General features: G+C 41.3%; 1 non-coding gene across 1 annotated transcript; it reads right to left on the bottom strand.

Moving 5' to 3' along the window:
* Positions 1-47,944: 47,944 nt before the first annotated feature.
* Positions 47,945-48,076, bottom strand: LOC127206036 (small nucleolar RNA SNORA17). The gene has a single exon (XR_007832731.1). It is a non-coding gene; the product is annotated as a small nucleolar RNA SNORA17 (small nucleolar RNA).
* Positions 48,077-72,089: the final 24,013 nt, after the last annotated feature.

The following is a 72,089-nucleotide window of genomic DNA, read 5'->3' as shown; positions in this document are numbered from 1 at the left end:
TTATCTTTGTCAGCCTTATCTTGAGCGTCCTCTGCACAGTCCCTATACATTTTCTTTCTGTGCCATGAAGTCTAGATTCCTCCCATGCTGGCCAGGCATTCTTGTGGTGTACACCTGTTAGGATGGCTTTGGCATAAAAGTCATTTAAGTATCAGCTTGGCTTGCTTTCCCCTAAATACAGCTTGAATGGAAGGCTTGCTACACATAACTTATTTGGGAGGTGATGCTGGGAAGCAATACTGAGAAAGGGTGGGTAGCCAGAGAAGGGAGGAAAGCCTGTAAAGTATGTGTTAATGAGCTGATTACTGCTGTAGGCAATGGGGTCCATTGCTCTGAAGATCCCCTGAGATCCATGTGGAACACACTTCAGAAGCCTTCCCTGGGTGTTGGGGGATGCTGAGGTAAGCATCCCCCTACAGTCATCCCTCAAATAGGAGGATGCTCCGGAAGTACTGACGCTTAGCATTTCTTTGGGCTTTCCCACGGAATGAGCATAAAGGGGCTGGCAGGACAGAGAGGAGCTCTTGAAATAGGAGTCACAAGCTTGCTGCCCTCTTCCCACATTGGCATTAGAGCTCTCAGGCGAGCTGAAGGGCTCTAGGGCCGACCATCAGAAAGGAATACTTACAGGTACTGAGCTCCTGATAAACACTAGTGAGTCTCACCATCTAGGTAGTAATGGGAACACTAAGCCCTTGGAACTGAAGGCTCAAATCCCACAAGAAACATCTGAAGCACAAGGAAAATCACAGTAATAATCTAGAGGCTGTGTCAGCCCCATAAAACATACCTGCCAATTTATAGTCCTTGCAACAAGAGAGCATGTTCTCAACTCAACGGTTATTACCACACAGGAAAATGGCCACTGTTATTGGGGTTTCTCCACATAGTCCTGGGTGTCCTGGAACTCTCTCTGTAGGCCAGGCTGGCCTCCAGAGTGCTGGATTAAAGGTGTGCACCACCACCAGCCAGCCATGATTTTTCATTAGATTCTAAATTCCAGATTTTATAGGGAGTACCTTCACTGAATTCATTCATGTTTACAATGTATAGTCTATACATTGTCTAAACTGAGTATGCTTGACCAATGGAGTCCATTTGGGTTGTCTGTCTCCCAAGCTATGTACAGGGTCTGTTTCCACAAAATCAGCAAGATTGACTCCAGGCTTCGAAAGTGTGCTAAATAGTTCATTTGCACATTTCTGAATAAACTGGTTTTGCTGGTGCAAGCTTATTTCATAGAAACCACATTTCTGAAATAGCTAAAAAAAAAAAAAAAAAAAAAAAAAAAAAGAACATGCAATGAGAAAATAAGTTGGGTGGTGGTCTCTGTCACATTTCCTTTGAGCATAACTCTATCTTTGGGGTACAGTGGATGTGGAATTGCAAAGTGGCTCCCCCCCTTGTTACTATAACCCAGGTTAAAGCCAATACTGCTTTACATCAGGAAAATTTAAGGTAGAGCTTTGATCTCCTTCCTATTAAAATAAAGTAATGCATTATCCTGACCTCAAAAAAGTAGTCTTAATTAGGGGCCTTGAATAAGATAATTGACCTTGACATTGCCTTCAGCTCAGGGCACAAAGCTGTTATCAAAATGACTTACTGTGAGGCAAGACATGCTGCCATAAGGACTATTTATTTAATAATTCTTCATTTTAGAATTTCAAGCTTACATAATCCTTGTATAAGGACAAATTCCAGCTTTAAAGTGACAAAAAAGAAAGACTACATCATATAGGAGTGAAATCTATGCTGAGAATCTGCTTTGGTATGAAGTAAAACCTTTGTTTAAACACAAAGTTTTTGACCCAGATTATTTGCTTCTGGACAAAAAACACTTGTGGGTGAAATGTCGCTTCTGCACGCTGCTCCAGGCCCCATGCTCAGCATCAGGCAGGAAAACTGGAGACAACTGCAGAATGAGCACAGGACCGGAAGTCAAAAGATCTCCTTCCTGCTTCTCAACACAGTGCCGGCCAATGTGGTTTTAGAAAATGTACATCTGAGCATATCTGAATTCCTGGAAGCTTTATTGCCTGATAAGTTTAATGCAATTAGCATCATATTTCTTTCCTTGGACCTTGTGTCATCCTTTGCCTATCTTTCCTAGGTAACGTGCTGGCATAATATAACAATGGTAAACATGTCTTTGTAGCTATGTTCAGTGGCTGCTTTTTCTTCCCACTATCCTCAGGCCATGTAAGCTCATCCTTGCAAGCTCCTGTCTCACCAAACTGGTTCTTCTCCCAAACTCTCCAGTCAACCATTTACCTCAGAGCAAGGAAGAACTAAGAAATGTTGTGCTTTGAGTGTGAAATGGTCCCGCAAAGCACCCCCAGTTAGAGACGCTATTCTGGGAGGTTGTAAAGCCCTTGGAAGGTAGAACTTAACAGAAGTAATGCAGTGACCAGAAGAGTGGCCTTTCAGTGGCTCACAGACACCTCTAAACACTAGCTCCAGAGGGATTGATGCCTCTGACCTCAGCTGGCACCTGAACTCAAATGCACACACAGACACAGACATATATTTTCAAAAGTACATCTATTAAATATAAGAATCCATAGGCCACTGGGAGAGTTATAAGGAGGCAATGCAATGTACTGTTGGACTCAGGCGAGGCCTGGTAAGATGCTGTGTGACTTAACAGTAGGCTCCACTCTGCTCTTCAACTCCTTTCTAGAAAATGTCTATCAACAGTCACTGAACTGGAACATACTTTTCCCAAATTCTTGCCTTCTAATAAGTCATTTTTCTCTTCTACCTTTTAATATCTTTCCTTTGCTCTCAAACCACTACCATTGTTCTGGTCCTACCTTCCCCTGTACATGTGCCTTAACCCTCAACTCTGCTTTCAGTACCCGGAAGTCAATGCTAGATATTCCTTGAATTCCCAAAGAAGTTAAAAATATTCCAACTGATTCGTCATCCCCAGCTTTCATTTTGACTCAGTCAACATGGTACCTTCTGCTCCATACCAAAGGAAGCCAGGCAAACTCCTGAGAATCCAAAAAAAAGTGCATACGAGTGAATAAGGGACTCAGCTGCACCTCTACCCAGGAAGATTTATTTCTTCTGGGCTCCAAGAACTAGAGAGAGTTTGACAGGATGAAAAATAAAAGAAGTTTTTCAGCAGAGAGATAAAGTGGACTTGGTGTCTACGGAGAAGATGAGACTCCAGGAAGAAGTCACATGGGCCCCTCACTGACCTGTCCTATCTGGCTATATTTTGATGAAGAGCATTGACACCTAATCCAAAATAGTGGGTTGACTCATCTCTTGAAGCCGAGTCTTTGCTCTATTATGCATGGTATGAGATTATAGAAAATGGTTACTTTCAAAAACCAGAAAATTTTAGAAAGAATCAAGCTATTGGACTACTGTGGTAGAATCTAGTGTAATAGCTGTTGGCAGAAATATTTATATGCCTCTCTAGACCCCCCAAACTCCTTTTGATGACCCCAAATGTAGCATGCATGCACAAACACACACAGTCACACACATCACAGAGACACACACACACCACAAGCACACACAAACACAGAGACGCACACCGCACACACAGCACGCACGCACACAAGCACGCACGCACGCACGCACGCACGCACGCACGCACGCACGCACCCGCCAATACCCGCACTTCCTTCTTCCAAGAGAGCCTGTCTCCTTTTGTATTTGCTGGGAGGTTTTAGGTGGTGCCATCTTTCTGATTCTAGTGTCTCTCCACCAGGAGGTAGAGATTTATCTTGACAAACCATTTGGAAGAGCGAGTGGAATATTAATAGAACGTGAACGTGAGTTCTGCTGCAGTGACGAGAATCCGGAGAAGCGGGAAAGCTCATGGTGGAGATTAGAGGCGGCTGGGGGAAATGCTTCCTGGTAGCAGGCGCCCAGCGCGGATCGCACTATCCAGGAATCTCTAATTACTAATACAGTACATGAACAGTGTGATACGTCCTTACAATTGCAGACGCCTTTTCAAAGATAATCTTTAATAGTTTATTTGACAACCTGTAAAATTATAGAAAATTATTAGTCTTGGGAATTACAAAAATCCCTGTAGTACAGTCAAACAATAAAATTATAATTACCTGTGGGTAATTGAAATTTAACTGTTTTTTTATTGTATATTACACATCAATAGCAACATAAGTTCAAGGGTTTTTTTTATTCTTTCCTTTTTGTTACAGAACCTGAGAAAATGGACAGCATTGTTGGGAGCTTGTGAGTTCCTGTCACAGTGCTGAGCTTGAACAATTTCGATTAAAGCCCCATGTTTGAGACTGTCATTAGACCCGCATTAAATTACATATCTGGAGTGTTAAAACATAAAGAGTACAGTGGCTTTTTCTCAGCTACCTAAGGTAGGTAGTTAAGGCCCTGATTATCTTTAAAGGTCTATTTTTCCCCTCCACTGAAAGTCATTGTTTCTTTCATTAAACATAAAACACATTTAAGAACACTAAACTGTGCAGACAGGAATATTAGGATGGCATATTCCAAAGTACCTTTGTTCTGCATTCATTGCTCTCAGCCCTTTCTTGTATTGTGCGATGTGGTTTTATTATTTAGCTCTCTGTCAGGTGAACTGAGCAGCGGTTGGCATTTCTGAGGACTTCTAATTCCTCGGGCTTTGGAGAAAGTGGGTGCTTACTTTTCCATCAACCTCCCCTTCTACCAGCCTCTAATAAAGCATGAGTCTAAAATTGTTCCCAAACATGCAAGCACCTTCATACCAAGCACTCCGACTAGACCCCAGGGCTCTAAGAGACGGGAAACTTGAAGCACCTCTTATGTTTTAAAAGAAACTTCCAGTTCTTGGCCGAAGAGTGGATTAACCGGGTGAAGAAAAAGTAAGGAGGTCTGCATATAGCTTTAGGAAGGGTCACTCGAGAGAGGACTGTCTCCTTTTCAGAGATTACTTTCACATTTGTACCCCCCCCCCCTCCCATCACCCTCCCCTGTCCCTGTTATTTCCCCGACTGTCAACATGGCAGCTGTAAGGACACTGGAGATCCGTGGATGTGGGGACAGCCCTTTGAAGCCGGTATCCAGAGGTAACAGCTCCAGGCCAAGTGGTCTGACCTAGTTCCGTCTCTGTGGTTTGGAGAGCAATGGGAATTTAAATCTGCTTTTATTTCACCCAGCACTGTCTGATATTCACCTCTTTGTCTGGAAATAAAGAAATAAGGTCAAAGAATGTGGGATGTTCAGAACAGATACAAGAAATTAGCCAGCAGGCTGGTAGCTGCCTTTCTTCTGTAAATAGTCTGAGGGTCCATTGTGGGAGGAAGAAGACCTTCATCCTCTGTGGCCATCACTGAGAGTTCATGACACAGGAGGCAGTGGGAGGCGGGGTGCTGCTTCCAGGCTCCCCTTAACTACATTAAGGGACCCAAGAGGAGAAAGATGAAGCAAAGTGAAGTTCGCTATGCATCAGTTCACTTCTCCTCATGTTTTCCTTCACCAACTCATTTAAGTAAGCAATGGAAACTGCTAAATCACACAGACACAGACAGACACCCAGACACACACACACCCAGACACACATACACACACACACACACACACACACACACACACACAGAGTTGTTTTTCATGTATGATTTCATCTAGATTTTCCACTTACCTTGGGTTCAATTGTGCTCTTTCCACACCCACATCCTGAAGTCCTCACTTGGACTATGATAATATTTAGCAGTGGGCCCCTATGAGTTAATTAGGATTGCATCATGTCCTGAGGGTAGGTTATTAATGCTCAAGGGTCTTCATAAGATCTTGTTCTAACTGCAACCATGAATGGTTACAAATATGTCACAGCGGAGAGGACAGCCGGCCATAGCTAAGGTAGAGCCCCTACTAGCCCCAGCCCATGCTGGACTCTGAACTCAGGTGCCCAGGTTTCAGAACTGCGGGAGAGTATGCTGCTGGTCGAATAGCCCACTCCATCACCCCATGGTACTCTCTCTGTTTGTCTTTGGTTTTAGTGGAAGGCCATCCTGTGTATCTCCTGTTTCTTCTCGATTCTCTTGACTTGGCATAGTAGTTGTATTGGAGGCATGTGTCACCACACATGTTTGGCTCTGCAACATTTTGTTAGGGAAGCCAGCATTGCACCACCCAACCGGCAAAGTTATAACTTCATCAACTTCCAGGACAAATTTGGGAAACTTATCAAACACGTTTTTGCTGTTGTTTTGGTGTTTTGTTTTGATAGGGTCTCACTGTATAACCTTAGGTGGCCTGGAACTTGGTATGTAGACCAGGCTAAGCCTGAATGCAAAGAAATTCCTCTTCTTCTTAAGTGCTGGGATTAAAGATGTGCACAACTGTGCTCAGATAGAGTTTCTTCAGAGACAAGGCAGGCCTCCTGAAATTATTCCTATATGGTTTTTAATGAGGAACTTTAAATACCAAGTTTGAGGAGCTCTAAAATACCAAGTTTTATCTTCTACCCAAAGGTGAATAAGGAAATATGTAAGCCAATAAATCCATGGTCCAAAGTGATGAAAGTGATATAATTGACCTATTAGTCAGTAGGTAAAAAAGACAATGCCTGCTGACAGTCTGGGGGACCCTCTTCAGTTTAGAGTCTCATGAACTCACGTTTCAGTAAAATGTGAAATTGTTTTCATCACTTAAAGTTCCTGATTTATCTTTTGTTGTTGTTGTTGGGGTTTTTTGTTTGTTTGTTTTTACTGTTACTTTGAGAATTGTGTTTGTCTGTCTGTCTGTCCGTCTGTCTGGTCCTGCTGCTTGTTTGGTTTGGTGTGCTTTGATGTTCAGAGGCATGATATTACTATGTAGCCCAGGCTGTCTTGGAGTTCAGGATCCTCTGCCTCCCAAGTTCTGGGCTTGTAGGTGTGCGCACCATGTCTGTTCACCACCTTACGCTCTTGTCTCTGTGTTCTGTACTCCCTGACCTTCACTGTCTTCTTACCCCTCTCACTTCCCTCCCCTAGCCTGTGGCACTCATGAAGGCACTAGACATAACCTTTGCCTACTTTGGCCATGGAAAAGCTAGTCTGTTCTCTTCTGGCATTCACAAAGAGAGCTTCCCAACAACACGCTAAAGATGAGGCATTCTACTTCAGCTCCATTTTCCTCACAATATTTACCAACATTTAGAAAGAGGCTTAGCCCACTGACATATAGTGACTGGTTGACTAGGCAGGATTAAGTAAAGAACATTCTAGAATGGGAATTGGGCATGATGACCAAAGGGAGCCAAGTCACTGCAATTTCCACTGTTATTAACTGACACAGGGTCAGCAAGAGGTGGTGGTTAGAAAGGAAAGTGAATCGCTGATGAATCATTTTGATGTTATGCAGACATTTGTCAGTTTTCGTTTTCAAAATGGAAACAGGTGATCTATGCACCGTTAAATATTCTGCTTTGGGTCCAACAGTTCAGCATTACAGTGAAGAAATAAATGTGGAAACTATCAAATCCATAATAAGGCAAAACCTGGTTTCCACCAATTTAATCTCTATTAAAAGCCTCATAAACCACATTTTGGTAAAAGGGACTAATATCTAACTCACAGCTATGCCCAGCTTATAACTCAATTGGCATATGTTTCTTCATATTCCCCTTTACAAAGTCAATGGCTTATGAAATTATCCAAATATCTGAATCCCTCCCTAGCCGGGAAGTTACTGAATGCTAAAGAATTTAAATTGCACACGTCGCACAACCTCCTTAGGCTATTTCCTAACCCCCAACCCCCACACCCCATCTGAAGCTCGAGTTTTCAGAAAAGAAATACCATATAAAACCCAGTGAGTTTTGGTGGCTGCCTCCATGAATTCTGGCACCCTGATTTTAATTCAAGCTGTTGAAAGGTGAAGCTTAAAAATAGCCAAACGCTAGTCCCCGCACAGGCCCCAAACCTTCCTGCTCCGACTCTGCTTCAGGAGGTGTGAACACGCAGGCCTTCCCTCTGAGGCACATTCCCACTTGTGGGGTCTGTGGAAGGGAAGAGGCCACGCTTCCACGGTGAAACTTCAGCAAGCAGTTCTTTCCTGAGGTCTCTGAAGGCCTATGCTGTGGGGCTAAGAGTCAAGGGTGACAGTGTCAACGCGCAGCTCGGCTGACAGCACTTCACTGAATCATACCTTATGGCTCGTTTGAAAGTACCGGAAATAAGGCCAGTTTCATTTCCGGCTTGGTAATGGTGTGCTACTGCTCACTGTTTATTTTCAAACAGCCAGCATCTTCCTGCACCACGCCGCCTATGTCACTTGCACAGAGTCTCCCTGCACCCACATTCTCTAAGTAGCAAATTCCTAGAGTCATGCTTACCGTCAGTCAGTGTGCAGCACTCTTGAGTCTGGAGCAGTCCTCACAGTGTAGTAAGTTTCCCGCGTGTGTTTAGGTGTTCTTCGATGAAATCGGAGGCCCGGCTGAAATGCGTTTGCACATCCCTTCCAATGCTGAGAGTCCAGGTTTTAGTTCCGTCCCAGACAATTCTTGTAATGAAAAAGTAAAACTTCTGTTCTAGCTAATTCAGTCTTCAGCACATTTGCTACTGTTTTTTAGAAGCCAGAGGCGATTTACAAGAGAACTTGCAAAGCCATTTTGCCTAAACAAATCCTCCATCTGGTGATTCGGTGCACATGATCTCACATTTCTCAGAGGAAGAGACCAAATGGTCTTAAAATGGCTCATGCCAGTGCTTGCCTGCCAAGGCACCTTGCCTTGCTCTACCCAAGACACCACCTCAGAGTACTGTTCCCTACTGAGAATACCTCGGAGCACGGTTCTCACTGAGCACCACCTCAGAGTACTGTTCCCAGTGAGCACCACCTCAGAGCACTGTTCCCCACTGAGCACCACCTAGGAGCACTGTCCCCACTGAGCAGTACCTCGGGACACTGTTCCCAATGGAGCACCACCTTGGAGCACTGCTCCCCACCTCGAAGCATTGTTCATACTGAGCACTACCTTAGGGCACTGTTCCCCACTGAGCACCACCTTGGAGCACCATTCTCCACCTGGAGTACAGTCCCCCACAAAGCACCACCTTGGGACACTGTTCCCCACTATACCCATGCTTTTGGTTGTCTTAGGTCAGTGAAGTTGTGGGTTGAGGCATTAGTTGCCCATAGACGCCTACTCAGGTACCCGTCACTGGGAAGAACTTGGGGACAACCTAAATGATGGGGTAATGGCGCTTGATTTTTCACAAGAACTTCAAATGAACTAGTATCTTTGGCTAGCTCTTCCCTGATGCCCCAGAACAGTACTAAGATATCTCACGCATACTGCCCCTTCTAGAACATGTAAGGATGCATGGAATCATTATTATTAGGTCGAGTGTGAGCAGGTTTTATGAAGGTTGACCGTGTCTAAAAGCTGCAACACTTTCTGAATCCCCCACCCCTACTGCCCAAAGCCCTCTAAATCCTTTGCTTTATCTTCCCCCTGCTCACAGGGCCACCCTTAATGTCCCCCTTGGCTTCCTGGCAAACTTGGCTTTGAGCCCTTGATTTCTGTGCTTCCCTCTGTTTCCCAAAGCCAGATGTTCTGTCTCCTTAGGCCTGCTTTTTCTCACTCATTGTTTGCCCCATTTCTGCATCTTCCCCACACCCCTCAGAGATGCTATCTCTCCATCAAGTCTAGTGTGCTTTCTAGCCATCCTGTTCCTGGGAGAAAAGGGTGGCCTGGCTCTTGTTCCTTCTTGCATTCTGCTTTCTCAAGGCCACTTTCTGCTTCTCACTCAGCTGGTTTCTCTGTGTTTTTAGTCTTTAAATATACAGTGTTCTGCTGATGACCCATGGTGCTTTTTGACATTGGCTCTTACCTTCTTTTTTTTTTTTTTTTTATCTTCCTCCTACACTGTTAACACTGGCAGCGAGTATCTCTGCCAGACTAATGTCAGAAGAGCCAGGAAAAGAGACAAGAGAAACAGACTGGATTATGCAAGGGTGTGAATTTCACAGGCCACAAAGAGATGGGAATAAAATGTTGCTCGCAACTCTCCTGAAGGAAATAGGTCAAGGCTAAACTGTCCTCACTCACTGTGTGTCTGTGCATTCATTTATTCACAAGTATGTATCAGCAACAGTGAACTCTACTTCTTAGTTTCTTTCTTCTGCAACATCGTTCACATCCAGAGGATCCTAGACGTACTCAGATACCCTCAAGCCTAGGTGCTAATAGTCCTTTCTCCGAGCCGCAGATAAAAGGCTCAACCCCCTGTCTCTTCCTCATTTTATCCCTCAGAGAGGGCACTCAGCTGAGGCTCACCATGACAGATTTGAGGCTTTCACTTAGGGGGATCGTAAAACAGTCACGCATTGATCGATTCACTCGATCAATCAATCACTTAACTGATATTTATTGAGCTAGGTCCCAGCATGTGGCAGGTATAGTCAGTGCTCAGGAAGCAGTGGTGACGTCTACCCAGCCCCCTGTGCACATGCTACCTACTTATTAGAGCAGTGTGTCGAGTGGGCATACACGTGCTTTCAGGTGCCGATGGGTCTGTGAAGATACATTGGATGCTGAAAACAGAGAGGAATTGAGAGTGTGGATAATTAGGTACAGAAACAGGACAAGCCATCATCACTAACATATCCCTGAGTGAGTAAAACATGAGTGGGCCAAGTGGGTCTCTAGAGAAAGATACCCTTAGCGGAAGGGAGCCGAACATCCAAAGCCCTTCGTTCAGCAGAGGCCTACTTGGTAAATAAAAGAAGTATAGAGTCAGAGCTGTTTCATATGAGCATCCATAGCTCTTGCATTTTCCGAAACCAAAAACAATGCCTATGTGGTTGTGATAACTAGTTGAACGCTGATGTTTCCCCTTCGTGTGCCTTACCTGAGGCAGGGAATACGCCTCCTTGTTTCACCCCACATCCTAGTGCTTCATCAATATCTACTACCTCAGAGCTACACCATAAATAGTAATCAGGTGAATGAGTGGATGTCAAATAAACTGCTCTATAAAATGAGATAATGCACATAAATCTTTTAGCATCATGCCACACACATACAACACATTGAAAGGATTCCAGGGGCAATATTGTTGCTGCTGGTAGAGGTGATGGTGATGATAGGCCCAGGAAAAGAAGAATTTCTTCCTGGAGATGCACAGGCTGTGCTAGTCTGGGAGGCAGCATAGTCCATGCAGTAACGAAGTCCCTTTAACGCTTTCTGACCAAAATGCTTTCATAATGCTTTCATAGTGCCCTGTGTAGCTACAGTGACAGCTGTAAGTGCACCTGGAAGCCACCCTCCTCTCAGAATCCATGTGGGAGAGCTACGATAATCGACATAGAAACTAAAATTCAGAGAAGCCCAAGCCATTTGTATGAAATGGTGTGGTAGTTGCATATCACCCACTTGTATCCAGCATTACACTGTAAATCATGTGCGTGCTAGTGGTTAATATGATTCAAATGTTATATAAATTGTTATTATAACCCCAAGTTGCTTGTTTAAAAAGATGACAAGAAAACATAGCCTGTAAATCAGCACAGATGCAATTATTTTTAGTATTTTAGAAAGTTATTATCATTATTATGTGTGAGGGATGTATACTTCCCACCATTCCACAGGGAGTGTGCAGAGATCAGAAAGTAATCTTCAGGAGTCACCTGCCCCGCCCTGCCTGGCCCTTCCCCACCCTGTCTGTTCCTACCCTGCCATCATGGGCTCTGGGTTCTGAACTCGGTCTTCAGCTTGTTCAGCAAGCACATTTTCCTCATGTGCCATATCATCTTCCTTTATCTGCTTGAGGTTGGTTCAGCCATCAGTGTAGAACCCATGGTGTAGAAAACCAAATATAAAGACAGCTGAAGGAGAAAGAACCCTTTAACTTGTCATTTTTTGATATTTTTTTTCTTCCAAACAAAGAGTGTCATTTTCAGAGAGAAAATGCCTGGTGTAAATCCAGGAGAAGTAGCTGCGGGGCTGACAGAGGAGAAATTCGTCTCCTGAAGTCAGCTTTACTCTTGGTCTAGGTAGAGAATTGCTAAATCTCATTTGAAAGGTCTAATGCACACAACTAGAACAATCTCACACCAAGTAGTCTCTATTTTAATAGAGGAAAATATATCTCAAGATTCAAAGAAAATTCATGAGTCTTCTGATTTTGGCCACACGTGCATGGAGCAGTAGCTCACAGCTGTTCACAGAGCTCATCCATTCCTTCATCTCATCAGCGTATTTCCCAGGCTCATGCCAGCCATGGCACAGTGAGGGGTGAAAGTCCATCCTTGGAGTTCCATGAATCTTCAACTTCACGATCCCATAACTGCTCACTGTGTTGTTTTGTCTGTTTTGTTTGAGACAGGATCTCACTACTTAGCTTTGACTGCCATGAAACAGACATGTAGACAAATGTAGCCTCAAACTCATAGAGATTCACCTGCTTTTCTGCTTCCTGAGTGCTGGGATTAAAGGCGTGTGCCACCATGCCTGGCCCACTGGAAAATCAATTTTTTGATACCAATAGCTTCTGTAATGTCTTCTCGTTGTTACTAGCATCCAGACAGCTTAGACTGGTCTAGAGTACATCTCAGTACTTGGTGATGCCAACACAGTAGGCACTGATAAATATTTACTGAATAATAAATCAGCATATGATCTTTTTTTTCCTAATAAGCTTATAAAATTGTCCAATCATGCTAAATCTGCAGAAAATTCCTGTTTTAAATAAAATATTAGATAACACTTCCTCTAGCAGAAAGATACATAGAGATACACAAGCAGGATAAAAGGAGATTGACTGAATGAAACAATCAGATGAAAATAACTTATTTTAACCTCCTTGTCTAGTAGGGAACCACTAGATCCTCCCCTGGGTCAGTCTAATTAAGTCCATCAGCTGAGGATTCTGATTACAGTGTGGCAAGGAAGGTCATGACCTTGAAAGGCACAGAACTGAAGAGCTTAGCAAACATAATAATCAACATTCAAAATTGTTCTGAACAAATGCCAATAAGATGAAAGTTAATAGAGATGAATACAATGTCCTGCATAAAAGTTCAAGTAATTAATTGTACAAGTCCAGGAAGGAGACACTGGGCTTGGCAAAAATACGTATGTAAAAGATCTGGAGGATTGAGCTGTCCACAGCTTTAGTGAGACCCCACCAATATGCCATAGCTGCTTTAAGGAATCACACTCACGGCTGGTGTGGTGGAATCCGTGTTCTGTACTATGGCCAGCAAGAGGCTCTCTAAACTCTGTAGATGAGGACACTTCTGGGACATTTTGTTTGGTCCTAGGTGCCATAATTTAAGAGGATGTTTTTTTTCCAGAGGAAGAGAATGAACAAAGGGAAAAACTACAAAACTAGTCATGGGTGAAAGACTCAAAATCCCCAAATCCTAGCATTTTAAATTCTGCAAAATATTAAGAGAGCTGTATATTATTATTATTATTATTATTATTATTATTATTATTATTATTATTATTATTATTATTTTGTGATCCTGGGACAGAGTGTGACCTGGAGCAAGGGCATAAGTAAGGACTAAAAGCACCCTGGCCACAAGCGTTTGAATCTGTGAATAAATGACACAAGAGGAAAGAAACTCTATGTATGAGGCAAAGCCTGCATGACTGGAGTCTCTCACAACTGAATTAGGGACCTGAATGAAGGAGGACATGGACAATTTTCCAGTGAAAGCTGCGGAAGGAACATAAGAGAGATCCACAGAATTGGGAACGTTGGTCAACCCAAAGATTCCAACAAAGTCCATAATCAGCGGCCATCTGCATGTGCAACCACTGGCCTCAACAGCAACTCTTTTTTTATAGACTTGACTTACTGTTCTCCAAATACAGTTAGATCTCATTCTGGAGACTTGCCAAACCAAGAAAAACCTCTTGCCTCCTTTGGCACCAATATAAGTATTTAAAAATATTAATGAACTAATTATGCACCGGTGTGTTGGGAAAGGGTGGGTGCCTGTGCCATGGCACCAATGTGGAGGCCACAGAGCAACCCTCAGCAGTCAGTTCTCTCCTTCCTCCGTGGGTTTGGAAACTGGATTTAAGAAGTGAGGCTTGCATGGCAAGCACATTTGCCAGCAGAGGTAGTCCCTCTCTGCCCCCACTAATATACGAATCTTAACAACCCAAGATGGAGGAAAAGGGGATGGAGATGCTGAAGTCCCTGTGTAACCTAAAATCTTCATTGTGCTTAGGACTCATGGCTACAGTCTTTCTGGGGAATGGAGGGTAGGAACACCTAGCTGATGAGTAATAAGTCTGTCCTGCCTTCAGCAAGCCGTTACCTAGGAGGGAGCATGGAAGGGAGACAGAGAGAAGGAGGGAGGGAGAGGGAGGGAGGGAGGGAGGGAGGGATAATGATACTCCCTGTAGGCAGGATGGGGCTTCATGCATAAACTGTCGCTAAGGCAAGCTAATGCCCAGATGAACTTGTCTCTTCACCCACCAGTCATTTCATTCCCCACAGTTCATGAGTTCCCCAGAACTAGTCAATAAAGCCAAAGCAGATGTATTCCTCTAAACCCATTGTCTCTTCCTATTGACTTTACATAGCAGCGGCCAGAATCACATTAAACAATGTTTGGGCCCTGAGAACATTTAAAATATCATAAACACTTAGTTTCATGGGATTTCTGCCATTTGAATTAGTTACTCTTCCCCAACTGATATGTCATCGTATCAGACAAAGGTTGGAGTTAATTCTGCTGAAATGTCCCCTTCTTGTTCAACAGCAGGGTGACACAAAGGATCTGCTGTATCCGTGTCTCTTCTCGGCTTATGTGTCTCCTGGAATTGTTTGTCTACAGTAGAAGTGCCAAGTGCATGTTCTCTATTGAGTGGAGAAAAGAACGCAGAAGAGCTGCTGTGATGAGTTCATTCAACTGGATCTATTCCCATCTTCTGCAACTTTCCCTCCCAGCTCCGCCTCCTGCAGGAAGCTAACTGACATTGCAATAACCCCCGGCTCCTGAGAGCACTCGCGTCCCCACTGTAATATGTTGTATGTGCCATGCAGCTTTTCTAGTCAACCCTGAATTTGTACACACGGCCCTCAAAGACTTGGAGGTGCAGAACTCTTCTTCGTGGTTGTTGTGTGTTGCCGTCTTTCTCTTTGGTTCTTTTTATGGATTTCACACAGCCCTTGCTGTGATGTGTAAGGGGTCAGTGACACTTCTTTTTACATTAGTTGAAGGCGTTTTTATTTTTTAATTCTGAATTAAGATATACATAATAAAATAGCAACTTATGTGGACCTTCCAACATGGACAAGAAAACATTTTATGCACAAGTGAAAATCAAAAAATGTTTTGTTTTGTTTTTGTTTTTGTTTTTTTTTTTAAGAAATAGGAATGACACAAGTGGTCAAGTAACAAATGACCTTTATTCAAGTTTTATCTCAAAAATCATTTTCTGCTTCCCTTAAGGAAGTGTTTTAGAGCTATTTTTTTTTATGCATATGAATGTGTGCCTGTTCTTGCTGCATGCATACCTGGTGCCTGCAGAGGTTAGAGGCACTGGGTCCTCTAGAATTGGCATTACTGGTGGTTGTGAGCCACCAAGTCCATGCTGAGAACTGAACCTGGGTCCTTTGTGAGAGCAGGAAGTGGTTTTAACCACTGAGCCATCTCTCCAGCCCTTCCTCCAGTTTCTTCTTCCACAGCACTTGCCTCACTGGTAAGCAGAATTAGGCAAGGTCTTACACATCCTACTGGTGGGTGACGACATTGATTCTAAAAGGACTACAAGTTACTCGGTATTGTATATTCAAAACTATCTGGTACACTAACACTATAGGTTCTGCTGTTCCAACTCCTAAGAAGGAAACCATAAAAAATTCAAACTGGTCCAGGACAATGTCAGAGGTACTATTGCAGCAGATCATAGCTCTGCAATCCCACAGGGATTTCTCTTCCTTGTGGAGTCCTTTATAGTTTGGACACTAATTCCAGATTCTGAAACTTATTTTTTAAATAATAATTAAAAAATTTATAAACCAGAAACAAATCCACGTTTAATTTATTTTATTTTGGTTTTTGAGACACAGTATATCTGTGTAGCCTTAACTCTCCTGAACTCACAGGTATCCTCCTGCCTCTACCTCCCTGAGTGCTGGAAATAAAGGCATGTGACACCACACTTGGTATTTACTTTATTCTTAAAGCGGAACCTACTACAAAGATCCAAGACCCAAGCTTTTGATCCACTGTCTGAGTTCTAGAACACTTAAGTAGTGTTCTCCATATCAATTAGTGTAATTATTATTTGATACTTTTCTCAAAATCCTATTTTAGTTTATCCATATTACTTAATATAGTATCATTTTAATTATTCAAGAGTCCAGTTCTGCGATTGCTATAGGAAAGGAATCTCTTTCCAGAATCTTCTGCTTCATAGCCTGCCCTACTCTGTGATGTACCTGTCTCATGTCACTTGTCTAATTCCCATGTGTACGTGGATTTGTTGGTAAACAGTGAATTTTTTTGCAAAAATGTATGCCTGTTCCTTTAGGGACACAAAGCTTTGTCTTCTCCAGTCTTCTGTTTCATGTGTTGTTCTTTGTCTTAGTAGGAGAAACTGAGAAGGTTTTCTTTCTAATTTAATGTGAATTCATCTAATTTTTCCTTTGAATATGTCTTCTATAGATTTTTATTATGTAACATATGCCAAGGTAAGACCAAACTCCGTAGGTTTTGGAGATGTTTTCCTTAATTCACTAGTAGGTATTTCAGTTATTTAAGTAATATAGTCTACAAAGTCCAATGAGTTTTTATTTTTAAAATAATTTAATTATACAACATCTGTTATTGAACCATCCTTGAACTTTTTAAATCACCATTTCTCATCATATGTATTCAATCTACTGTTACATAAGCTTAATATTACATATATAATTTTCTGGTGTATGTACATAGGTCAAGAAAAGATATGCTTATTTTACAATCATCACAATTGTTTAAGGTGGCTCTTATCTTTTGGATCAAGTGCTGATTTTTTTCTTTCTACTGTCTACTGAAGTATAAACACAGCAGTTTTGAAAGTCCCTTACAACAAGTGTTCCTTGTGTTACTTTGGTGTTATGGTCATATGCTAGGGAAAATATATCGTACAGTGAACCACTATTTTACTTGTAAGAAAAATACTATAAAGCTGAACTGATATCTTTAATACATAAGTAATCTATGAAAATCTGTGATAAAAAGACACAATTGAAAAATAAGTAATAAATATGAATACATAATTCTCAGGAGAGCAGAAGGAAGTGGTGGCAACTAAAGACAAAGGTGTTCAAATCCAATAGTTATAAAGTAAGTAAGGGAAACGCAAATAAGAATAAGGTATTACCTTATAGCTATGAGATTTACAAACAATGGGGCTGCACCACTAACCAAAGTGCACACATGTGTGGCATGGACCTAGGCCTCTTACATATACTTAACAGATGTGCAGCTCTGTCCTCATGTGGAGCAGCAGGAGCAGGGCTGTCTCTGACTGCATTGCCTGGCTTTGGATCCCTCTCCCTTAACTGGGCTGGCTAGTCTAACCTCAATGGAGAAGATGCTCCTAGTTCTACTCCAACTTGCTATGCCAAGGCAGGTTGATATCCATGGGAGGCCTCCCCTTTTCCGAGGAGAAAGGGAGATGGGAGGGTGGAGGTTGGGGAGAAGGAAGGGAGAAGGAAGGACTGGCAGGAGAGGGGGGAGAGAAAGCTGTCATCGGGATGTGAAGTAAATACATAAATTAATTCATTTTTTAAAAAGTGTAGTGGAAGCCGGGTGTGGTGCTGCACGCCTGTAATCCCAGCACTCGAGAGGCAGAGGCAGGCGGATCGCTGTGAGTTCAAGGCCAGCCTGGTCTACAAAGTGAGTCTAGGACAGCCAAGGCTACACAGAGAAACCCTGTCTCGAAAAAAAAAAAAAAAAAAAAAAAAGTGTAGTGGATTCACACTCTGAAATTCCATGCATCAGACATCAAGTGGAAAGACATACACAGGGCAAAGGGAGTACAATTTAAAATCTACAAAGGTGGAATAACATGACGACGGGGGCAATCAAGGTGGGGGTGCACATAAGCCAGAGCAGGTCTTCACAAGATACCGCCCAGCGTACTCCAATAAATGGAATTTCAAGCTCACGCATGAAACACATTGGAGTAACTATGGAATGAGGAGAGTGGAACTGGAGACGAAAATAGAGTAGTGGTACATTTTATCCACATTTTAACACCTATTCAGGCCTAAACTTGTAAAAACAAGTGGGGACTCTCATGAGCCCCAACGGGGCCATGAGCTGAGCATTATGTTGAAGGGCGCTTCCTCCTCTTAGACCTCCCCGCAAAATGCTAGACATCCGGCAAGCAGGGGGGTGAACGCGTGCGTGATGGGGGCGGGCTCTCTTGCTGCAACGTCTTTCTAAGCCTCTGCTTTCTGTCCTAGCTCAATAGTACTGACGTCACTTCAGTCTTAACACAGTGGAACATCTTTCTGTGCAATTCCCACTCAGTTCCTACGTCCAAAATGCTGTCTGAAACCGACATTTCAGGGGATAAAGGGAGCTTACAAGCAAGGTTAGCAACCACTCCAGGCACCCTATTTTAGTCACAATAAAACCGAGTTGGAGGTGAATATTTTCATTTTGTGCCAAATGCGCTACTTTGAGTGGAGTTTTCAAAAAGAAGGTCCTCTTGCAAACGTGTTCACCTGTGGGCAGTGTCAAAAGATTGTTTGTACGGTGATTATTTGATTAATGTAAAAGTTCTAGATTTCATTTCTACCCCTTGGGGATTTTGATGATTTATTTGTTTTTATTTTTATGTGCATTGGTGCTTTATCTACATGTATGTCTGTGTGAGGGTTTCAGATGCCCAAGAATTGAGGTTGCAGAAAGCTATAAGCTGCCATGTGAGTGCTGGGAATAACTGAACGTTGGTCCTCTGGAAGAGCAGATAGTGAGTGGTCAGCCACTGTGCCATCTCTCCAGCCCCTCTTTGCCTTCCTAAGTTCTTTCCATTCATCAGTCTTTCCTCTTTGCTCTCCTTTCTTTCCTTATTCTTCTTATTTCTCTTCTCCACCTCATGACACTCTTCTCTCAACTTCATTTTCATCTGTCATCTAGAGATCAAAAAGTTAAATTAAAAGAAAAGTCAGGGTTAGCAAATTTCTCACAATTTAGCAATTGGCTTGTTTGGAGCTAAGCCTGGCATTCTCAAGTTGGAATTGGACCAGAAAGTGACCATGGTTCTGGCATCCAGCCACCTTCACTAATGCAGTTGACAAAGACACCAAGGTTTAATACCGGATGCTTTGTGGCCATGTGCCTCATGAGCGTCACTTCACTGAGTTCTTCAAGAGAGGAAGTCTTGTGGAGTATAGAAATAATAAAGACATATGATGAGCTCCTTAAAATTCAGCAAGCCATTAAAAATAACTCCCACCATGTAATTAAGCTGTTTATTTTTATTTTCAACCCTATTAACATTGCAAGGATATTTTCTCTTCAGCACCAGCATGTCAGTGGGACTGCAAGATAGGGTGAGAAGGTTTTTATGGCCACCAGTGCTGACTGCGAAGGATTTACTCTCTCTGCTGTCCACTTCGCTTTCATGAAGTTAAATAAATGGTTATTTATATCTTTGTTTTCAGAAAAATAACGAATTGATCACTACCGGCTTACCCCTCTGCCTCCATTCTCTTGGTGGGTGTTAAAAAGTTAGGCTTGCCTCCTGTAAATGGTGTTATTAAATCACAGCCGATGCTCATTTCCAAGAGCGTGTTGGGTAGTTAAAAAGACAGCCCCGAGGCGCTCTCTGTGAGCTCAGGAAAAGACGTGGTGAGAGGTTTCACAGCTAGTTGCTTTTTCTCTCTGAAAATACACCGTTGTTTTCTAAACTAAATTTGTTTAGTTATATATGTATGCATTTACACCGAAAGAACCCTGTCATGTTAAAAGAATCTATCTATATGTCTATTTCATCTGCCTGCTCCGTGGATAGCTTCAAGTAGCCTATTGCTAGGAGAAGTTAAAAAAGACTTTCACCTCTCTGAATATTCAAAGCAAAACCATTTCCTAGTGAAGAGTTCTCAGAAGCAGCTCTTCAAGAAGCCATTGTCAAGAATCCCCTTCAGTTGTTCTGGGTATAATTGGCTATCAGGGCCTCCACCTTGCACGCCCATCCTATGGCTCCGCCCCCTACGTCAAGCCTCATCTTCCCAGTAAGCACCAGCTCCCCCGGCGTCAAGTTCTTTCTTGTTTGTTCTGTCTTTGTTAGCTCACTCTTACCTCTCTCTTTCTCTCTCTTTTTTTTTTTTTCCTTTTAAGAGAAGCCAAGAAACCTGTCTTCTCTGATTACTTGTGCCAAATTTCCTTTCGATGAAGTGTTATAAAATGTAGCAGATCAATTAATTCCTGGCATTATTCTCTGATCATTGTATGAGGTCGTTCCTTCCATATGCTAGTAAGGGCAGCAAATCTGACAACAATTGTGTGTTCTTTTTTAAACAAACAAACAAACAAACAAACAGTACCTAAGGAGGAGTTGAGAAACCGGAGGTTTTGTACAAATACTATTTAACTCATAATTAACAATTTTGTGCCTTAATCATTAGAACACTGGATCCATGATAAACCTCTAACTCTTGTAAATTTTGACATCTACAATATAAAACAGGAACTGATCAGTTTCACCAGCAATGTCCTTCTAAATATCTCCTGTTACCTTTTTATCCATATTAATTCTTGTATTTGAAAAAAAATATATTGTTTCTTGAGCTATTTCAAACGTATATAGAGAATACAATAGAAAAATATTGAGGCCAAATTATTCTTTCACAAATACAAAGGAGTATTTCCTACAGGATGACATTCTGCACATGATTGTACTGGCTCAAGAGAACCTCAGGACACCCTCATGATGATGATGGTGGTGATGATGGTGATGATGATGGTGGTGATGGTGATGATGGTGATGATGATAATGATGATGATGATAATGATGTGTGTGTGTGTGTGTGTGTGTGTGTGTGTGTGCATCTATGTATATAGGTCCTACTCCTGATTTACATCACAAATATCTAGCTGTACTTGCTGCCCCCAACCAGGCTAGTCAGGAAGTCCTCAACCTACAACCAAGGTTTCAGTAGGTCTTCAGTAAGCTGCACTGTGCAGAGGCTGCCTCTTTCCATTGTGGTCATGGCACCTTGGGGGTAGTTCTCACACTCTCTGGTTGGACTTCTATGCAACAAAATTGTAAGCACAACTCTATCCCCATTGCTTCAAAATTGTCCCCTGGAATGATATTAGTATGGACGCAAAATTTCACCAAGTCAGTATGTTCTCAGGTTTTCACTAAATATTTGTGAACTATTTTTTTAAGTTGTTCCATATTGTTTTAGTATCGATCACTTGATAATATTTTAATGTGGTTTTAGAATCTTTCTCCATTTGTATACACAACATTGCCCCACATTTTAATTTTCTAGAGTCCCATGGTAAATTTGCTTTGAAGTTCCTGCTTGATTTCTTCTGTAGTGAAGACATTTCTAAAGTATATAATGCTAAGATTATCAGTAGCTTGTTAGTGTTTGCACAGTTCAGGCTTTTAATACACTCACAAGGATGTGAATTCATCCTCATGGTCAATTTCAGACATTTTCATTGGCTCAGGGATAAACCTGCCAATGAAATATCAATGTTCTAAGCCTCCCCATGCCTAAAAGGAACCACTGCTCTGTTCTTTCACCAATACACTCTCCTTTTGTCTTTCAGATGAGTGAAAAGACATATGTACAGTTTTGCAACTGGTTTCTTTACACATCTTTTAAAGATCCATCCATGTGGTAGCATACATTAGTACTCCATTTATTTTTATTGTCTAATAATACTCCATTGTATGACTATACTATTTTGTCTCTCTGTAAATTGATGTTTTGATTGTTTCTAATTTTCTGTTATGAGAAGTAATATGACTATCAACATTCATTTATAAGTTTTCATATGAACAAATTTGTACCTCTCTTGGGTAGCTCCTACAATACTAGGGAGGAGCTACTGAAGGGTCATATGGTAAGACTGTTTAATAGTCTGAGAAACTTCTAGGCCGTTTCCCCAAAGTGTAGTGCCATTTTATCTTTCTAATGGTGTGTAAGAGTTCTGTTTTTTCCACAGCATTAATCCTTTTTATTGTTATCTTTTTTTATTAGTCTAACCATCTTAATTAATGTGAAGTGAAATCTTATTGTGGATTTGAATCTCATTGTAGTTTCCCTAATAGTTAACGATGTTGGACATCTATTCATATGCTTATTGACCGTTTGTAAAGGTCCCAGGGAGAAATATCCATTGATAAAAGCAGGTTTCAACCAGTTAGTTACCACCCCTTTGGGGGTTGAACAACCCTCTCCCAGGGGTTCACCTATCAGATACCCTGCATGTCAGATATTTACATTGTAATCCAGAATAGAAGCATCATTACAGTTATGAAGTAGCAATTAAAATAATTTCATGGCTTGGGGTCGTGACAACATGAGGAACTGTACTCAAGGGTCACAGCATTAGAAAGGTTGAGAGGCACTGGGAGGTGAAGGGACTGCTCAGTGGTTCAGAGCTCCTGTTGCTCTTGCAGAGGCTCTCAGTTTGGTTCTCAGCGCAATACTGGACACCTGACAACTCCTGCAGCTGCAGCTCCATATGTAAATCCATGAGAGAAAAAAAAAAATCATCAAAAAATCTTTCTTTAATTCACTGGTCATTTCAAGCTATGTTATTTATTATTAAATAATTCTGTGATAAACTTATTGTTGAATTATTTATTTTAAAATAATCTGTGCACTCAAGTCCTTTATCAGATCCACATTTGTAAATATTCTTTCTCATTCTATGAAATCTCACTTTTTTTTAATGCACAGCTTTTATTATTTTGGCGGTGTGGTTTTCTTGTGCTTTCAGTGTTAGGTATTGGGTTCCTTGACAAATCTCAAGTCAAGTGGATGCACTCTACAACCCTCCTAAGAGCTTTATAGTTTTAGTGCTAATGTTTATCTTTAGTCCTCATCGAGTCAATATTTTGGTAAATTCTGTATGAACCTTTATATAAAGAATGAGGCAAAGGGTCCAGCTCTTCTTTTGTTGTTGTTGTTGCTATTAGTTTTCTTAACACCATTTAAAGGTTTTTGTATTTACTTATTTTTATGTGTAGAGGTGTTTTGCCTCCATGTCTGTCTGTCTGTGTGTCACATGTATTCCTGGGTCCAAGTTTGGACCCCCAAAACTGGAGTTGCAGAACAGCCATATGAATGGCGGTAATCAAATGCAGGTCTTCTGGAGGAACACCCAGTGCTCTTAGCTGCTAATCCATCTCTTCAAGCCCCCACCTTCAGTTTTGACAGATCATTTCATTGGATGGAAAATGCTTTGTCTCTGTGAGTACTCTATGTTATCCCAGTGCCTTCTGGGCATGGTCCTTTGGAAGTGATGGAGCGTGTTTCGTTTTGTTTTCTCCTTTGATCGTTTTCAAGATTTGTACCTTGGCTGACTTTCTTTTCTTACTTGATATGTCTGTTTGTGAATCTCTGTATATTTATCCTACTTAGAACTTTCCACATGCTTACATCATTGCTTGTCAACACATAGGCAAAGTTTAGCCATTATATCTTACAGAAGTTTTCTCTTTCTTCTCTTCTGATGCTTTCAGTATATATGTGCTGGTGTGCTTAATGGTGGTCCACATTTCCAGACGGTCTCTCCATTCATTGTTCATCCTTTATCCCTTCATTGATCTGCTTGCATAATCTACACCAATGCCTTTAGTAGCACTTATTTACTCCTCTGCCAGTTCAGATGTATTGCTGCATCCATATAGTACATCTCTTGATGTCTACTTTTTGAAAAAATTGCTGTTCTTCATGGATTCTTCTGTAACTACACCTGCCCTGACTTCTTGTGTCACAATTCCCTTTAGCTCCATGAGCATTTACAATGATTACTATCCCAGTGCTTGTATCTTTATCGAAGCTTTGGCCTCTGATCTTGGAGGCTTCTCCAGTTGATGGCATGAGTTTCCAGTGGGTAGGTCATACTTCCTTATTTCTCACTGTAACAACTGTTTTTTGTAGGCAACTGGCCATTATATGTTACGTGCTGCAGCTACTGGAGCCTGCCTCCCTCCAGGACTGCTAGTCATTTCTTGCTTGCTCATCTGCTCAGTGACTTACTGGACTATTTTCCTAATGTCTGTTTCCTTCCATCGAGTGTTTTGTCTCTGTGTTGCATTCTCAGGGATTCATACCCACCAGTGTACCCGCAGTCATCCCAGGATAAAGGTGCCATTGGTAAGGTTCCTTTCCTCTGATCACACTCAGCTGTTAAGCTCTACTAATGATCAAATTGTTATTGCTTTCAATAACGCTCTGAGATACAAATTGCTCTACAGATGAATCCATTCTTCCTTGGGAACAATAGTATCTGAAATCAGTGTTTGATTTTCATCCTGCTTCTCCCAAACATTATTCGCTGGTTCTTCTCGGCAAACGACTTGTCCTAGCTTATGTTATGAGCTGCATCTGCTCTGGGTTGCCTTTTAGAGCGGTGTCTACTGTGCTGTCATCCCCCCTCCTCGCCTGCCCCAGTATTAGACAATCTGCTTATTTTCTACATTTTATTGTTTAACTAAAATTTTAATACATCATTTCCCTCCTTCCGAGCCTTTCCGTGGACCCCTTGTTCTCTCTCAAATCCATGGTCTCTATTACTCTAGTTGTTGTTACAACTATGTGCGTATGCATGCGTATTTCTTAATATACAAATATATCCTTCTCAGTGCATGTGTATCATTTCAGCCTATGCACCTGTGCATTCATGGTTTAAGTGTTGATCACTTGGTATTAGATAACAAACTGTGGACTCTTCCTTAGGAAAAAAAAAAAAAAAAACCAACAATTCTCCTGCTCTCAGCATCCCTTGGTTGTCTATGCTTTTTGTCTGGGATTGAGGCCCCATTCCATGTTAGCATGTCTATTGGTGTGTTCCTTGTTCAGGCCATGTCTAAACAGTTATGCCGATGAGACTTCATGTGTGTAACTTCTCTCACATTTCTAAGAGATGTTATATCATAGCAAATTTCCTGCTCATCTGGCTCTGAGAATCTTCCAAAATGATCTCTCAGCTTTAGGTGCAGGACTTATGTTATAGATATGTCTGCTGGGATGGTGTGCATGGTCCCTTAGTCTCTACATTTGATTGGTTGTGATTTTTTTTACTGACAATCCCAATGAACAACTCAAAGGGATGGTTCTCATGTCTTGTCTGGGAGATTTTGTTAAATAGTCTGTGGCTCTTGAGTGGGTGCATTACCACCCTAGATGGGATTTTTTTTTCAAATTTAAACTAAGTATGTGTATCAATACACAAGCATACACACACACACACACACACACACACACACACAATACTTTTAGGTAAGTAGATACACACACACACACAACACTTTTAGGTAAGTAGATACATAGATAGATAGATAGATAGATAGATAGATAGATAGATAGATAGATAAATAAGTGTAATCTGAGGCAGGCAGATAGCTATAGAGTTCGTTATTGTCTCATCCCTACTTAAAGCCCACCCTCCACATTTCCCCCACTACTGCCTTAATAGCATCCTTTCATTTTCTTCTCTATTGTGCTCCATAATAATTTTTTTTTTAATTTTTCAGGTTTCTGCAGTTACTCCAAGGTATGTACTCACACCTGAAGATTTGGAACTAGGAACTGCATATGTGAGAGAGCTTGTGACGTTTTTCTTCCAGGGTCTGGGCTACCTCAGTCACTGTGATCTTTTCTCCCAGGGTCAGGGCTGCCTCACTCACTGTGATCTCTTTTAGTTCCCTCCGTTTACCTTCAAGTGTCATTATTTAGGTTTAATTTTTTTTTCACTCACAGTTGCAAAAGAAATCAACTTCTTGTTTTTATAGCTTGTTTTTATAGTTATTTATTTGTTTGTTTTGGGTTATTTTTCCAAGCAAAATCTAAGAGACAGTCTTTTGGGGTAGAAAAAGATAATCCTTTTTTGACTGAAGGCCTCACTCCAGGAAACAAAAACTCCCATGCAGGAAGTACCAGAAACCTGACATTTTCTAAGCCTGCCTTTCTTCATCTAGAACTGCAAACCAAGGCAAAAGTGATCCAGGTCTTCATCTTCTTAAAGACTTGACCAAGTTTCCATAATGAAAGAGCTGTGGACTTATAAAGGTAGTCTACCTCTCAGGGAGAATGCCTGACACTCAGACTCAGAAACAGGTAACAACAGGATAAAATGCTGAACTGTGCTCATCTAAGAAAGCAGCCCACCTAGCTCTACAGGGAAGGAGAGCACTGTGTTCCTAGCTGTGGTTTGGAGAAGAATGTATCTCACTGAGCTAAGAGTCTAGGGAAAAGAAAGTGCTCTAGATTCAAATGCCCTGGACTCACCTGTTTCTTAAATGTCTTTTATTCTTCATTAACTAACTTATTCAATCACTTTACAGCTTGATCACAATCTTCTCTCTCTCTTCTTTTTCCAATCCTACCCTTACACATCCCTCTCCCTATCTTCCCTCCCCTTCTCTGACCCCCAGCCCCGCTGTGGGGTACCAACCCACCCTGACACATCAAGTCACAATAAGACTAAACATATCCCCCCCCCTCCACTGAGGCCACACAAGGGAGTCCAGCTAGGGGAAAGGGATCCAAAGGCAGACAACAGAGTCGAGACAGCTTCCACTCCAATTGTTTGGAGACTCACATGATGACTAAGCTGTATATCTGCTACATATGTGTAAGGGGTCTAAGTACAGCCCATACATGTTATTTGGTTGGTAGTTCAGTCTCTGCAGGCCCCTAGGGGTCCAGATTAGTTTACCTTCTAGTTCTACTTGTGGTGTCTTTGAACCCTCTGGCTCCCTATACCTTCCTCTCCACTTTCCCACAAAACTCTCTGAACTCAGCCTATTGTTTGACTGTGGGTCTCTGCATCTGCTTCCCTCAGCTGTTGGATGGAGCCTCTCAGAAGACAGTTATGCTAGGCTCCCGCATGCAAGTATAACAGAGTATCGTTAATAGTATGAAGGGTTGGCTCTCTCTTGTGGGGTGAGTCTTAAATTAGGCTGGTCATTAAATTTGGCCATTCCCTCAATCTCTGCTTTATCTTTATCCCTGCACTTTGTGTACACAAGACAAAAATTTCAGTAGCTGCCCCAGCAGCTGTTTTCTTACAGACTTTCCCTGTAAGAAATTCTCTGGGAACTTAATTTCTTTGGATAGCTTCTCTAATTTTACTGAGGAGCAGACTGCCACAGCTCCTCTGCAGTCCTGAGGTAAGTTACTCTTCTAGTCCATTTTAATATTTTTGTTTTTAGAAACTCTACAGTTTGAATTGAAAACCATTCAGAAGATGGAATAAGCCCTTTCCCTCGATTTCTGGACTATTCCTAACGCTGGACTTGTCACTCTCGCTAACCACCCCTCTACTGCTGTTAGACTAGACTAGGTGTTCGATCATTGGTTTAGGATGTATTCTTATTTTCTTTCTGAAAGCTATATCACATTCTCCATATACCTGTATCCCTGATGTCTTAATTGAGCTGTTTCCTTCTCTTCAAATGACATCTATGTGAAAGCTGCTCATGTCATCAGTGGCTGGGATGAGTCAGTTGCCCTACTGGCTAATTATCATAAGACGTACAAACTCACTTCTTCATATGATAAGAAACAGCAAGAGAAAATATTGTTTAACAGCAAAGCCCAGTTCTTAGCCAGTATTGACAACAGAGGAAACACACTACACAAAACATGAAAGCACTTAGGCTTTCAGTGATCTTTGAAGTCATTGATGTTAAGAATAACAAGTCTGGTGAGATATATGGCTTACACAGGTCTGTAGTATATGCAATGTGGGACACCCTTGTGACTTCCCAGATAGCCAAAATTAATTAATTGATTGATTAATTGATGATCTCATTCAATAGGCAGTTTCTGTCTGTAAAGAGAAGAGGAGAGCTTTCTTAGATAAAGTCAAAGTAAGCCAAACATCATTCCTTATGTACTTGGGGCTCGAATCGAGCTTTATCCCTAAAATATGTGAGGCCAGGACAAGAGTAAGTATGGAGGTCTTCTACACTATGTGCCTTATTCTTAAAGTCAAACCAGATGCACAAGTTGTTGACTCTGCTGGGTTTTCTCATGCTTGAAAATCATAGCTTCACAACATCCTAAAGCCCAAGCCATTCTCCAACTCCTGAGACTTCCCTACAATCAATGTCTTGCTGTAGAAGTTTGTTCTGTGGAGGTGGCTTTCCCCTCTTTTCTCTTTGTCTCCTCTCCACCATGAGATGTTGTCTATAGAGTCCCGGTTTACTTATCCACATTAACATCGCTCTTTTTTTACTAGGAGAAAAAATAGATAGTTCACTCAAATCCACAGTGTGATATTAGGGGGTCCTCCTGTCTAATTTGCCTTCTGATAGGGACCCGTTTGGCTTCCCAGAGTCTAGTCCTGAGAGGAGTGAGCCTGGCCATGCTCTTCTAATAAGGGAGTGAAGCAAAGATTTTCTCTCCCATGCCAAGGGAAGTACTGGTTCTGAGTGCTGGCTTGCGTCACACTCTTCTTCATTGCTGGTCACATGTGTAAATATTGACTCCAGCTGGACTCTGGGTTTGCCCCTAGTGTAAAGCTAGTGCTATTAAGATAATCTTAGTGATGTGTTTTTCTTCCTTTACTCTTAAAACTAATTTCTAAGGAGAAGCATTAGGAGTCATATAGAATTAGACGTCATCCTCAATTTCTATGAAGCTTTCCAATCATTTTATCTTGTTTCTTTGAGACAAAGTCATCCTGTGAATCTTAGAGCAATCAAATTCACAATCTAACTGCCTCTTCCATACCCAACTTCCAAACATCTTTCATTAGGAGTCTTATTTTAATGAGCTGCAGCAGCTATAGCTTTTAAAATAGAAATCTCTGAAAATAAAGTCTGTGTTATTAATAGTGTTTTGTCTTTACTTCCTTGCCCAAGGCTTTTTGTACTAGATTCTCTTTAAACTTTTGTTAATATCGCAGCAATTGTGAGCCTCTGATTAATAGTGAAAAGTTTCTAAAAAGTATAACACAATGCAGGAATGGATGAACTTTTCGTATTTCTTGGTTTTGTGATCAAAGAGCAGCTACTTTGAATAAACTGAAACAAAATTATTTATTGCCTCTGAAATCCACTCTGTGGGTAAGAAAGCATGCTTAGTGGGTTGAGAACGGTTGGGAATAGACCGAGAGTGAAGAGAGCTGGGCATGACAAACACAGAGGCATCCACAGAGGGGCATTCCATGATTAGAATGCCTCTCCACAGTGATGATAGAAGGAAGGTCAGTGGATTGAGTTGTCAGTTAGCCTGGGCCTCTGCTAGGCAGAGAAATGAGAATGAAGGAGGTCAGTTCTCCCTGGGGCAAGTGGGGAAATAAGATATCATTTTGAATGTCAGTTCTTCTGCGGCTTAATTATGGAGTACTTCCTATGTGTCTAGCGTTCGCAGGAGTTGTGCCTCACACCATAAGCATGTTGTTATTTAGGGGGGAAAAATCAAGCCAATGCAGAGCCCAGTTGATTAGAGCTCGTTTATGAAGAAAATTGAATCCAGGGCTTGAAAGTTAAATAAAATTTAATGGGATAGCAGGGAGATAAAAGAAGCAATGCGAATAGATGAAGTGGCTGAAATAAGAATGAGCTCTTGGCAAACAGCTTGAGGAAGGGAGGCAGTTGATAGGCTGATCCACCTTCAGCAGAGGGTGTGGCCGGAAGTACTTGGTTTGAGGTGTACCCTCCTGGGAGCAACACATTTCCATTAAATAAGGTCAAAGCACCCTAAGTCATAAGAGTGTTACACAGGGGTGCTCTGGAAGGGTGATGGTGACAGCTGTTGCCCAGGAGATGTCTGGAGATGCACCAACTAACAGCTCCATCCAAGGTTGTCCTGGGTGCTGATCTAGGTCAGGAAATTGAAAATAATTAAATGCTTTCATAACAGTGATGGATGTAAAGAATGCAATAGTTCAAGAAAAACAAACCATTCATATACTCCATAGTACATACACCTATATATTATGGGGACCCAAGACTTGGAGCAGCAGATTTGAGCCAAGAGTCAGTGAGAATGCAGGAAGATGATTCGAAACCAAAGAAAGTGGTTTCCTGCCGAATACCCATTTGAACTCCGCCTATACCAAAAGAAACAACAGTAAATCAATAATCCTTGACCCTTTGTGTCCATTTGCTTCTCTTGTATAGACTGCCTGGTCTGATCTTTCTGTCTGTGCAACTGTTCAGGAGGCAAAATAACTCCTCCCTAGACAATCGAATTCTCTGCAAACAAGGGGCCCATCCAAGCTGCCATCTAAGCATATGACGGTGTGTCTGATCCTATACCAACACAGGGGAACTCTTATTTCTATTCCATTTTAGTAAACAGTTACTAGTTTCATGGGAAAAGCCTGAACTCTCCAGATCACTTGGAGGTCCTGGGGTCCTCAGCCCTTACTCTTGTCTCTTTGTTTTCCTCCTCTTTCCCCTCATTATGTACCAGGTTTTGTGTCTATAGACCTTAAACAGTGACCATTTTGTCTTACTTGTATGTAGGTCATGCCTTTCCAAACAACACAACTTGCCCAAGAAAGGGGCACCAGTGGCTGGTATGTTTCCACAGCCAGTTCTAGATCTTTGGTGGCACTAGACTAAGATTTCAAGAATGCATTTTGTTACTGTTTTTAAAATCAGGATTAGACTGGCTGTTCTGTACTAGAGTCTTGATTGGATTCCTAACTGCAAATGTTTGCCAAGTTCAGTTTTACCTATTATACAGGGGGCACGTCAATCCTGAAGAAGGCCCTCGTCGGTGTGCACGAAGCCACCCGCCCCCTTGTATGTATCTGGGTGTCAGAATTCCTGAACATTCTGTTTCTCATAAAGCTAGAGATTCTCTCAGAGTGCGGAAGGAGTCACCTCTCCAGAAGAAGGCTGGTGCCTCATTTTCTGTTTGTTTTCTCTCCCAAACCTGACCCAGGAATTCTGCTTTCCATAGAGAAAAAAAAAAAAAAAAAAAAAAAAAAAAAAAAAAAAAAAAAAAAAAAAAAGAAAAAAAGAAAAGAAAAGAAAAGAAAGAAAGAAAGAAATAGAGCGACACCGTGGAGCTTTCGCCTCTTGAGAGCTGCACGTCTGCAGTGTATGGATAAAGCAGCCTGCACTAAGTGCTTATTAGCAGGGAAAACTGCTTGATTATGGATCATATTTCCTCAGGAATTCTGCAGAAGGAGACCTAGCTAATAATTGCCAGGGGCGCCTTTCCCCAGATGGTTGTACACACAAACTGTTTTGCTGGAAACCCACTTTTAAATTGGTTAAAAAAAATCAGTTTGTTAACCATTTGTCCAGAATGAAAATTACCAGAAATCTAGTTGAAAAGAAATTTTCTTTTTTTGAAGTTGAGAAGTTATGTACCCTGGATAGAGTTAATTGGCTTAGTCATATTTGGAATACATTCAACACAGGGTCTAAAATTTAGTTTTTGTTTCCAAAAGTCATCAAACTCATGGTGAAGCTGTCTCTTAAGCTGGGAAGACTTGTCAATTTTTTCCTTTGCTCACTAAACTAGTATTATGATGGATTAAAGTTATATCTACTATGAACACAAGTCTGATTGGATGGTGCCAATAATTTGCCTATATTAAATACTTGTTTCTCATCAAGAATTAATTGTACATCCAGAAAAAAATGTTTTTCCAACTTCCTGATTTTGTCATCTACAATATCTGCTTTAAAGACAAGATACTGAAAGATGCCATGTCAGTTGATAGTTCACTTTCATAATTATAAACCCCTCAAAATTAGATGCTATTCTCAGCCAGGGCATGGCGCAATACAACTAACAATCCTAGCTGGGAGGCTGAGGCAAGGGAATTGTTGTGAGTGTGAGGTCAACCTGGGCTTTGTATCAAAATCCAGTCTCGGAGTAAGGAGAAAATAGGAGGGAGGGTGGAATGGGAGGATACAAGGGATGGGATAACAATTGAGATGCAATATGAATAAATTAATAAAATAAAAAAAAAATCCAGTCTCAAAGGTTCTTATGGACTGTCTCTAGGAGAGATGCCTCAAATTTATCAGATCCAGGATTCCTTTTGTGTGGTAACATTTGAGCAAGCAATGGGCTTTGGCCAACGTTCAGTGTGGGCGAAGTGTTTCTCAATAAGACTGAAGGCAGTGCATGAGGAAAAGGGCTAATGGGGCTATGGAGGATGTCGGGGAGACACATCAGGAAGTGTTAGTGAGGGACTTGGGCATTGAACTGCACTTGTTTTCTGTTTTTGCCCAAAGCCAGTTCTGCAATTAGACTCGTGGTGTTATTCACAAAGGGCACTTCCTATCGTCAGGGCTCTTGTGAACCAGAACCTTGATAGTCTTCACAGAGGCTTTTGGATTTGTAGTAGGGGAAACAATGGGATATGGGCCAGATCTCCATTTCCCTGCACTCATAAGACATTTCCTCCAGGGCTGCAGGAGTAGCTCTTGAATAGCTGGGAGCCAAATTTGACCCATTTAAAATATTATTGCATTGTCCACCATAATGATGGTAATAACCTTGTAATGGGTGTGCATGAAACTAGCCCTGTACAAAACACACAGCGAGTCACACTCCTCGCCTGTCCTTAGTGAATATCAAGAAGGCCTTCCATTCCCTGTCCGGGGCAGCCACTGTGGAAGACATAGATGATGATTGCCCATCTTTCTGACACTCTGGCCTCTGGCCATGAATATTGAGAGCTGTTATCCTCCGAGGCTCCTCATTTCCTCCTCCAGGAGGCTCTAATGCTTACGGTAAGTATACTACCTTGTAACCCAAATGACCTTAAATAATGCTGGCTGCCCATTCTATAAAGTATTCCTCAAAAAAGGTCAGATTCAATGCCTAATATTGATGTAAGAGGTTCAGCTAATTCCATTGAATATAGATAACCATCTCTCGGTTTCTTTTCTCATATATAAAGAGATTTACATTCACTCATCTAAACTCTTCTGCCATCTGCCAGACACATCTCAACAGTTCTTTTTTTTTTTTTCTTTTTCATTCTTAAAGCTCATATTTTTTTAAAAGAATTGACAAGCAGACAATGTATTGGTCATCTTAATTTTTTAATAAGGATTAAGACTATTTGAAAAACCATATGGACTAATATCTAGTAAAAAAAAAGTACTTAAGAGAATAAATGTAAGAGAAAGAATGGAAAAAAAGAAAAGAACGCGACATGAATGACACAGGAGGAAGAAAACAGCTGGCTTCGGAGCTGAGAGACGTTAACACAAAGTCGAGGCTGTTCTGGGATACAGTGGCTTTTTAAAATATATGGAATACTAAGAAGGGCAACACAGCTATGAACAAGTTCATCGGCCTTATTCTGATTTCAGAGGCATGGTGACTCCACCCAGTGTTTCTCAGTGTTGCTGGGAACGCCATCCTGCAGCAGTTGTATTTGTCCATCACTCTCTACAGACTGAGTTCTGCTGTTAGGCAAAGTTTGCCCTCAAACTTGCACACTCTCTAACTCCCCCTTCCTCCTTCCCTCCCTTACTCCCTCCCTCCCTCTCTCCCTTCCTTCCTTCCTTCTTTCCTTCCTTCTCTCTTCCCTTGGGTGTCTGAAATTGAAGTAGTTGCAAAGTGGCTGCTTTAAAACAAACAATGCAAGGAAGTTCTGCATTTATGAGAATTTCCAACCCATTCGACAAAGACAGCAGGTCTCGTCTTGGGCATCAGCCTCCAGGTATCTCAGGGTCAGATATGGTCCTAAGAGTGGTGTAATTTCATAAGTATTAACGTGCCTGATATTTACCCCTAACTTTTGCTGTACAATAGTCCATCCTGGCCTCTTGAGTTTGGAGTAGCAGTCCTTGCTCAGGAGGGACATTTGATTCTAGAGAAAGACTGATCTCCAGGCACTGGGCTCTGGATTCCCTCATATTCTATTTTCACTGACATGTGCCCTATTAACATACGTGGCAGCAATATGACACACTTTGTGTGACAAGTATCTAGCACGACGGAACCTCCATCAGATCTAGTGTTTTATTTTGTCACAAACTTCAGCGATGTCCCCAAAGTGGGAGGGACCTAATAGACACAATTTAAATAGGTTATTTTAAGAATCAACTTTCAATTCAAGCGACACCACATGCTGGCGAGGATGTGGGGAGAGAGGAACACTCCTTCATTGCTGGTGGGAATGCAAACTAGTACAGCCACTTTGGAAATCTATCTGGTGCTATCTCAGAAAAATGGGAATAGGGCTTCCTCAAGACCCAGCTATTCCACTCCTTGGAATATACCCAGAAGATGCTCCAGCACACAACAAGAAAATTTGCTCAACCATGTTCATAGCAGCCTTATTCATAATAGCCAGAACATGGAAACAGCCTAAGTGTCCCTCAGTAGAAGAGTGGATAAAGAAACTGTGGTACATATACACTATGGAATACTACTCAGCTATTAAAAACAAGGAATTCCCGAAATTTGTGGATAAATGGATTGAGCTAGAAATGATCATAATGAGTGAGTTAACCCAGAAGCAGAAAGAATCAAATGGTATATACTCACTTATATCTGCATACTAGCCCAAGGGGCATGTCCCACGAAAGCCTTCACTTACCAGGAAACTGGGACAGAGGGGAAGGCATCCTATTGGGACTCTAAATGAGAGACGCATGGGAGAACAGCAAAATAAAAGGATCCAGAGGGTCCTAGAAATCTACAAGTAGAACAATATGATAGGCAGATTTGGGCCCAGGGGTCCCGCTCAAACTAAGGCACCAGCCAAGGACAATACAGGAGGTAAACTTTAAACCCCTTCCCAGATCTAGCCAATGGTCAGAATATTCTCCACAGTTGAGTGGAGAGTGTGATACGACTTTCTCACATACTCTGGTGCCTCACATTTGACCATGTCCCCTGGAGGGGGAGACCTGGTGGCACTCAGAGGAAGGACAGCAAGTAGCCAAGAAGAGACTTGATACCCTATGAGAATATATAGGGGGACGTAATCCCCCTCAGGAACAGTCATAGGGAAGGGGAATAATGGGAAAATGGGGGGGGAGGAATGGGAGGATACAAGGGATGGGATAAACATTGAGATGTAACAAGAATAAATTAATAAAAAAAAAAAAAAAAAAAAAAAAAAAAAAAAAAAAAGAATCAACTTTCAATTTTTCAGTAAGTAAATTGTAATTATCTATTTATTTGTGTATGAAAATGCACCATTACACGTAAGTAGAGATCAGAGGACAATTTGTGACAGTCCTCTTCTTCTTCTATATGAGTCCCAGGTACTGAATTCAGGGCCTCACCTATGGTGGCAAGTGCTTTTGTGCAGTGACCATCTCGTCAGCCCCCACAGGATTGCTCTTACTGTGGTCCATGACTTCCCATGCTTTCCAGGGCCCCATTGTCCTGGATGCATGAAGAAGCTGTCTTTCGACTCACCTGGAGTTGATCTCATTAATAAAAGAATGACTCCACAGAAACAAGTTTCTAAAATTACCCTCTAGCTCAGAATTGCAAGTTGGCTTTTTCAGGCTGCAGACCCACTTCTTAGTCATTAGGCTTTACTTTATCAAGCATCATACCTGACGTCCTCTTATAAATGCATTTTAACTTATTTTAATATAGTGTGGGCCGGGTCTATAACATTCTCATGTAGTTACTGAAGTTGAATATTTTCAGCTGCATGTTAGTGGTAGGAATGCTCACCCTGCCCCCAGATTTTACTCAACTAGGAAATGGTCAGCTAAGGTGCCTTTGGAGCGTTTATCTTGCTTACTTCTATGAACGTGGTGTATGTTGGAGCCAGCCATGCAGTCATGTATTACTTCTACAAAAGTGTACATATGCTTTCCATATGCACTTCTTAACCACCTCATGTGTCACAGTGCAGTCAAAGGGGCAGGCTGCTCAGGTGGGTTGACTTTAGAAGGCGATAGAGTACATGGCTCCTGGGGTCACCAACATGGGACAGGGCCCACCTGTCATGGGTGTTACTTTGTGAAGCTATGAAGAAGAAGGTGACTGCAGAGATCAAGCCTGAGATGGCTACATTTTCTAAAGGCCCACCTTGACTTAGCCCACGAAAGCAAGCTCTAACCTCAGGACTAGATATGGAAAAATGCGCTTCTTTTTTTTTTTTTTTTTTTTTTTTATTTTTTTTTTTTTATTAATTTATTCTTGTTACATCTCAATGTTTATCCCATCCCTTGTATCCTCCCATTCCTTCCCCCCCCCCATTTTCCCATTATTCCCCTCCCCTATGACTGTTCCTGAGGGGGATTACGTCCCCCTATATATTCTCATAGGGTATCAAGTCTCTTCTTGGCTACTTGCTGTCCTTCCTCTGGGTGCCACCAGGTCTCCCCCTCCAGGGGACATGGTCAAATGTGAGGCACCAGAGTATGTGAGAAAGTCGTATCACACTCTCCACTCAACTGTGGAGAATATTCTGACCATTGGCTAGATCTGGGAAGGGGTTTAAAGTTTACCTCCTGTATTGTCCTTGGCTGGTGCCTTAGTTTGAGCGGGACCCCTGGGCCCAAATCTGCCTATCATATTGTTCTACTTGTAGATTTCTAGGACCCTCTGGATCCTTTTATTTTGCTGTTCTCCCATGCGTCTCTCATTTAGAGTCCCAATAGGATGCCTTCCCCTCTGTCCCAGTTTCCTAAGTACTGCGATACCAACCAACTTCCACAAATGCCGAGCCAGCGAGAAGGCACGAGGTTGGTGGCAGTGGTGACCCCCCCTCAATCCTAATGAAGGCTGATTTAAAAATACATAAATTAGGACATTTGCACAATGGCTACTCTGCTTAGTAGATGCATAGCAGGCCCCAAAATGAGTTAACATTGACCACTTGGTGGCTCTAGGTGAACACAGCACCTCAAAGAGGTTGAAGAGGTGATGCCAGCACATATCCCTTGGGCTAGTGTCCTTCACTTACCAGGAAAGTGGGACAGAGGGGAGGACATCCTATTGGGACTCTAGGTGAGAGAAGCATGAGAGAATGGAGAAATAGAAGGATCCAGAGGGTCCTAGAAACCTACAGGAAGAACATTATGATGGGCAGATCTGGGCCCAGAGGTCCTGCTCAAACTATGGCACCAGCCAAGGACAATAAGTGCAATAAACTTTGAACTCCTACTCAGATCTAGCCAATGGACAGGACATTCTCCACAGTTGAGTGGAGAATGGGGACTGACTTTCACACTAACTCTGGTGCCCCATATTTGACCACGTCCCCTGGATAGAGAGGCCTGGTGGGACTCAGAGGAAGGAGAGCAGGCTACCAAGAAGAGACTTGATACCCTATGAGCATATACAGGGGGAGGAGGTCCCCCTCAGTCGCAGTCATAGGGGAGGGGAGTAAGAGCAAAATGGGAGGTAGGAAGGAATGGGAGGATACAAGGGATGGGATAACCATTGAGATGTAATATGAATAAATTAATAAAATATTTTTTTTTAAAAAGGTGATGCCCGAATGTTGGGAATGTAACCTGGAAAAGAGCACAACATTAAAAGAAAAGATACTGTGGTCCATAGCATGCCACTTTGTTAATGTAAAAGCAATGGTGATCGCCATGCTGCTGAGCAGTGAGTGTGTACCGGCTCTGCTCCTAAGTATCAATCCCCTCTTTTCATGCTCTCAAGAACCAGGGAGGGCCAGGATCAGGCTGAGGCAGGAGCATGGAATACAAGAAATGCCAAAGGGAGACTCAACCACCAAGACCAATTATCATTACTGGAATACTTTTTTAAAAAATCAAAATAAATGTAAAGAACTACTCTGAACAAAATAACAGAATTTTTATACACACAGGCTATTATTTGTTATTTTGTGACTACTCATTTTTAAAGGGGAATGGAAATTTTCTTTTTTTTAATTGGAAAATATATTTTTATACAATATATTCTGATTATGCTTTTTCCTCCCTCAACTCTCCACCTACCTAAATCCATACCCTTTCTGTCTCTTTCTCTCTCATTAGAATTCAGTTGGCTAAAAATAATATATTGAATATGATAAAATAAAAAACAAACAAATCACAATAAGACCACCAAACAAACAATGACAACAAAAAAAGCCAAGAAAAAAAAACACACACACACACAGACACACAGACACACACACACACACACACACACACACACACACACACAAGAAACACAAGAGTGAAGAGATATGCAAGATACACATATGTTCATGTACACAGCAACCCTATAAAAGCAAAGCACGGGAAACCAGAACATATGTGCAAAGACCTGCAAGAAGCGGTGAAAACAATACCCAGACAAAGCATTATGAGACAAGAAACCTCCAAAAATGCCACCGAGTTCATTTTGTGTCGGCCATCTGCTTTTGGGCTTAGAGCCTATCCCTAAGAGTGATTTATACACCCAGAGAGGCTCCATTAGAGAAAACTAATTTTTCCTATGCAAGCAATTATCAATTGGAGATAGCTTCTGGGTCAAGGAGAGTGGTTTCTATCTACTTCCTCTCTCAGGGCTAGGACCCCATCTAAATTAGATCTATGCAAGGCTATGCACATGCTGCCAAAGTCCCTCTGTGTTCATATGTACATCAGCCCTGTGTTTGAAAGGCCTGACTTCCTTGATGTCCCCCATCCACACAAGCTTTTAAAATCTCTATACCTCCTTTTCCTAGGGCGCTCTAAGTTCTGAGGGGAGGGGTTGATGTAGACAGTTCTTTTAAGACTGAGTAGTCCAAGGTCTCTCACTCTGTGCACATTGTACTGTTGTGGGGCTCTGTTTTCACTCCCATATTCCGCAGGAGGAAGCTTCTTTGGTGATGATTGAGGAAGACAGTGGTCTATAAGTATAGCAAAATGTCACTGGGAGTCACTTTATTCCAACATTCCTCTAGCAGAAGTGCTGTGTATAAGTTTCGTCTCATAGAACGGGCCTCGAAACCAATCAGGTAGTGTTGGTTACTCCCACCAGCTTTGTGCCACAATTGTATGAGGACATCTTGCAGACACGTCACCATCGTAGACTGAAGGATTTGCATCTGGGTTGGTATTCACTTTTCTCCTCTGGCTGTGGGCACAGCACCTTCTAGTCCCACTACCATTAACATTAGTCAGTAGGAGTGAAGACTGTATGTAGGCACCAGCTTAACTTGCTTGTGTTCAATGAATTGTGCGGGTGTCTTCAGCAACAGGGAATTTATTGGCTTGAATAAGAATGATGCCCCCCCCCCATAGGCTCTTCTTTCTGAACGCTTAGTTTATAAGGGGTGGGATGATGGGATGGTGCTGTCTGAAAAGAGTTAGGATGTGTGGGGCCTGTTGGAGAAAGTGTGTTTCAAAAGCTCATGTCAGGTTGATTCTCTCTCTCTCTCTCCCTCTCTCCGTGTGTGTGTGTGTGTGTGTGTGTGTGTGTGTGTGTGTGTGTGTGTGTGAGAGTAGTGATGTAGAGTTCTGAGGTATTGCTCCAGCACCTAGCACCTACTTTATGCCGCTGTGCTCCCCACCATGATGATAATGAACTAAACTTCCTGAAATTGTAAACAAGCTCCTTTGCTTTCTTTCATGACATTTACCTCGGTTGCGCTGTCTCTTTACAACAATAGCCCAGTGACTAAAAGAGTCTTGCCATCAGTTTTGGGGGGGAGCAACAAGTAGCCTTGCCAATATCCTGGGTTGTTTGGGGGTGTCCATGGGGCCTTCTGGGCAACAACTTGATTAGATGCAACCCATTCCTGGAGCTGGAGGTTTCATTTGGTGGAGAGAGATATCTAGTGGGGGATCTGTCTCCTCCATTATTTAATCATTCCAATTTCTTTTTTTTTTTTTTTTCTTTTTTTCTTTTTTGGTTTTTTGAGACAGGGTTTCTCTGTGTAGCCTTGGCCATCCTGGACTCACTTTGTAGACCAGGCTGGCCTCAAACTCACAGCGATCCACCTGCCTCTGCCTCCCGAGTGCTGGGATTAAAGACGTGTGCCACCACGCCCGGCTCATTCCAATTTCTTACAAATATTTATTTACAAAACTTAAGAAGTTTCTGCTATATTAGGTTTCCACGTGACTCCTCAAATATTCCTTAGTTTCAGCTGTCTTTCTCTGTATGACTTACTTTCTCCCCTTTCCCCCTTCCTTTCTCTGTTTTGTTCACCCATTCTAGTCTCCATGCTGCCCCCATTTTTCCATAACTGTCTATTCTGTTTCTCTTCCTAGGGAGATCCATCTTTCACCCCTACACCTCTACCCTATACCTAACCTCTGTGGTCATTCGGATTGGAGCCTGCTTTTTGACGACATAACAGCTAATACCCACATATATGTAAATATATACGTTATTTGTTTTGGGGGGGGTTATATCACTCAAGATATTTATTTTCTAGCTCTATCTACCTGCAAACTTCATGATTTCATCTTTCAAATAGCTAGCTCATATTGTGTAAATACACTACGTCTTCTTTAGCTCCATCCGTTGACAGACACCTAAGCTGTTTATGAGTGGAGCTAGAGCAACAAGTATGGATGCAGGAGGATGTGGAGTCCTTTGTGTACATGCGCAGAGCTGGATAGCTGGATAATGGGCTAGAGCAACTTCACATTTTCTGAGGAGACACCATGGCAGTTTCCACAGTGACTATGCAAGGAGGAACGCTAGCTTTCAATGACTCACTTTGTTCTCCCCTTGTAGATTCATCGGGTTGATCCTGGAACAGTCTGGACAGTGATGGGCTCAATGCTGGAATTTTTTTTTTCATTATAGAACTTTTTACCAACTTCTTATTTTCTACTTGGTTAAAACTTTGGGAGAATGTTTTCTAAACATATATGGGGCACGTAGTTCACTTTCTGCTTCAGGCTGGAATGTGACCTGGCGTCACCCTGAAGATGGATGTTGGTTTTGAAATGACTCCTCTGATGTCCAGACAAGCTAGTGGGCATGTGGAAGGTAGGAAACCAAGCCAAGTTTGGGAATCTCCATCCTCGCTGGACACTCATCCTTCCACAGAGTGAGGGCTGCAGGTCTGGGTGTCTTAAACGGGGGCATCTTTTGTTCCATCAGCAGAGCCTGTGAGATGACATGCAAGCCCTGAAAACTAACTTGAGTTCTTAGGTGGACATTCTCAGGAAGAGGGATTGACTTTTATCTTCCTCCAGGCAGCAGGCGGTTCTGTTTGCTGATGGCCTGAGCCTATCTCACATGCTTTCAAAGACATTCTGGTCATTTTCAATAAACTTATTATCAAAGGCTGAAAACATACTTCCTGATTTATGTACAGTATAGTAGGATGGCAGACCACAGCTAAGACAATTCACACCTACTCTGGTCATTAAAAGCAATGTGTGTGTGTGTGTGTGTGTGTGTGTGTGTGTGTGTATGTGTGTGTGTGTGTGTGTATATATATATCCCTCTTCCCAGAAATGCATTCTAGGATCCAGTGCGGAAAGAAAATCCTAATGCAAAGACTGTGTTAAAATGCTGAACCTAGAAGAATTTGGCATAAATAAGACATGAAGTTAGCTGACATGAGATATTACATTTATTCCATTGTTGGCGAGGACAAACCTGGGCTGCTATTGTCACAGGTGAAAAGTGTTTTCAAAATTCTGCTCCAGTGCTTCTTAGATAAGGGGCTGCCTCGGTCGGAATAACCTGAGCAAGATTTATACACAGCACTGAAATGGACTCGTGTTTACAGTCTGTCCTTGCTCTCGAGGATTAACAGTGTTAGGGCAGCCGACAAGACCGTGCCGAGGCTGTTCAGGAGAAAACAGAATTTCTCAGTCTACCCTTTGACTTGTTCCAGGTTGCCATTCAGCTAAAGTTGAGTATTGAGCAGGAGACTTAGCTCATTTGTGGGAAATTCTATTTTAACAAAAGTGTTTAAAATATATCTTTTGAGAGAGGATGGTACATGTGAAAGAGAGAGAGAAAGAGAGAGACAGAGAGAGAAAGAGACAGAGACAAAGAGAGAGACAGAGACAGAGACAGAGACAGAGACAGAGAGAGACAGAGACAGAGACAGAGAGACAGAGAGAGATACACAGAGAGAGAAATAGACAGAGAGACAGAAACAGAGACAGAGAAAGACACAGACACAGACACAAAGACAGAGAGACGGAGACAGACAGAGAAAAAAGATGAGGAAAGAGAGAATGAAATGGTGATTAGGAAAATGGGGAGTATCTGGGAGGAGTTGGAGTAGAGAGAAAATATGATCAAAATATATATAATTTTTAAATAAATAAAATATATAACACAAACCAAAGGTTCAATATCATTTTTACAAGGAGTGAAAAGCTTTACAGAAAAACAAAACAACAAACAAAAAGCCCATAGAATCAGATGGTGGCCCTTCGTGTGCTGGTTTGAACACACTGATATTTCGCACTGGTAAAGAGAAAGGGCCTATTTGGAGAGCGGAAATTCAAGCCACTTTGTGTGTGTTTACACTGCACAGGGATCTTCTCTTGCACGCTCTCACTTGGGGACAATTCAGCTCTAGCCCGTGCTTCTAGGGACTGAGACATTTTCAAGTCCCTTTATGATCCGTGCAGAAATTATCTCTTCTTCCAAGCCATCAAACGCAGTGCGTGGGTACAATGGCTGCCTTCCAGTGAGCTGAAAAGCTCTCATGACTTGGCATACAGTCTTTCCCTGGGCCCTCCAGTAATGGCATTTCACTTAATACAATATGCCCCTAACTGAGTTTTAGTGATTTCAAATGAATTTAGTCTCCTTATCGATATCCTCTGTTTGGTAGTGTGTTTGCTCTTCAGTGTGCTGTGCCAATAAATCCCGCCCGAGTGCTGCCTCCTGTCTCAATTGTCTGGCTTCCCACAACAAAAGCAAACACCAGGCAGCGGAAAAGGAGGCTCTTAAAAACTTGTCTGTATCATAAATGTAAATATCAATAAGCCCAGGAGGTTGACAAGGGTATGCTTGGACGGATTTGGCCATGTTAATGGCTGTTTTACAGGCAGGGCACCAGAACACTGGGAAGGTTGAGCCTCGGGTTTGCAGTCCTGAAAGGGTGTGTCAAAATGCCAGTCTGGAAAGATGATCAGTGTGCGTGTTGAGGATGGAACACCAAGAGCTCCCTTACAAACACAATGATGCCCTCCAGAAAGAAGCAGCCATAGCCTAACCGTGAACCCCACGTGTCACTGGACACAGGGGGCATCGCTGTGGGTAAATTTCTTGGGTACGTGCAGAACGGCATTTTGGACACCAGAAACCACACAGAGACAGGCAAACATGGCTGCCAATGGTAACCCCAGCTCTTGATGGGTAGACAGGAGATCTGGTAGGTGGGCTAGCTAGCCTAGCCAAGCCAAGCCAGACGGCACCGACTATCAAATTCCAGGACTCTACAAGCATATGCACACACATGTACTCCCACCAGGGAACATGTATGCACACTCAGTGGGCTCATGCACACAACTCACACATACACACTGGAAAAGAAAGTGTTGGAAAAACTCACGCACCCTTCCCCCCGCCTTGCCCCAATGATAACACTTTAAATTGCATCCCTTATCTTATTTCAACATTTTCACCTCTTCATGGCTCCTACAAAGCCTTATCTTTGCCTCCATTTCCCTGGTTCGAGAATGTTATCTTCGTAGATCCATGGGGTGTATCTTTCTAGTCAGTACAATCCTCTGCAGGTTTAGTCAAGTCGTTGCCCAGGTCAATAATCTTTTCTGTTTTATTGCTCCCTAGTATTCCATAATAGAGCATGTTCATTTAATCGCTCATCTATAAAAGACAGTAAGGATGTGTCCAATTTAGGGCTGACATAGTTACAAGCACAGTAAACACTGTGCACAGATTCTGTGTCTGTACTTCTCTGAGACAAAGTACAGGACTATACCTGCTGAGTTACATGGGAATTTAAGAAAGTGTCAACTACTTTTCATGGTGGTGACACCCTTTTACCAACCTGCCATTGATGTGTCAATGGCTGATCTAGTTTCTCCACATTCTCTCCTGGTCATGGTTTGTTATTGTTGTTGTTATTAGTGTGTGTGTGTGTGTGTGTGTGTGTGTGTGTGTGTGTGTGTGTGTGTGTGTGTGTACACATGCATGATACATGCTTGCGGCAGCAGAAATATGAAGGCTAGAGGAATACTTGGTGGAGTTGATACTCTCCTATTTTTTTTTTTTTTTTTTGTGGGTTTTAGGGCTGGGACTCAGGTTACCAGACTGAGGGTGAAGTGCCTTTACCACCTGAGCTGTCACACTGGGCCTGTTTGTATGGTTTGTGGTATACCTCATCTGGTTTGACTTGCATTTCCCTACGAACTAATGAACATCTTTCCATGTGCGAATCTAGACGCCTATCATTTTCCTCTGCTAAATGTATTCTATTTTTTAACATTGAGTTTTCAATGGTCTTCAATTACTTTAAGATGTGTCATTTAGAGTTAATCATCTTATAGACATTGTTACCTACTCAGTGATGGTTAATTGTGGGTGGTCCACATGACAGGTTGTAGTGTCACCCATGAGACAAGTCTGGGTATGGCTGTGAAGAATTATCTAGCTAAGATTAGCTTCTGATCATACCTGTTAGGGATTATATAGATTAGGCGAAGTAGAAAGATTCTCCCTAAATGTAAGCTTCACCATTCTATGGGTCAGGGACCAGGACCAAACAAAACGCAAAGAGTCGAGCAGATGCGTTCACTGGTCTACCGTTTTTTTTCAGCTGCAGATGAATGATGACCGGCTACCTCAAGCTCTGGCTTGTCACTTCCTCACCTACATAGATTACACCCTTGAACCATGAACACAGATAAATCTTCAACTTAATCAGAGTATCTTATCACAGCAACAGAAAAAAGTGACTCAAATGCAACACTGGTACCAGAGGCAGGGTTGCTTCTGCCATATACCTGATCATGTGGTTCTTTCTTTAAGAGAGAGAGAGAGAGAGTTTGGTGTATCACTGGTTTACTTCGGTTTTAAAGAAAAATGACCCAGAAAAACTTTACCTCATTAAGAAGTCCTTCATGCAGCATCGCCACCATTATTGTTTTCTGTTTATAAGAAGTGCTTGATGAGACATAACATGAAAAAGAATTTTTTTTTTCACAAAGAGAATTGAAAAGGTTTCAAAGAATAAAAATTACAGGCAGTGACAATAGCAGCACTGGAAAAACAAACAATAGCTTACTTCCGTTTGGGTGGCTTACAAACTCCTTAAGGCTCTCACTGAAAAACACAGAAATCTTGATTCAGTGACCTGCTTTTCTTAGCTTATACATTTCCAAACTCAGCAATGTTCCTGGTCTCCAGTGTTTTCTTTATTTCGTTGTCATCAACCTGTGTCTTCATAGAACTGACTCTTCAAGGGTGTGATTCGGCCTAAAGTTAGCTTCAACGTGCTGATTTTCACAGGCCGCTCAAAAGTTCCTTAATATTTTTTATTTCTAAATAGAACTGCACTTGAAGGAGAAATTTACTTATCTAAATATTATTTCTTTTGCCAAACACACTTCTTCTTTGTTTAAAAAAAACACAAAGCAGAATTAATACCGGAGTTCATTATTTATAAGAATACTTTTCTAATCATTAGATTTTTTTCCTTGGGTTTTGTTTGTTTTTGTTTGTGTGTGTGTGTGTGTGTGTGTGTGTGTGTGTGAGCCCTTTTCAATTAAAGCAAAAATGAAGGCGAGAGATCAGAGAATCAGGCTTGACTTCAAGGAAGCTCTCTGTGCTTGTGTCTCAAGTACTTGAGGTCTGATGACAGCACCAAAGTTTAGAGGAAATGTACCAGCGCATGCCTGTCACCAGCCACTCCTTGTTTATCTAATCCTTATCCGCAACATCTCCTCTGTGTCGTGGAAGATGTTAACTACAGTTTCCTTGACACCCACACCTAACCTGCCACATGCCGTCCCCTCAGTTTTCCCTTACCTCTCATCTTTGTATATTTTCCATCTCATACTCATCATGTGTCACCTATCCTGACAACTCTGTCTTTGTCGTCTGCCTGCCACTGCTTCAATACTTTTTAATTACTCTGCATTTCCATATGCACAGTTCCGTGACTCGAAACCCCAAACCAGATCACATGACAGGCTCTCTTTCCACAGTTTCCTTATTTTCTCTCCTTTTAAAAATCCTTTTTATAAGTTCTTTGTGAATTTCACATCATGCACCCCAATCCCACTCATCGCCCCCTTCCCTCATGCCCACCCTCTACCTTTGCAACCTCCCCTCAACAAAGAAAAAAATATTGTTGTGGAAGTTATAGTGTGTCACAGTGTGTCAATCACTTTACCCTTTTGTTTACACTCTTTTGGTTGCAAATGTTTATTGCAATTTCTCGCTGGTCTAGCATGAGGCCTCCCTGGCTTCAGCTATTCTATCAATACTGGAACCTCACTGGGACTTTTCTCAGATAGTCTGTTGCTGCCCTGTGTCATGGAGATCCTGTAGCTTGGCGTCTACAGGACTGACCCCTTCATGCATTCCAGCAGTTTATTGGTGGGGTAGATGCTAGGGTGGGACAATTCAAAGCCTGGATTTGGGTCTGAGAGGTGTCTGAGCTGGTCAGCGCACTGGTTCTCCTGCTCCCACACCCTCATGTAGGTCACCAACAAAGCTGCATCAGGGACAGCTCTACTTTGGTGCCCAGTTGAGGTGCAGGGCCTGTTCTCCCAAGTATTGCACCCACTGAGGCCAGTTCTCTCGCTCTCATGACCCCTGGGCCAGCTCTTCTGCCGGACATAAAAGTAGAGGGAAAAGGGAGGGAAAAAGAGTGTCTCTTCCTCATCTGCAACACCATCTAGGAGAAAAGAGGCAGGACTGGCTCTCCTATGCTCACACTCTATGGGACAGCTCACCTGCCACCCCCACATCTAGGCTCTGTGTTTCCTAGGTGAGGGGCAGGGCCCAATCTCCAGAGTGCTGTTGCAGGTGAGGTGCAGGGCCATTTCACCTGATGTGATGACCTCCAGGACAATTCTTCTGCCTACTATAGGTGGCAGGAGGTTAAGGGGGATCTCTTCCTCTGCACAGCAGAGATGAAGCAGAGCTAGTTTTCCCACGCTCACACCCTAGGGAAGGTTCTAAGGACCCCTGCCACTAGGGTCAATTCTACTGTGCTGCCTGGGCATGGTACAGGGCCTCTCTCCCAAGTGCCACAGCTGATGAGGAGCAGGGCAAACTCTCCTGCTTTCATGGCCCTTTCCTGCCACAGGTGGTGAGGGAAGAGAAGGGAATGTGTCCCTCATCCACAGTACCTCCGGAGACGAGCAGTGAGGCCTGCTCTCCCAGGCTTATATCCTTGGGGCAGCTCACCCGAAATGTCCTCAATGTGCTGGCTCTTCTGAGTACTGCAGCTGACTGGAGTAAGTGTCAGCTCTCCCACAGTGCCCAGGTAAGGGTGGGGTCAGTTCTGCACAACCCTGAGACATCAACATGTCACTGAGAAGCAGCCCAGACAGCAGCATCCACCTGGCCTTTGGTGGTATCAGAGTCCAGATTCCTGCTGCTGCAGAGTCAAGGACCCAGACATGGTCCCAAGTCAAAGCACAGGCCAGGACTTTACCATGGTGTTAGCACCAGGCTGTTCCTCACTACCCAGAAGTCTGCAATTCTGCCTCTCTTCGATGTGACCACACCCTCCTGCTTCTCTTTCTCCTGGTTTCATTTCTTTACCACTTACATATTGCTCTCAGTGATGGCTCAGGTCTCTAGGGTCTGGGGTCATCTCAGGAGTATTATGGCCTGCTCGGTAATGTTGGCACTGAGCAGGCATCATCTCAGCCATGATCTGTCCTACAGGCCTCTGAGGTATTGGGCTGGTGGTCATCTCAGGCTAGCCCACTGTCCTGGCCCCTGACAGCAGACTGGTGGTCACCTCAGGCTTGCTTTGTCCAGAGAATGTTAAGTTACTGATGATTCAGATGTTCACAGGTCAGAACATGGAGCATAGACACAGCCTCTCTCCTCTCTGCCACCTACTGACACATAGGTGACACAGCAACCACACCTGCAATGCCTCTACCGGCAAGTCTCCTTTATTTTTTAATATTGCACAGGGCCACAAGCATATCACTTTGATATCTTCCTTATGTTTCAGATGCGTAAGAAAAACATGAGTTTTACGTGTTTATAAGGAATATTATAGTTTATGCATTGTTGTAGTGCATGCTTTGGTTTCCTTAAGTATACTTTCTGTTAATCTCTCTATTATAACATGTCTTTCCTCCTTGCTTCCCTTTACTCCTTTGTTCCTTTCTTCCTCTCCATCTTTCTTCTAAGTTTTTTTTTAAGACAAGGTCTTATTCTGTAGTCAGGTTAAAATGTCAGTCTCTCTGTGTAGAGCATCACGATTAGCCTTCAGTAATTGCATAAGAATTCCGTTAGTTGTTCGACCCTATCTTATCTGTCCACTCTTCTTTTGAGAGCTGGCTTTCTTTCCAAGCCACTCATTCATGAACTACAACTGTAGTTGGCAGCGTGGGTCACATGGGCTCGCGAGGGTCACTTGACGATGGCTGAGCCAATGGCTTCCTTGTTTCCTCCTCTCCGATATCTACGCTCATGCCCGCATCAGAGCGTACGCTCCCGTCCAAGCTGTTTCTTTCTCAAATTATCAGCTACTTTCTACACATTTCATTTTAAAATTATACTGACACTGCTGGAATGCAGAAGACTAAAAAGACAGAGAAGAGTATGCTTTGCTCCCCATAACACTTTGAATTAAAGGAACTGGGAAGCCTTGGAAGCTACTTTGGGAATAATAGTGTCCCCACACTTTCACTATTTTCTGTCCCTTAATCAGATAGAGGGGCTTTCTCTAAAATCTTCTTCTTGAGTGAAGGGGTATCTCCTAGAAGAAAGTTGACATTTGAAAATATGCACTCTTGTGGACTAAGTTAGTTTGCCAGGTAGACAGAGCCTTAGCTTAAATCAGAAGCATAGCGAAGTCGGAGTGGGGGAAAGACGCCACCAGGTGCTTTCGACCAATTTTATACTTTGAAGCACTCCACTCACATTTGCTGTTTTGTGGATGTCTGATCTTCATCAATTTTACTTGAACAGGCTTATTTAAAGACCATGACATACCCAAAGGTGAAAATGTTGTCTAAATATCTAGTGCTGCATACAGAATAGGCTTTGCAGAATATAACCTTATAATGTAGTGACCTGCAAAAGATAACACGCATAAAGACTGGAGATAGACTTCAAACCGTGATGTGCTTGTTTAGCATGTATGAGGTCCTGAGTCCCCAGCACCATTTAAGACAGTTGGGTACTATATGGGTCTCCACATGTGGGTGGCGGAGGCAGAAGGATTACAAGTTTCAGTTCAACCTCAATAATGTAGTGGGTTTGAGGTCAGCCTTAGATATATGAAGCTGTGTTACAATAAATGGAAAAAGGAAGAGAGGGGAGAGAGTGGGGAGAGCAGTCTGATAAACTAAATCAAATAAAAGATCCTTAGTAAAGTCCTCCCAAAATTCCAATGCCATTTTTTCACAAAACAAGAAAATAAAATCCCAAGGTCTGTATGGAAACACAAACTACCACAGGTAGACAAAGTGATTATAAGTAGAGAGAACACATTCAGAGTCATCAGGTTGTGTGACCTCAAAGTACACAACAGAGCCATAGTGACAAAGACACATAACTCAGTGGAAAATAATAGATGATCCAGGGATAAACTGGCACAGCTATGGAAACCTAATTTTTTACAAGGATATCAAAAACATGTACTGAAAAAGACATTATTATTCAATGAACAGCACAGGTAAAATTGGATATTCACTGCAAGAAATGAAATAAGGTCCATATCTTTCATTCTGCACAATAAGCAATTCAAACTGAACCAAAGACCTTACTATATAACAAGAAATGTTGACGTTGATTAAAGAAAAATGGAGGTTATGCTTCAGATACAGGTTTAGGCACGGAATCTAAAGAAACTCCCAACAGCACAGAAATTAGCTTTAATAACTGAACATGTAATTCCATTAAATTAAAAGAGTTCTGCACAGCAAAAGATATTATCAACATACTGAAAAGACAGACTATAGAATGGAAAAATACTTGACAAATATACTTCACATAAAATATTGGTATTAAGAATATATAAGGAAATTTTAAAGAAATGGTTTAAAAGTTTTTGAAAGAAGAGAAAATTGAACATCTCAATACACCAAAACTACCTGTCAACTTGTTTATTCTCTCTCTCTCTCTCTCTCTCTCTCTCAAAAAAAAAAAACCAAAAAAAAACAAAAGTAAAACTAAAAACAAACAAACAAACAGAAAAAGAAAGCCCAACCAATGTAACAAACATTTAAACAAACAAACAAAACTCCACAAGAATACAAAACAAACCACACTATGGCAGGCCCCATGCCCAGGAGTAGTTGGTCAACATAAAGCAAATTCAGTGGCATTTCTGTGAACTTTTTGTTTCATTTTGGCTTATTTTTGCATGTCCATGTTTATTATTGCCTTTAAAAAAGTAATAGTAAGGAAATGGATTAAGGCTAAGTATCTACCAAGAGAGGAGTGGATAATGAATACACAGTAAGTATACAATGTAGAATTTTATTCCTCTGTAAAGAAGAACAACATTTTCAAGAAAAAGCATGTAATTGGAAAATGTTACATCAAGTAATGCGACTCTGGCCTGGGAAGAGAGCTATCACAAATTGTGTCTCATGTGCACATTCCTGCTATATCTGTATGGCATGTGCACGTCCTTGTGTTTACACGGGAGTAAGCAAGAGTAGAAGGCAGGAAGGGAATCTGTGAGGCAGAGCAAAAGCAGTCTTAAGGAAGCGGTATAGGCAGACCACAAAGCACATAAGGGGTGTGTGAGATATGAAAAGGCGACAGGGAGGGACCGAGAATGAAAGGGTACAGTTCAGAAACGGGAAACAGAGGGATGAGAGAGCAGAACGGGCCATCCCCTAACAGAATTTGTGTGTTTTTCAAGTCATCGTTTTCACTGTATTTGCTCAGCATTTATATTGTGTAACATATGGTGAACTGAAAACATGAAGTGGAAACCATGTTCAAGAGAACTCTGGTTGGTTTACAGGCATCTAAGATGACGTCCGCCGGTCAGTCTGAAGCAGAGAACAGCGGGTAAGCCTGGGGGAAAAAAAAGCGTTTCCTTTCAATATATTAGGCATTAGTTATGATTAGAAAATGGACAACTGACACAGTAAAACTTCCACCAGGAACAATCTGACTGCTAGTGTGGCTTGCAATGGTTTCTGTCCCTGGATTTCAGACAAATCAACTTCTGTCCCCAATAATGAACTGAAGATCATTGTTTTCCCAAAATTTTAACAATGGATAAGTGTGTGTGTGCCCATGTGTGTTTGGAGAGTCATCTGCGTATGGAAAAAATGTTAACACTGCTAAGCTTGATTTTTTTTTTTCTTTAAATTTTTGAAGCCAGACTTGGTGATGCATGCCTTTAGTCTCAGCACTTGGGAACAGACACAGGTGTGTTTCTATGAGTTTTAATCCAGCATGGTTTACAAAGCCAATTCCAGGTCAGTTGGGGGCTTCACAGTAAGACCCTATATCAAAATAAAAGTAACAAACAAGCAAAGAAAAGCAACCTCTGCTACGTGGCAAAATTGGTTAGGCAAATTCACACACAAACACACGCTGAGTCCTGTGTTTACTTTCAAGTTGACCAGATTTGAAGTCGTCTTCATAAAGTTCAATCTATACATGATATCAAAATACAGTTCCCCTTTACAGCAGGGCAAAGAAGCGCAGATTATATATTAGGTGCTCGGTAAAAATATAGTAAATCAGTTCTTACGTCGGCCAGTTACAGTGAAGGAAAACAACTTAGCCACAATTTTAAAGTGACAATGTTTGGCGGGCCAGTGGTAATTTGCCTGAGCTATGACTGTAAGCAATAGATTTAGAGTATTATGAAAATATATGCTTTATTAAGTGCTGTGAATTATGCTGAATAACTCTGAACATAACTTCTACTGAACTAATGAATCAAAGTGCAGTGTCCCACATTCCCTAGAGTCAGTGTGTGGAAAAGGTGTGTATAGACTTGGATGTAGGATGCACTCACTGTCATTGGCGAGGCGATGGCGGTCAGGCATGCTCAGCTTAACCGACAAAGAGCCTCAACTTGGCAGTTCATGACCATCTCTAATTTGGTAAGGAGCCGAAAGACATGGTTTGGAAGAGTTCACATGCTGGGCTGGGCCCAGAGTGCTCCCTAAAGAGACTGTATAACCTGCCTTTGTGCAAAGCCAGGGCCAGCGTGCGACTTCGCCAGGCTGCATGGAGGGCGGCGTCCTATGGGCTTGTGTACCTTACGCTTTTCTCCTCATAATCCGGAAAATATGAAGGCCAGAATCTTTTAAACACAGAAACTGGTTCATCTTTACTTATTTTGCAAGATGTTAAAATTCATATATCTGTGTGCTAACTGAAAAGAATATGCTAATAATAGGAATCTGAAGAAAAATAAGAGGAAACAAGAAATAACGCAATAATAGAAAACATCTCCAACTATATTACCAAGATAAACAATATAGACATTGACACACTGCAAAACAGGTGTGAACAAATGTGCACATTAATATGCAACCAATTTTATTTAAAAGAAAGAAAGAAGAAGTAAAAGAGGAGATTATATTCCTGTTTTATTTGAAAAGAGGTGGATAGATTTTTTTTCTCTATACTATGGTGGGCACATTTAATCTGCTTTTTGTTATGTGTACAGTGGGTTTGGTGCGGAAGCCACCCCAGGGAGGCATGACTCTCCTATCACACTGCAGCACATTGCTTTGAGACAAGGTGTCTCACTGAAGGGGAAGCTCACAGGCTAGGCTAGGCTGGTTGATGGCCAGGTAGCCATGGGACCCCACCTCTGCCCCATGGTTCCGGGGTCTCAGTGGTGCACAGCCATGCCCAGCTTTTTAAGTGAGTGCTGGGGATTCGAACTCAGGTCCCTGTGCCTACACAACAAGTGTTCTTAGCTACTGCGTCATCGTCCCAGCTCCAAGATTCTAATATCTGCAATTATTTTATCTGTCAAAAATACTGTGGAGTATACTGCTGTGACTTTCTAAAAATTCCACACCAGCACTTTGATATCAAGCATTGTTGGGCATTTCACTGAAGTAATACCACAGACCCTACAGACCTCAATTATTGTTTTGGGAATCATCAAAACAATGAAACAATGAAGTGTTAATATTACAAGTGTATTTTAATGCTGTTCTTATCTATAGTGGTGATATTGTGACAAATGCTAAACATTAAGTGAGTTATTTCTCCACTATTAAAGAAACCAGTCGCCTTGTGTATTGTAGGACTCACATTTGAACACTTGTCAATTTTTCTCTTGTGTTTTTTTTGTTTTTGTTTTTTTTTGTTTTTTTGTCCTTTTCCTTAGCATTACATTTAAGCATTCATAGACAAGGTTGGGTTGTGGCGCTTCCCAATACTTTCCTAATCTCTGGACATTCATCATCACTGAATACAAGCAGGTATAAAAACCACTCACTCACTGGCAAGTTAAATGTGGCCTGTCAGTGGACTTCCAGAGCAGAACATGTTTTCACTTTTTTAAAATACACATATAATTGTATTGCTGTTCTTTTGTGCTACTGGATATCAGATACAGGATCTTGTCGGTGCTATGGAAACGTTCATCACTGAGCTATGTGCTCAGCCCTTATTTTACTTATTATTTTGACAAAGGGTATCGTTAACAGGACCAGGGTAGCCTTGAAACTGACCCAGCCAGTTCAAGCCGGGCCTTGAATTTATGATGTTTGCATCCTGCTCTAAATGTTGAGGGGAATGAAATTCCTCCCATTTCCCCTGTGGTGTGTGCTACAGTTTCCATATGAAGCACCCCCAAGACTCATAAGCTAAGGGTTAAGTCCCCATCTTTGGCACTTTTGGGAGGAGCTTACGTCACTGGGTGTGCTCCTACAGACATGCTAGGACTTCCTTTTTTTTTTTTTTAATATAATCTCTCTTCTTAGCTGCTCTTCCTTGCTTTAGTTTTGGTTTCCAAGCTTCCCTCAGTAGGGCAGATTTGTTCACTTCAGCCATGTTGTCTGGCCTCTCCCCAGGTCCAAAGCAGCAGACAAAAGCTGCTGAAACTGATTTAAAACAAAGATTTCTTTTTTAAGTTATTGATCTCGAGCATTTTGTCACCACGACATAAAAGTGCCTTGCATGGTCTTTAATATTGATGTACTTTCATGTGCAGGTTCTGTCTCTGAGATGAACAGAGAGTGTATTTCTGCTCCACAAGCAATCGGACAGCCCCATACAGTTTATGCTACATGTCAATCAATTCTGTTGATTTTTTTAGTTTGTCTAGAAGTCATTTAAAATAGACTGTTAATATGTAATCTCTCTACTCCCACATAGTGAACTTTAATTCCTTACTGAGTACTCTGTGGTCTCTCTCTTTTCACTAGTCAAATTATTACTTTGAAATAGGACTGATTCTAGAGATGTTTATTAGATCATAATGCTAGGTCTCCTAATTTTGGCACAAACAAAACCCTGACTTTGATGTTTGCTAGTATCAATTTCAGCATTTCTCTCCAATATATTCTTAGTGATGCTTTCCTATTTCTTCTTGTAGGTATTAAAATAGTTTATTGGTTTTTCCCAATAAAGGAAACATTAAAATTTTAAAGAACTGTACTTTCAATGTATTAGATTATCACTTTTGAAATTTATATTGCCCAAAAAATGATGAAAATATCTTTGAGTTATTAGGGTGTTTTTTTTCCTGGTAGTGTATGTACAGCCACAAGGATTTACCCAAGATTCACTATGGTGGCTGCTGTGTACAACTTTATACAGATGCGGCTCCTTCCAATGGGTTTTCATTATTCTAAAATTGTCATCTTTAATAACTGTATCATATGCGCACTGGCTAGTTTTAAGACAACTTGATACAAGCTAAAGTCATCAGAGAGTAAGAAGCCTCAGTTGAGAAAATATTTTTGCAAGATCAGACAGTAGGACATTTTCTTAATTAGTGATTCATGGGGGAGGGCCCAGCCCATTGTGGATGGTGCCATCCCTAGCAGGGCAGTCCTGGATTCTATAAGAAAGGAGGCTAGGAAGCCAAGGGGAGCAAGCCAGTGAGCAGTATTCCTCTTTGGCCTCTGCATCAGCTCCTGCCTCCAGGTTCCTGCCCTACTTAAGTTCTTGTTCTGACTTCCTTTGAAAATGAACTGTGACACAGAAGCATAAGATGAATAAGCCCTTTCCCCTCCAAGTGACTTTGGTTATCACAAGCAATAGTAACCCTAAGACAGTATGTTAGGTCCTATAAAGAAAATAAAGTAATTAACTTTAAATTGATTTGAGAAAGCAAATGTATGCTTATATACATATATAACACGCATGCCTTAGATAGATATGTACAAATATATCTATACATACACTTTATTTTTGAAAGCAAACTCATCTTTTCCAAATGCTAGTAGGTTTTATGGGGAATATTTTTCTGTGTGTCCATCTTTTATATGATCACTTTGTTATTTATCAATAAATTGCCTTTTTTTCTGTTGAATTTTCCATGTTATTGCATCTGCAAACACCAGCAACAACAATAAAATGTGTTCTGTCATGAGCTGTGCCTCTGATTCTTGTGGTTTTTATCCTTCTGTCTTGCCCGTAGCATCCAACAATGGCTGGATAATCCTGATGGTGGTCAGATTTTTTTTTTCTTACTTGTTTTTGTTTGTGCTTTCTTCTTCTCAGATAAAATTTCAATTATCTAATTTGGCACATACATTTATTTTGTTTCTTAAATGAAAAGTTTATTGAAAATCCATGATGAAGAAATGGGAGGAATCGTCTGTCTCCGGTGCACCCTCTTAAATGTCCTGCTTGGTGTCAGGGTCTGGTTCTTAGTGAAGGACCTGTGTTCCCTTCCACTGTAGAACCTACCACAGCTGACTCCCAAGAAACCTTACACCTGAGGAGAGTCGAATCCAAGAAAAATTCCCTCAGTAAGAAGAGTTAACATCAGGTGGTAAACTTTAAACCCCTACCCAGATCTAGCCAATGGACAGAACATTCTCCCCAGTTGAGTGGAGAGTGGGGTATGACATTCACATGAACTCTGGTGCCTCATATTTGACCATGTCCCCTGGGGGGGGGGGAGACCTGGTGGCACTCAGAGGAAGGATAGCGGGTTACCAAGAAGAGAGCATATGAGCATATACAGGGGGAAGAAATCCTCCTCAGGAACAGTCATAGGGGAGGGGACTAAGGGGAAAATGAGAGGGAGGGAAGAATGGGAGGATACAAGGGATGGGATAACCATTGAGACGTAACAAAAATAAATTAATAAAAAAATAAAGTTGCAAGGTAGTGTTATTGGTACTGAAGCGCCCTTAATAAAGGTTGAGAGTAAATTTATACTCATAACACATCAATATAACCAGGGAAATTCTCACTATAGTTATGTCTGGAATCCATTGTAGCGAAGCCATTATGCTGGCACATTATATCATTCAATGTATTTCTTGTGTTTATAACCTTTTAAGCATTTATAATTTTTGTGACTGTGGATGGAGGCTAAACCCATCCCCATTTCTAATGCATTTGTCATCTTACTCCCCATCAGTTCAGCAATATCACTGTAAACATTTAGCCTTAAGAGTGAAATTCTTGCTTTCCCCCCTGCCTCCTTTCAGCTCTTTAGTATTATTATTGTAACTTCTAAGACAGCACTTCTTTTAGTCTTCAAGTCTGTGCAATGTGTTGCATTTCTTATGCATTTGTTCTTATATAATTGTTCCCTTACTTTAAAATTACTGCATGGGCTTTTTTTTTTTTTTTACACCCACCCCAACTCCTGAACAATGACATGGAGACCTATTACATGTGTTAATTAACTTTAAGCACAGTAGCTGGGCAGATACTCATCTACCCTAACCAACTATGCTGGCCTGGCTATTTCCCAGCCCCAGCTCCTGCTCCATCCCTCTCCCCATGGTCTCCCCTGGCCTGGCTATTTCCCAGCCCCAGCTCCTGCTCCATCCCTCTCCCCATGGTCTCCCCTGGCCTGGCTATTTCCCAGCCCCAGCTCCTGCTCCATCCCTCTCCCCATGGTCACTCTTATTGCAAACTCACCCTTGACCTTCTCCTTCTTGCTCTCCTCCACCTGGGACCCTCTTTCTTGGACTGCAAGACCTACCTCAACTCTCCTGCCCAGCTATATGCTGTTCAGCTTTTTATTAACCAACCATAGATGATGGAGAACAATTTTTACACAACATAAACCAGGAGATGCTTATATAGTAATGCCTGGACTGCAACCAGATCCCAGGGATATAAATCAGCATTTGAATACACAGTGCACAACACCCTCCCCCTACACCTTGCTTTGTGTTTCTATCCATAATGGGAGTCTTTTTAGAAAACACTAACTTAACTAACTTATATTTACCTTTTATTTTGTATTATACACCTTTCTGTTTGGAATATACTTCCTATTATGGTCCCCAAATTACTCTTAATTTTATCGTTTCTTAGTTTTATTTGTGAAAATTTCCCAAAGTGCAGTTGTTCTTGTTGGTCTATTTATACATGTGAAAGTTAATATCAAAGATCTCACATAGGTCTATTGGCACTGACGCAGACTGCTGAGTCTGAAAGTTGATGATGGGTTCCCTATTAAGACATGCTTGTTGGGTGAGATGCACCAAGGTGCTCAGTCCCGCAGATATTGATCAAGTAGTAGAATCAAATTACCATAGGAGGAACTCACTCTCTTTAGTGAGAAAACCAATCTAAGGTCTTCTGCTTATGTTAAAAATGAATTCCTTAGGAAAGACAAATGTCATTACTTAAAATACACAGTACATACAGTAATCAAAAACAAATATCAAAACAAATATTGTATGTTTAGGCTCACATCTTTCCCAAACATTGAACATCAAACCAGGTGTGCCAGGACATATGTTCAATGGTCTTTCACACCATTGTTTAGTAACAAATATGTAGATATAATCAAGAGTTAATTATAGCAAAATTATTGACTAAACTACCAATATTATACTACACACAAACACACACACACACACACACACACACACACACACACACACACAAACATTTTTAAATGTCAGCAAATCTGTGTGTGTATTCGTCTCTGTATGAACGTTTCCATAGTATACCTAACTTCTCACAGGTCTAAAAATTTCATACCAATACGTATTTCTGTGATTACTCCTTTAGTTGTCCAAGAGTATAAGCCAATAATGTTTGCCTTTAATTATCTAATATCAGCATTATCTCATGTATTTGTAAATTAAAAATATAACTACATTATTTCCCCTTCTGATTCCTCCCTTCACATCTTCCCATATACCCTCTGCTTTGCCCTCTGTCAAATTCATGCCTTTATTTCTTTAATTATTGTCACACACATACTCCTAAATACAGAAATTTGAACAAGCAGCTCAGTTTGTGTAATGTTACTTAGATGACATACGCGTGTGTGCGTGCACACATGTGCACACGCGACTTCAGGGCTGACCACTCGCTGTTGAAGAATTAATTAGGGACTCATCGTTGAGGAAAACAACTTCCCCTGCTCGCAGCATCCCTTAGTTGGCTGTAGTTCTTTGCCTAGAATCGGAGCCCCTGAGTTTCCTCCCTTCCATGTTAGCATTGTCTTTGACATCCTCTGTGTTCAGATCTTGTACAGGTAGACATGTTGATGAGTCTTCATGTGTTGTAGATTCCCCGACATTTCTGGGAAACACGTTCTTACAGAAAACTTCCTGCTCAGGAAAGTATGTTTTCCTAGTTAAACTACTTTAAAAGCAACATATTATAAATGAGGAATCAGTAGGAACTTACTCTCAATTATATTTCTTTGGCTATAGTAGCATAACAATTTTATACTATTTGAGATTTCTACTATTATGTTTATTTCATTAAAGTAGCAACATTATTTTAGAGATGACATTTATAATGCCAATTCCAATGAGCAAAATCACAATGTGTGTGTGTGTGTGTGTGTGTGTGTCTTAGAGATGCGATCCAGAGTGTTATCCATGTTAGGCAGACTACATGATTGAGGTGTGATTGCAGTTTAATGGTCAATTGCAGGCTTAGCATGCACAGGCCCTGCAGTCAATCTCAGAATTGAATATATATATATATATTACTCATTATCTTACTTACCTTTCTTGACTTTATAATCTTAGACTCACCATTCAATTGCTTGGAATGGGTCACCAATAAGTCTTCCCAAGAAAGAAAATGGATTCTAATTTATTCTCCCATACACAGCTGGGAATGACTTTTTCACACATTAATGTAAACTTAAAATGGCATTGCCATTCTAGTCACAAATGTTCCTGTAGAGATGTCTGAGGGCCTCTGCTTCATGGTGTTCAATCCCGTGACCGAGGAATCTGATGCTATATGGTGCGGGTTATATCCCTGAGGTTATATCCAACATCCTTGATATTATGTGTTCTTCCTCCTTTTCTCTCTTCTGGATTGACCTCCCATTCCTATTCCCAACTAGAGACACCACTCTCCTTCTTAGCACCTGCATATTGCTGTTTCCTTCTTACTCCTTGCCTCCCTCCACCTTTGCTGTCCTGATTTCTGCAGGTTCTTGGGCTGCACACTTACAGCTGAAGTTTTAGAGGCAACAGCCCCAAATGAGAGAGAACATGTGGTGGCACTTGTCTTTCTGGGTCTAAGTTGCCTCCTGCGCTATATTTTCTAGTTCCTTCCATAAACCTGCAAATTTCACCTTTAGTTTTCCAGCCTCAAAGAATATATTTAAGTTACATTTTACTTTTGATACCTTGAAATTTTAAGAAACTGATCAAGGTACATTTTTAACTAAGCATGATTATGTTCATAAATCAAATTTTTGAGTAAAATCGATGTCCTGGAAATTGTTATTTTCTGATTCCCTGCCACAAAGATCTCTTACATTTGTAAACTGACTTTAAAAACCTCAAGAACATATGATAACTACACCAACCAAAGAGCTGTTATGTATAGCAATGTGCAACACACTTAAATACAACTTTCTCTTTTATACAAATGACCTTGTTTTGAGGAAGATGCTGAGCATGAGTAAAGGCTCAGGATCCTGAAGGGAAACCCAAGCCTATTAGCATGTTCAGGGACAGAGCACACCAGTACCCTAGTGCCCAGATTCCTTCTGTTCTGTTGGGGCATTGAGTCTTTGAACATCTCCAGACCTTGCTTTCTTAGTGGTAAAATAGAAATAATAATAGCACATAAAGAGATATTCTAAGTGCTACCTATGTAGCAAGTCTCCATGCCAGCTAGCATACACTAAAATTCCAGCCATGTAGTTACAGTTTGGTGTATGATTAGTAACTCCCACAGAGCTGAGATGTCCCGCTAGGAAGGATAACCACTGTAGAAATAATTGTTTGGATATTTATTATGGGCCATTGCAACTGCTCAGATGTTGCTTAATACCCAGTTAGAAAAGCCAGGAAACTCAGCTTCTCACTCAAATGGACTATGAATGAAGGTCTAAAGAATGGTTTCGCTGACACATTTAAATAATTGCAGGACTCCAGTCATATGGGAAGTACTTTGAGTTCATTAACAAGGACTGGTTCAGATTACACTATGAATGAATTCCTGAAACCCCACTTTAACTTCAGTTTCTTTTTTTTTTTTTTTTTTCTCAAGCACACATCAGCATGGTCTGCTCAGGAAGAGCCCTCATACTTCTGAAATCTGGAAAAGAAAGCACTAGCTTGGCTAGCAGAAGACTAAGGAGATACGGCAGGGACCCTCAGCTATCAGAAGCATGGGCATTTTGCAAGCACAGTTCAGCTTTGCTGCTTTCTAGACAGAACAGTCTTAGATGTGGTCATCGAGAACTCAGGAACTTAGAACCACTCCAGCAGAGCTAAGTATTGGGTCATGAATGCTCCTGGTCTTCTCTGAACCAGGATCCATTTGCAAAAGCATTTTGGCAAGTTGTAACTGCCTCTTACATCACCTGCATGTGAAATCTGCCCTGCTGTACATGGGTACACAGTGCATTGTCCGCTTATCTTAGAATCATACCATATTGTGTCTGCTGGGCCAGAATCACCAGTAGACATGAGATATGGATCAAATCAGCAGATTACTTTGGGGAAAGAGTTTACCAAGTCATCAGGTCTTCTTGTGTACATGTGTGACACACAGAATTGCTCTATATGAATCTACGGTTATCACCTCCTCTGAGAACCATTTACAATGTGAAAAATCTATACAAAATCTGCTCCCTGGTTATCACTGAAAAGATCAGTTGCTTTTGTCTAGTTTCTTTTTTGTTAATTTTTTTACTGTTTTGTATATATATATATATATATATATATATATATATATATATATATATATATATATATATATATATATAATAAACTAGTTATAGCAAGAAGAACCATGACACAATCAGGAATTATATAAATGTTACATTCTTAGTGTTTTGGCTATTTGTATTTGGCAGCCTTGAAGAAACAGCTTTCTTATCTTGATGCATCTAAAATTCTGAACGTACATCAATATCTATCATATCTCGTCATTATCAATTTAAAACATCTATCTAGACCTAAAAATATCTCATACTCTAAACAACTAAGCTTAATTGTAGAGCTAAACAATCTGGACTTCAACCCCATCAGAGACTTGAGAAAGAATAAAATTATTACCTGAGTATAAAGGGAGGGTAGGTTAGCAGCTTCCTAAATGAGAAAGTGACAGAGATAGTTTGCTGTTCTAAACAATCACCCCAAACTCTCTATAATATTGGAGCATTTTCTTCAGCTTTCTGGCTCAATATATTTGACAGACATATTTGTGAGGCAGAACTATTGAGGACTTGCTTACCCTATCTTAGCAGAATTTGGACATCGATTTTGCCTGCATCCAAGCTTGCCCTTTTTAAGCAGAACTCTGGAAGTGGTAGAAATGACGACATTTTGCTGAGTGGCTTGTTTGACACATTTTGAATCCATCTCCCTAAGGAGGTCCTTTGATGCTCATCATCTTCTTTGAGGTAGGCTGGGTGTTGCCAGGAGTTAACCTGTCTCATTGTCAGTGAATCTTTAAAATAAAAAAAAATTTTTTTTTAATTCCAAATGTTTATATATCTGAAGTTTCTGAAGACCTTATCTAATTATTTTACCTTATCTTTCTATAGAATCATATCTACCTGTTGCACCTAAGATGTAAGGTGAAGGAAGTACACTGTCAACAGAACCAAATGACAGCCTACAGACTGGGAAAAGATCTTCACCAACCTAACATCTGACAAAGGGCTAATGTCCAAAATATATAAAGAACTCAAGAAATTAAACACCACCAAACCAAATAATCCAATTAAAACGAGGTACAAGAGCTAACAGAGAATTCTCAACAGAGGAGTATCAAATGCCTGAGAAACACATAAAGAAATGCTCACCATTCCTAGTCATCAGGGAAATGCAAATCAAAACGACTCTGAGATTCCATCTTACACCTGTCCAAATAGCTAAGATCAAAAAACTCAGGTGACAGCACATGCTGGAGAGGATGTGGAGAAAAGGGAATACTCCTCTATTGCTGATGGGGATACAAACTTGTGCAACCACTTTGGCAGTGAATCTGGTACTTTCTCAGGAAGTTGAGAATAATTCTACCTCAAGACTCAGCTATACCACAACTGGGAATAAGCCCGAAAGATGCTCCACCATACAACAGGGACATTTGTTCAACTATTTTCATAACAGCCCTATTCATAATAACCAGAATCTGGAAACAACCTAGATGTCCCTCAGTCGAAGGATAGAATAAAAATTGTGATACGTTTACACAATGAAATATTATTTAGCTATTAAAAACAAGGAAATCTTGAAATTTGCAGGCTAATAGATTGATCTAGAAAAGATCATCCTGAGTGAGGTAACCCAGACCCAGAAAGACTGAAACATCAACCAAGGACCCTCTGCTCAGATGTCGTAGCACAGTCTCCTTGTGGATCCCACAATATGGAGAGTAGGGACTACTTTAGGCATGCACTCTGGCCACTGAACTTTGATCACTTTTCCCTGGCAGGGTGGGCTTGCCAGACTACAGAGGAAGAGATTACAGGTAGTACAGATGAGACTTGATAGGCTGAGGTCAGGTGTTAGGGGAGGAGGGCTCCCCTTGCTAAGGACTAAGGGAGTGAGGGAGAGGGGAGGAGGGAGGAGGATACACATTGGCTCTGAGACATGAATGTGCAGGCATAGAGAATGCTTCTTGTTGGCTACAGAACCCCTGTGAATTATTATGAGATGCCATTCTTCTTGTGACATCAATGGAGATTTACAGATGTCTTTTTTTTCCTGCTCATACAAAGAGCAGAAAACCACCCTTAATTGTTCTGTGCACCATGCACACCTCATCTCATGAAGATCCATGAAAAATGTCTGGGAAAGTCAGGAAGGGCTGCTGCTGAGCATTGCCACTTCTAGGGGAGAGTGGGGACTGATTTGCAGAACAGAGCTGATGCTTTCCAGGGATGCCTCCGAGCAGAGGGTCCTTGGTTGATGTTTCATCCTCTGTATTGCAGTGTAGTTATCCTGTATTCTGTGGCTAATATCCACTTATGAATGAGTATTTAAATGTACATGGTTTGGCATTTCTTGGGTCAACAAATATGAGTTTAAAAATAGATTTATTTATTTTTACTTTATGCGTGTGAATGTTTCTCTGCGTGTATGTATGTGCATTGTGTGTGCAGTGCCTGGACCTTCCAGAAGAGGGCATCTTATCCCCTGGAACTAGAGTTACAGAGGGTCATGAGGTGCCATGTGGGTGCTGAGAACCTACCCAGGGTCCTTTGCAAGTGCAGCAGGGGCTATTCACCCTTGGGCCCTCTTTCCAGCCTCCAAATGTAAGCTTTTAAAAGAGAAAGAAATACATTCTCTGGCTTATATTTGTCTGGTATACCTAGAAGATGGAACCTTTAGTTGGTGGGACTAAAACTTTGCAGTCTATTTATGTCCTTTCATTAAAATAGTTGAAAAAATTTTCTCTATGCTGCTGGACACAGGCATCGGCTATTGTGTGGTGCTCAAATAAAGGCCACTGGGCCAAAGGTCCCTGTCCTGTTGGCTTCCGGTAAAAGTAAACACAGGTCTGTGACTTGAGGACTTCAAGATCTGACCAGAATGTCTCACAGCATCTGCCAACAAAAGTTCTCCTTGGCTTGCAGTCACTCAAGAATGAGATTGTGCCCAACACCCACCCCTGAGAAAAGCAGGGGCTTATAAGAGCATTTCTTGTGAAGGGGCTACAGAAATAACCAATGGTGAGGGCACTAGGACATTTGCATTGGAGACGCAGCCACAGCTCTGAGTGACAAAGCACCACAGAGCCCCAAGTAGCCCTGGTTTGAACTGAAGCTTGAAACCTGACAGTCCGCTTATGCAAGCCTGACTTTAGATGGAGCTCATAGGAGGATGTTGCACGGGATGACCCCCACAGCAGCGCAGGGGGGTTGATGGATTAAGCCTTTAATATTTTACAAATAGAGGTCAATGACATACCGAAGGTCACGTACGCTGTGCAATCCTGGCTGACTCTAGAAATGTGTTTTGAGTTTTCATAGTTAATCACTTGAAGTGAGAAAAATAAATATCTTTTAAAAGGAAGAAGGCAAGAGATAGAAAATTTAAAGCTCTATTTATATCTGACAGAGTAGGAGAAATTGATGTCTGTAGATACTTTATATATTGATTTTCATTAAATATTTCTGAAATTCCTGTTATATTTAAGAAACCATTCTCAGTGCATGATAATAAACCTTGCTCAGGGAGCAGACAGTTTAGGCAAAGCAAATCAGGTTTTCTGCTATAACCAAAATGTTTGGAGAGTGCTGCAGTTGAAGAATAGAACAAATTGAGGTTCCCTCACCAGAACGTTTTTGGACTTTCCAAGGAGGAACAAAAAGAGACCTCTTCATGAGCAACATTCTTGAAGCTTTGCTGGTGAGTCCAAGCACGTGAGGGACTCCGAAGCAAACGTAGGATGGGCTGAACTTGGACCCTTGGGTGAGACGATAAAATCAGAAATGTGAGAAATGTCAACAGAGGCCAAGAGAGGCCTTGTGCAGATGATTAAATTAAAAAAGAAGCAGGTGGGGTTGAGGAAAAAAATCTTAGAGGGCTGGCTGAGAAAGGAGCCTGAGGAGCTACACCAAATATGAGCGGTGAGGTACTTTAATACCGTGTTCTAAATATATGACCTTATCATTTATATAATATGAACTATATTGCTTACATATTTTTCTCCTCATGTTTTAATTTTGTCAGAAATATTGTCATTCTTCTTAATATATCATATATTACGTAATACATGTAGTTTATATTCAAAGAACTCCTATGGGTCTGGGAATATATCTCAAAGGTACTGTGAGAGTAGCTCAGAATTTCTGGACTGGCTTTATACTATCTACAACTGAAGAGCTGTGCATGGGCTTTTTTCTTATCCATGTATATTCCACACATAAATTCTCTTTCTATATGAGATAGAAAAACAACATTTTTTTTTCAAAAATGTGATCTGTGAGTAGAAAACAACATTTTTAAGGTTTGAAGTCACAGGCAAACAAGTACATTATCTCATCCACCTAGAAATGTATATGCATGGAAAATTATTGACTCATCAGAATTCATCACATTTTAAAGTAACTGTTGTTTTTCCTTTGCAAATCCAGATTAGGTCAAATGGGCAAATTACTTAGTGCCGGTTGAGTCATACATCTCAGTAAGGTTAAAAGCCAGCAGCCACTTGAGTTGAGTAAGTCTACATGTGGCCAGGAATTCTTCACAGACCATTAAACAATCAGCATCTTTCTTCACGGCAAAGGTCTCTCTTTGTCTTCTCCCATGAGTCACCTTACCTGTGGAAAGTGATTGTCTATCGAGCTGATAGACAAGAAACACATTCCGACAGTAAGCCTCTTTAGTTAACTCTTATTTATGATGCTTTACATTTTAAACTGTAACCTAAAGAAGTCAGGGAAATGCAGAATGACTGTTACTCTATAACTTAGCTTCCAATTGAAAATGGCACATTTAATGCTTAAGGCAGCAGGCAGTCTTTGAACATCAAATTATTTCATTTTGTGAACATGATTTTTTTCTATACAAATTTAAGTCAGAAAAGAAAATCAAATCATCTAAATGCCAGGCTTATCCAAGCCAGAATGGGATCAATCTTCCTAATTAAAAATAAAATAAATAATTAAAAAGATTGTAAATTAAATGTATACTAGTTGTTATAACTTATATTCTTACCAGTAGAACAATAAAAACATCATGGACCAGTGGCTTTGGTTCTACCAGACAGAAGAAATTTCCTCAGGAACTTTCCTAATTTCACTTCCATGCCATATCATATTTAACCCTCAACACCTGGAAGATTGGATTCCATGAGGACATAACACCTCACACGGAGACCCAAACCCATGGATGCTCAACTTCCTTAGTTACAATGGTGTAGTTTCTCAGGTAGTGTGTTAGCATCCTTCTGCACCCTTTACATCATCTTGTAATTACTTACAGTTCCTGATACTTTATAAAAGTCTTTGTGAATGAATTGTGTGCTGGATTAGTTGGGAATAACAAGAAGAAATTTTATATCCTTCAGTGCAATTGTAACTTTTTTGTAATTTTTAAAATTCAGTCTACGTATTTATCACAGATAGTTAGAAGGAGTTAATTTCTTGTTTCTTTAGAGGCACACGTTATTTACTTTAACTATTTCGATGTTTTGAGGTTCATATACTGACCTAATGAATGCACTTTATCTTTATGATATATAATACTTTGGCTAATTATTCAGTTTGGGCTAGTTTCAGAGTTTCACCTGATTTCATTCATCCTTTGGCCCCACCCAAAGAATGCATAGACTCAGGCCTCCAGCTCACCTCCCTGTGTGTTTCTGTCAATGTGGAAGCCTGCCTACATGATGTGTCCTCACATTTGTTTCAGCACTATAGAGTGAGTCACTCAGCAAATCAATGCCGTAAAAATTACAGACCGTTATAAAAGTTTCTTTGCAAATAGCTGTTTAACACCACAAAGAAGTTAGGTTAAAATTGTTTCAAAGTCTAAAATCAGTTACATTTTCAGCTAACCACATATGCTTTTATTGTCTCTGATCTAAAATATGGTCCCAGGAGGTTGTGAAAAGCACGCGAATTACAGAAAGCTAATTTGCTCCAACAGTGTAGCCTCCCAAGCAGTTGGGAGGTCTATTAGAACCAGTGCGTTCTCTGTTATTTGCATATTAATAGCACCTGCTGAAACACTTTGGGATTTACTGCCACTGCCAGCAGAGGGACAGAAGTAAAATATATAAAATTCCTTTATTTCACTGTGTTAGGCATAAAACAGTCAGGATGGACTAAGAATTCTGAATTAAGAGCAGAACTGGATGCGGTCACGATACACATGGTGACCGAGTGCCTTGCTCATGACAAACTCCCACTGTGTAAGTGACTGCAGACAGGGTCACTGGGAGCCTTCGGAGAAAGTATCTCCTTCTCCAAAAACAAAGCCAGAGGATGTGAGACCAGGTCCTTTTGCTCTTCTCTGGGCAACTACAGTGTTGTTAACAAAAGAAACTCAGATACAATGATTTAAAAATAACAAAGACTTAGAGCCTCAAGATGATCCAGCTCTGACAGTTGCTTCTTATTTCTAACCAGTTGAAAATGTCTACCCAGCCACAAGTTAAAGAACTTCTCAACAATCACCTTTGTGTTTTCTTTTGATGGCGAGTTTTCCTTCTTGGTTTTTTTTTTCCCCTATTGAAACTGTAAAGAGGTCTTACAGGCACCTACAGTTTATGGTATTTTGAAAGAAAAGGTACTTTCTTGTTTTCTGTAGAGAAGACAAAGTGGTTTGTGTTTGTTGGTCGGTTTCTGTGTCTTACTTTTGTAACACAGGACTACAAAAATATAAAACCTCTGCTTGCCATTTATCATATGACAGCCACAAAAACGACCCCACCCTAAGCACACATCATGCAACCCACGTCTAAGGCTCCCAGCTGAGGAGCACATCTTCTGCACACATGCACTTGTCACAATTATCCTTATATGCTGTATACATTTCATTTAAGTAAGTATGCATGGGAATAGAGCAATAAAAATGTCATGGTCCATTTTCTTATATTCTCAGTGGCTTTGGTTCTACCAGACAGAAGAAATTTCCTCAGGAACTTTCCTAATTTCACTTCCATGCCATATCATATTGAACCCTCAGCACCTGGAAGATTGGATTCCATGAGGACATAACACCTCACTCGGAGACCCAAACCCATGGATGCTCAACTTCCTTAGTTACAATGGTGTAGTTTCTCAGGTAGTGTGTTAGCATCCTTCTGCACCCTTTACATCATCTTGTAATTACTTACAGTCCCTGATACTTTGTAAAAGTCTTTGTTGCTTGGAGGCAGCAAAGGTGAGAGCTCCTGTCTTGAATGCCAAGCAAAAAAATGAGAGAGAGCATATGCTTTTATTGTGGTGGGATTTGACATGGTGGGGTTACAGACATGGGCTATTACACCTGCATCTGTCATGCTTTTCTGCTAAAACCTCACTAGAATTTCCCTTTTGTATAAGGTACTCAGTTATTACTTCCTAAGGAGACATTACAGTGAATGCAATCCAGGCCGAGACAGGTAATGCACTATAGTCTTACCTTGTCAACAAACAAATTGTAGAGGCTTGAACGAGAGCATCCCCCAAAGGCTCATATGTTTGAATACATGGTCCCCACTGGTGGCTGTTTGGAAATGTTAGGGGCCTTGGTCTTATTGAAGGAGGTGTGTCACTGGGTGTGGCTGGGCCTTGAGGTTTTTAAAGACTCAGTGACATTCCCAGTGTGCTCCTGCTTTTTGCTTGGGGTTCAAGAGCTCTCACCCTTGCTGCTCCCCAAGCTTTCTCTGTGCTACTGGGAATGCCAACCTTCTGGGACATAAGCCAAAGCAAGCATTTTTCTTTTACAAGCTGCTTTGCTCATGCCAATAGAAAAGTAACTAGTACCCAAAATAAGCTAATAAAACTGACCAACTATGCAACAACAACAACAAAGAAAACAAAAACAAAAAGCAGGGAAATACATGACAGAAAAGACAGAGACATTTCAAGTGTAGCATTAGGCCTGGAAATTTAGATCACTCTGTTTACTCTACATGTATAAAATAATAAGGATAAACTTAGGAGAAAAGATTTCCTTCAGTTCACAGTTTTGGAGATTTTAATACATATTTGGTTGTTTCAATTTCTTTGGAGCCTGGAATGAAGCAGTATTACTGACAGCAACATCCATCTGCTGGATAAATCTCATTCAGTTTATGTACAGAAATAAAAGAGAAATAGGAAGAGGTCAGTGTCCCATGATTCTCTATAGGGACATTTCTTCCAAGGAAGAAACACCTCTTGTTAACCCCATCTCTTAGGATTCCATTAATTCCTAACAGAACCCCTAAGAGCAGTCTGGACCTCTCAGGTCTATAGCTATATTGTAACAACGAAGTCCAACTTGCTTACTAAATATGGCTCACTTAAACCTTCATCATGTGCTGTAAAGCACCTCCTTATCACTGTTTCCTCCTATTTATGAATGAGGGACAGAAGAATGGAGAGGCCGAATCCCAAAGGTCACTTAGTGAATAAATGTTACAATAGGAGCTGAAATTCTGCCTGATAAACTTCAGTTACATTCTCTTTTAAAGTATAGTGGTATGTAATATACAGAAATATACTTTTATTAATTCTTTAGAAATTTCATACAATGTATCTTGATCATATTAACTCCAGCTCTTCCCTGTCACTCCTCCTAGCTATGTCCATTTAACAACACAACAGTAGTTGGTTCACTCCTAGGGCCTAAAGCTCCCCAAGCCGTGACTTGTGGTGCCTAGTCTCCATGTGTATCCTCTTCTGTAGACCTTAGTTCTTTCTTAAAATTTTATTCTTAATTTATATATCCACTTTACATGCCAACCATAGCTCCCTCCCTCCTTTCCCCCAGGCCCCACGCTCCCACCCTCTTCCCCGTATGCCCACTCCTCTTCTCCTAAGGAAAGGAGAGCCCTCCGCCAGCATATCAAGTCCCATCAGGACTGAGCTCAACGTATTCCACAGAAAACAATTGGTTACCCCATAATATTTGTACCACCATTGCACCCATAGACTGACCTTGCCATGCCAGCCATCTCAGTTCTCAGGGCTCACGGCTGTGTAAGACTGTTGAAGATGTCTAATCTCTCAGCAGACAGCCTAGCATCTTCTACTAGTGTGTGTACTACTCAGCCTGGAGGGAAGCTGCTGGTCTTATCGACTTGTTTTTTCCATGTACTTTGACCGATGTACATGATGTCTTCAGCATCAGGGATTTACCATCAAGTTATGGTGGGAAAGTAAGAGCAACAGAAACAGTCCATTTTATTTTATGAGGGTCCAGGGGACACTTCTGATCAATAACTTGATGTGAGGTATTCTACACTTGGCACTGAGCCTTTTATTTGGAACTCTATGGCTTCTGGGATAATATAATCCCTTGTAGGATAATGAAAATTAACTCTTGTATGTGACATTATATATCATATATGTGCATTTGTATGACTATATTTCAAACATCCTTAGAGTTAGTTACCTTTCCTCAACTCCCTTCCTTGCATTCTCAAATTACCTGCCCATCTTTAAAGTTGCCAGTGAACACTCTATTGCATTGATGTAGGAACCCTATTTTAGAAATTCACCAGTATTATTGTAACTTTATAACGTAATATAAATGTAAAGTGTTGTTGCTTGTCATGCTCCTCTTCTGAACCTTATAAATGACTAGGTGAAATCACGTGACTATCCCAGTGCTTGCATTGAAATAATCGCCTGCATCCTGCTCCACCTCTGAACCTTATAAAGAGGTAGGTGAAATCACATGATCATCCCCAGTGCTTGTGTTGGTTGAACCAATGCAAATATTGATAGTCTAACATCAAAATCTTCTTGCGGAAAATAAAATCTAGAAATCTAGAAAAATGAACAAAAGTCCACTATGTTCCCAAATCTTATCTAAAGGTGTAACAGACTGCCCCTATGAACTTGTTTCCCCAGCCCACAACTCTGCCTGCACTACAGAAGCCTGCTGGAAGCAGGGACAGCCAGCTGAGAACTTTCCCCAACTTTCTGAATGCTGGATCCTCAGGGGCAAAGTGGGGAGCTCCACGTGTCTCTGTGCATGCCATTCCCTGGCATAGAGCCTTGCCTACATCCCCAGAGGTCTGCTGCCACCAGAAACAGCCAGGTGGGATCCCTACACCCAATATTTTGCCTTCTGGTTCCCCATATCCCCAACCCTGCACTGTAATAAAAGGAACTAACAACCATTGATCATAAATATCTCTCAACATCAATGGACTCGATTCTGTTGTGGTTAATTTAGCAGTAGGCCTAATAATGTTTATTATTGGGCCTATAATTATTATTACAGTGGGATTTTCTAACCGTCTAGCAATCAATCAAGACACAGACACCTGCTATACTTTAAAATAGCCTTAGTTAACCTGGTGCAGGGCAGATATTAATGACCTAACTACATCCCATGTTGGGCCAGGTATCCCGTACCCTGCCCCAATCCCACCCCATTTGCTTCTAATAATTTCTATCAAGCTACCCCCCATTCGTAATGCCAGATACTTGTTAATTAGGGCTGAATTTCCATCCATGCCGGCCATGTGCTTCTACTTGCACCTAGCCCATGGTGCCATCCTTCCTTCTTCTTCCTCTTCTCCTCTTTTGGACTCTTTCCCAAAAGCTTGAGAAACTTACTATTTGCCCTGCCTGCCCAGGTGTGATAGATTTTTATTGGTCAAACAGGAAAAAGCTCCTAGGAAAGATACAAATAATTCGGAGTGTGTGAGTCTGCTTATTTGGGCAGAAGAGATCAAACTCCAACACAATTGCCCATTAAAAAGACACAGGCT

This window comes from Acomys russatus, chromosome 22 (assembly GCF_903995435.1).
Source record: "Acomys russatus chromosome 22, mAcoRus1.1, whole genome shotgun sequence".
Lineage (NCBI taxonomy): Eukaryota > Metazoa > Chordata > Mammalia > Rodentia > Muridae > Acomys > Acomys russatus.
This window is presented reverse-complemented; position numbering and strand designations above follow the sequence as displayed.